At 36.0% G+C, this 69,425-nt stretch overlaps 1 protein-coding gene across 1 annotated transcript; it reads right to left on the bottom strand.

Moving 5' to 3' along the window:
* Window positions 1–9,006: 9,006 nt before the first annotated feature.
* Window positions 9,007–66,349, bottom strand: SNX2 (sorting nexin 2). The gene is made up of 15 exons (XM_077911417.1): window positions 66,181–66,349; window positions 43,119–43,236; window positions 38,210–38,373; window positions 36,603–36,669; window positions 36,318–36,361; window positions 34,824–34,965; window positions 29,756–29,834; window positions 21,624–21,699; window positions 20,377–20,490; window positions 20,029–20,122; window positions 18,634–18,839; window positions 12,215–12,358; window positions 10,919–10,999; window positions 10,731–10,802; window positions 9,007–9,164 (listed from the first exon to the last, which is right to left on the bottom strand). The coding sequence occupies exons 1-15, from the start codon at window positions 66,286–66,288 to the stop codon at window positions 9,114–9,116; spliced, it is 1,560 nt and encodes a 519-aa protein (XP_077767543.1). The 5' UTR covers window positions 66,289–66,349; the 3' UTR covers window positions 9,007–9,113.
* Window positions 66,350–69,425: the final 3,076 nt, after the last annotated feature.

Genomic DNA, 69,425 nt, shown 5'->3' with positions numbered 1-69,425 from the left:
CAAAGTCAAGAGCAAGGGAAAAACAAGATGACAACAAGCCCGGAGAGCACCAGTCCAGAGAGAACAGAAGCCTCCGGGAGACTTTCCTTAAAGAAAACAACCGGAGTGGCTAGATGACCTGACATGAGCCATCTTGTGGGAAAATGGACTAAGAAGATACTATGGGAAGACATCGGAAAAATCAGCAATATATTTTTTAAAATGCACCAGCCAAATGAAAAAAAAAAAAATCAAGGTATGTTTTACCACAGAATAAAAGTAGGAAGTCACTGAGAACAAGGGAAGTCTGAGAAGCTGTCACAGCCTAGAGGAGCAGAAGGAGACAAGACTGAATGTAATGTGGGATCCTGGATGGCATTTTGGAACAGAAAAAGGACATTAAAGCAAAAGCTCAGAAATGCGGATGAACTATGGACTCTAGCTAATAACGATGCAATTGATACGTTAATTGTAACAAATGTAATATACTATGGAAGATGTTAATAATGAGTGAAACGAGACATAGAGTGGAGGGGATCTCTCCATACACTATCTTCACAAGATTCCGTAAATCTAATACTGTTCTAAAAAATAAGTTTAGGGAGGCAGGTGGGGTGATGGGGATTAAGGAGGGCACCTGATGGAATGAGCACTTGGTGTTACCTGCAACTGATGAATCACTATATTCTACCCTGAAATTAATAATACACTACATTTTAACTAACTTAAATTTAAATAAAACAAAGGAAACACAAAAGAAGTTAACTTTTAAAAAATTATGATTAAATAGACTATTTTCCCTGATGAAACGATATTTGTGTAGGCACAATATTGCAAGTATTAAATACTGAATTAACTGGAAATTGTAACCTAACTACACTTGAAGAGGTGAGTATAAGGGGGTGAAGCAGACAGATGCCAGAGGAAGGGAACTAAATGTCCATTTGCCATAAAAAAGATAAGCAGATGATGCCTAAAATTGACAACTCGAAAAATAGCATGTCCTGCACTTTATTTAGAAATGTGAAGGTGATATAAATAGAAGAACAGCTAAAAATAAAGTTCATCTTTTCAAGGAAGGGATTGTGAAACTGGGAACATGTGGGGCAGAGAACCACTCTATCTTGCCACTTAGCCCTTCAGATGCTAGTTTATTTTTTCCCACTCATGGCTTGCTATATATGATTTTAAGTCATCTCTACACCCAACATGAGGCTCGAACTCACAGCCCCAAGATCAAGAGTGGTATGCTCTACCAACCAAGCCAGCCAGCCACCCAGTAAAGCTAGTTCTTGAACTCTGTGCACGTATTAACTGAAGGAGATAAAACGAACTTATCAGAAGACTGAAGCTGATTTTTATCTACTGACATGCAAAAAGCTTTCAACAGATTGGCAAATCAAAAAGTAAACCTGGGGAATCCATGGAAATAACCCTAATCACACTATGCAGTCTATTTGCCATATTGGAGGTATTCTTTTTAAAAATGTCCATATGGGGCACCTAGGAGGCTCAGTCAGTTTTGCGTCTGCCTTCAGCTCGGGTCATGACTTGGGACTCGGTCCTGGGACCGAGCCCCACATTGGGCTCCCTGCTCAGTGGGAGTCTGTTCTCTCTCTCCCTCTGCTGCTCCTCCTGCTCGTGCTCAGTCTCTCAAATAAAATGTTTTTTTTTTTTTGTTTTTTTTTTTTTCAAATAAAATCTTTTACAACAAATTAAAAAGACCAATATAACAATGTCATTTTTAAAACTAAGGTTTCCTCCTTTGACCATTTTCTCCTTTCACCTCATCACTGCATCTTCATCTCTCAACTTGTGCCTGTCTCTTAGTCTTTTAAGTTCATATTGTGAAATCCCTTTCTCCTTGACTTTCTCTCACATTGGCCAACAATTCCCAATTCTGAATGAATCCAACAATCTGTGTGAGGTCCTGCTTTCTCATGGCTGAAGAACTGGATACTTTCTCTGGTTGGCTTCACTGTAAATTCACAATTTCCAGACTCATTTGAGTCATTACCCTTCTTACTCATCTCTGTTTTTCTAAACGTGTACCATTTCCTTGGCCTGAAATCTTTGGCTTTCCTGTTGACATCATTCCCTGATGGCTTATTTTCCCGCTTCACCAAGAAAAAAAGCTTTCAGTCTTTATTTCCAGATACATGCAACTTCCATTCCTTTGTGTTCAGAAGTATTTACTTCTGAGACTCTTTCCATAGACCAGACTTTTTTTTTTTTTAAGATTTTATTTATTCATGAGAGACACACATAGAGAGGCAGAGACACAGGCAGAGGGAGAAGCAGGCTCCATACGGGGAGCCCAATGTGGGACTCAATCCCAGGACCCCGGGATCATGACCTGAGCCAAAGGCAGACACTCAAACACTGAGCCACCCAGGGGCCCCTTGATCAGACTTCTTCACTAATAGCTTCACTTTTGAGCCAGGGTTTAAACTGGTGGCTGACAGCTTAATCAGTCTTCACTTCCATTTTCACCTTAGATATTAGTTTTACCCAGGACTTGTCCTCAGCAAACTGATATATTTGCTCTCTGAAGCTGCTTTCATGAACAATCATGGTTTGAAATGTTCACATTTCTAAATGGATGATACAATAATCGAATTCTGACTTCTGTTTTCAACATTTTCATATTGGATGCCCAAAAGTACCTCAAGGATAACACGCCCTAAAGAACTTCATCTTTCCCAAACCTACATCTCCTATAAGATGCCAGTTAAGAAAAGCAGCAGTACCCTAACCCATCAAAGCCCAAATTCTGGGCATCATCCTAGGCAACTTTCTTGTATTTCCCTAATCTCAGTCCATTGCTTCAGTGCCTGACACAAAGTAGAGATTGAACATTTATCAAATGAAGCTTGCCTACTTTTATTTCCATTGTGTTGAACTATCTCCTTTTCTACTTCCACTCAGCGGTCAGACCCTGACCATCCCCTGACTGGCTGATTGCTGCTCCATCAACCACTATCATGGGTTTTTTATTCTCTATTTTTTCTTCACTGTTTACTATTTTCTGTAGTCTACAAATTATTCAGTTCTCACAAAGTTCTTGCGGATGGAAATAAACTACTTTCCCTAACTAAATCCCACATTTCTGTATCACCCTTCCTTCCTTTGTCCCTAGGCTTTTTTAAAGGTCTCTAGCTCATTTTCTGACAAGGCCCATTTGTAGTAGGGATAGTTCTGAACTTTTGTTGGCTGGATATAAACTGATTTTAACTGGAAGCCGTCAGTCCCCTCCACCACTTCTAACCCTCAGCCCCAGGGCTCCAAGAGCAGATCTCAAGGGCAGGGTTCCAAGAGGAAACTCTTCTAGTAAGCCCATTTATCTCATCAAGCATACACCCATTTTATTAAAGAATTCCCAGATACTGGTGAAATAACCAAAATGCAGATACTTCGTTCAGATGGAGATATTAAATACTGAGAAAACATTTACTGGATACATATTAGCGAATACTTATTAAGCACTTGCTAATGCTAAGAAATTCACATCAATTATCCTAATCCCCTTAAGGAGCACCCAAACAAGTACTATATATTACTTTCCATTTTACAGATATAGAAACGTTTTATAGAAAAATAATGGGCCCAAAGTCAATGACACAGACTTTTGAGCCAGGGTTTAAACTGGTGGGCTGACTGCTTAATTATGTACATCTTGGGGCTGTACCATACTAGATTCTACGAGAACTAACAAGGGCATAGTCATTCCTCAAGGGGCATGCAGACTAGTCAAAGCAGTAAGACCAGGCAACTATCAGCTATAATGCAACACAGCCATCAATAAGTACAGTCTGAAAGGCACAAGGTGTTACTAGAATCCTTCTAGTCAGGTTCTAAAAAGGATATATGGAAGATGTGGACTTTTAAAATCTGGCCTTAAAGTCTAAAGAATGAATAGGATTTCAACAATTGCTGGTAAAGGAGAAAAGGTTAACTCAGACAAGGTAACATCAACAAGAGCACTGACCCAGGAAAGCTTTGGAGCATGCTCACAAGACAGGGGCATCATGTGATGAAAGCAAAGGTAAAGGGTAGGATCAGGACAAGAAGTTTGAGACCAGATTTTGTATAATTTGGAACTTTATCTGTAGTCTGTAGGGAGGTCTACTGAGGATTTCTGTGCTTGCTACTGTGGTTAAGAATTCTTTAGAAAGGTAATTTTAGTAGCTGATAGAAGGACTGATGGAATGGAGGGATTGAAAGAATGCACTTCATAGGAGACTTAAGATAGTTCTGGCACATGGTCACAAGATCTAGACCCTGGGAGAGAAACAGTAGAAATGAGAAGGGAATACATTCCAGAGAGAATCAACTCAAGTTGGTCTTGGAAAAATAATGGTACCTAAGAAATGTAAAAGACAGCATAAAAAGTTTGTGTCTCAACCACTAGAGGCTGGGAAACATCTTAAACTGAAATTTAGAAACTAAGTTGTTTGAAAAGTCTACTGTGATGCATACAAATATTTATGTACACATACCAATGCACACACACTTCATATATATAGTGAGAATACCTGAAATAAAGATCTAGAAAATAGAAGTTAAAACCAAGAGGTAACTTGAGACTTGACTATGGAAGCAGTAGGCAATTTATTGTTTAGTTTTGTTAAATTTTGCCTGATTTTAGTTTTTATTAAACAGTTACATATATATATATATATATATATATATATATATATATATATGTAAATTTAAAATAGAACCTTCTTTTTCTCAAAGTACTCCCTTAAAGCAGTTTATCCCACTAACTGGCCTTAATTAAAAAAAAAAAAAAATCTGTATTTCACCTTAAATGGCTTAAATTACAAAGTTTCCATTTGATCCAGTTAATTAAAAAAAAAAAACAACTTTGAATTATTCAATCCTTTAAGTTTCTTTTTAAGCATGTGACAAGAGAAATGAAGATGAACATTTTTAATTCCTTCACATACGTTAAAAGATTAGACAGCAAGCTACAATTTTCCTGTTTTGTACAATCTTCTTAGTCATTTCTGAATTGACAGTTTGAAGAAATAAATCCTCTGTATCCCAAAGGACTTCCTAGAATTATATGTTAATGATTAGAACATGAATCTTGAAAAGCTTATCACGTATTTTCAAGGAAGAATGTTCACAGATGGTTAACAAAGAAAAAAAAATAGGAAAAACCAGTCCTTTTAAGCTCTAGACCTGCTCATCAGTAAGAGGAAGAAGTTGTACCTCACAGTCTTTAAGTGGCTTCTAGCAATACAGCGCTACAATTTATTCATAGTGGATACGGAGTATCCATCATCTGCAAAGAACTATGCTACAAAGATTAGATTGTACCTGCACTTGAGAGCAACAGCTACTAGTCCCTTTTATTTCTCTTCAAATTCTTCACTGTTTGTGAGATGGTAAATAAACCAGCTGTTGGGACTTAGCCTCCATTTCCACAGGCATTGTTCAAACCTGCACTGTCCAGTACTACAAATATTAGCCATGTGTGACGATTAATCACTTAAAATGTGGATACAGTGTGAATGGAGAAGTGATAAAAGTGTAAAATACCCAATGGCTATCAAAGATTTAACATGAAAAGCAAAATGTAAAATACCACAATAATCCTTGATATACCGGATTACACGTTAAAGTAATAGACTGGGTTTAAACATTTAAATTAATTTTGTTTTTTATTCAGTAAAATTTGGCTATAGAAAAATCATGTAGGTGGTTCACATTACATTTGTATTGGTCTAAACTCTTAAGGACTGCATCCACAGATTACCAGGACCTCTCTTCATAGCCTTGGTTGTAAAAAGCATAATAGTCATCAAGTGTTCACATCCCTTTTCTTGCTAATTCTGTCTGGCCAATCATCTACCTTCATTATTATTTGAAACCGTATCCTTCACTGTGAGGGTTAGTGATATTTATCAGATTCTGGATTTTGGATAGGGAAGGAGATGTGATTCTGTTCAAAGCCTTTTTCCAACTTTGAAACAGACACAACATCACATGGAGAAATACAACACTTCCAGACTAATGAATAGGACATGAAAATGCCTCCAAACTCCCAAGTCAGTGACTAGACTCTTCACAAGTTCTCTTTCCTTCTCACTACGTTTAAAACAAGATAACTTTGTTCAGCCTATGTGTAGTTACTGTTACTGAATTTCTGCTGTCCATCCTTGATTCCTGTCAATCACAGAACTACTCAAGCAGGGAGCCACAACCAGAAAATTGAAGTAGCCATTAGCTTTATAACTAGTCATAAGGTTTAAGACAGAAAAATGGAAGTCGGGGCAGCCCCGGTGGCGCAGCAGTTTAGCGCCGCCTGCAGCCCAGGGTGTGATCCTGGAGACTGGGGATCAAGTCCCACGTTGGGCTCCCTGCATGGAGCCTGCTTCTCCCTCTGCCTGTGTCTCTGCCTTTCTCTCTCTGTGTGTCTCTCATGAATAAATAAAATCTAAAAAAAAAAAAAAAAAATATATATATATATATATATATATATATATATATACACACACATATATTAAAAAAAAGAAAAAGAAAAATGGAAGTCTTTATAATTCCCTTACACAATAAGAAGCATTTTTTAAAGGAATATAATCTTACTTCTCTATTTGTCTATATCATTCCTTCAGAAAAACCTGATTTTGTTGAGGCTTATTAAAAAAAACCACTCATGAAACAACTTGTACAAAGAATCTGTAAAACTTTACTAGATCTGGATAATAAAATATAGAGAAGAGCAACAATGAAACAAGGGTATTTTGAGGCCAGTATAAATATATATGCATGTATAAAACGAGCTAGATAGTTGAAAATAGCTTGTCAAAAAATACCATCAGGATAACACCCTTTTAGGTTTTAGAAATCCTCTTTTTACATACATTTCTGTTTTAGTCTTGTTTTATTAATAGGTGATTTTGATTAGAATTTGATTTTCTAATAGATTAATATTGATACTGAAATTTGATATTTTAAGCAAACTATTTTAAAGTGGAAAGGCACTTCAGGAATCAGTCTTATATCCTTGTTTTATAGATGAGTTTTATGTGATTAAGGCCAAAGTCACATAGCTAGGAAGTGACAAAGGAAGACTGAACCCATGTATGTTGACTCTAGGTTCAGCTTGTTCCCGTTTAGTCTTCTTTAACTGGTTTAAGAAAAATAAATTCAGATCTATACAAAAGACTATGTGATCAGCACTATTAATGCCCTGGTTCTATTTACTGGAGTGAAAGAATTTTAGTAATATGAATAGGAAATGTGAAGATTGATAGGTAGAGGTGGGCTGAGTGCTGAAGATACTAAAAAAAGGCTGGTAGCTATCCAGAGGCTCATATAATTTACTTGACATTTTTAACAGACTCTTTTTTTAGTGAAGGTTGTTAAGGAAAAAGAAATCTGGAGCGGGGTCTGGGTCTGTTACTCTCTTCGGTTTGATCAAGAATAAAAATATTTATTATTTTATTTGAAGGTACTGAATATTCTAATAAATGTACCACAGAAGAATGGAAGATTTTGACTTGAGTAAGTTATTAACCTATGTGTAAACTGTATCTTTGGAAGTAATCTAATTATGGGTAATAGTAAGACATCACTATAGATTTTGCTCAGTATTGATGGGGACCAAGATAGTAACTGATATATATTACTATGAATTGCTCATTTCTCAAAAGTTTCTAAGTTATCTCTAACAGAAGCAACAGGAGAAGTCCTATTTCTGCTTTTTAAGAGAACATATATTATTTTGCATCTTTCCAGATATTTTTTCCTGTTCAAGTCTTTCTTATTAACCTATTATGTGTCAAGTACTCTTCTGAGTTCTAGGTGTCTAAATATCAGTAATGCCTATAGTAGGCTTAAAACTCCAGCTAAAACAAGTGGAAGCAAACATATCCCGAGAATACTTTGATATATTAATTGTATCCAGTAAACTGCTAGAGAGGACTCAGTTACACATACACTTCTCTGGGAGATGTAGCTGGAAAGCTTAAGAGGACATCTTTAAGAACACTTTAAATACTGAAAACAACTCTCATACCAGTCACAACTTAAACTTTCGTCAGCATCAAGGATTAGGTAACAGCCATCTGAACAGGATACAGTATAGGTAAGAAGAGTGTCAAAGATAAATTTCATTTTACTTCAAATGTGCTTTACGTTATCCTTGGTTATTCATCAAATCATGGGGATTTTTAGCACAGTACCATTCTTTGTCAGTTACGATTACAGATGATCTTACCTTCAGTTTAAATTGAAAAACAAAGAAAAGGCAAAGAATAAATTAAATATATGCAAAGTCTAGGACTTTGAAGATAGAAGATGAGCAAAATCACAGGACTTGTAACAGAAGCACATTAATACATTTTTTCCTAATTCCTAAACTGGACACTGGTAATACGGATGGACTAAAACAAGCAAAGAAAATTATTCATTCTCTCTTTTACTCAAGACAAGAGCATTCCCCAGAGTAGAATCAAAAGATAAATGTTCTTTGGTTTATGAGGACTTCAGAAGAGAACTTAACCTTCATTAAGTAATTTATAATGAAAGAGTTCAGCTTTTTCTGTCAACTAAAAAAAATTAATGGATCAGAGCATCACCTATGTACATCTAGAGGCAAAAATTTGTGATTAAAAATGGTTTTAAAAAGATCTCTAACATGTTTACATACCCAAATAATTTGTTACTAATATTTCACAAGGAATATCATTTTATTACTGTAATCACAAAATCATAATTTCTGTACAGGAATGTATAAGTGATCATTAATCAATGCATTGATAATTCACTTCATAAAGAGGGCGAACACACTACAGAATGTATTGTAAAGAAAAAAATATTGTAAAATTTTCTGGCCTTGCAGCGCACTTTTTAGTGCAAGTATTTAAGACACAATAGTGTTCAATTCAGCAAAGTATTGCAGAATGTCATGCCACAGTCCGCTTAATTCAAAGAGGGTCAGGACATGCAGCTTGTAATAAAATGTCAGAGTATATATATACATATATATGTATATAAAAAAACCACATGTAATCCATAAAATATAGAGTGGTTTATTTAGATGATTTTAAATGATTTCACTGTGGAATTCAGCATAACTGGAACAAACATCCAAGATCTTCATAACAGAAATCTTCTTGCTAGGCAATGGCTTTGGCTTCAGGCAGGAATGCCTCCCAGTATTTTATCAGCTGTGGATCATAACCAAAGATATTCTAATTATCTTTTTGCCATTTATATGCATTCATTCTGTATAGTCTTTATGAGTAGCTAACAATGATTAATATTTACTAAAGTCTAGTTCTAAGAGGAAAAATTTTAATTTCCCTACCTGAAGTCTGTCAATATAATTCATGTATAAATTACTTAAGATGTTAATTACTACTAGCTAATTCCAGTTTTTGAGGTAAATTTTTTAAAAACCTTAAAATTTAATTTTCTTTGTTTATGCAAAATTACATATAGAAACAGATTGTTAATGCAAATTAAATGAGACTATCTTAAGTAATAAACTGCAATGAACTTTTCCAATATAAAGTTATAACATATCCTAATTTCAGAAAATATTCACATTTTATGTTACTCTAGCCAAAAACCATGAAAAAAGGAGGAAGAAAACATTAGGCAAGAAATGGACATGTAGTCTTCTTTTGAGAGTGGAAGGAATTAACTGCCAGTGTTTCTTCTGTATTCCATAAAATTAATGAAAGTATAAACTAAAGTTACATTTAAAACAATTCCTTTAAAAACAAATTCATATAAATTATTTCATGAAGTATTTAAAGCCTATAATTTGAAGACATGTTATCTCTTTAAAAAAAAAAAAAGATTTTATTTATTCATTAGAGACAGACAGAGAGAGAGAGAGAGAGAAAGAGAGACAGAGACACAGGCAGAGAGAAGCAGACTCTATACAGGGAGCCCGATACGGGACTCGATCCCAGGACCCCAGGATCACGCCCTGGATCGAAAGCAGACACTCAACCATTGAGCCAGACATGTCACCTCTTAATTAAAAAATCAATATATTTATTATATATTATATAATATTATATAACTTACATATATTATAAGTTCCAAACCCACATATTTTAAGACAAACTGAAAGAAACCCTTCTTTTTAAGACATTAAATAATTTGATTATTCAAATTATAAATATTTGAGAATAGACAAATATAAATAATTGAGGACATAAATATAAATATTAAAACATAGTATATTGTTATAGATTTTAATTAAAATCCATGGTCTTCTGTTTTCTTTTTTTTTTTTTTTTTTTTTTTGGTCTTCTGTTTTCTAGTTAGGGAGACAAATGTCCCTGTGGGAAACAATCACCGCCAACCACATACAAAATAAAACAAAAATCAAAACAATACAAAACCCCCCACTAACCTTAAAAAAGCTAGTTCTGTTACAGAAGAGAATTTACTGTAAGAATTCACTCAAAGAGGTGTGATCACTAGAGAAATAAAACTAGGAAGACAGGAAAAGGGAAACACTGTTGAGCATGTTTCTCTTCACCTTAATCTGGGAAAAATGTATCTTAACTGGTATTCAGGAGTAGAGGCAAAAACCATCTGAGAAGTACCAATTTAACTACCATATTTTTCTTTGTGGTCACCAGTTTTCTCTACTCCATTTCTTACTCCTCCTTAAGTTTAAAAACTCCTACCGCTGACATCTTTAAAGTGAACCAAAAATAAGTTCTAGAAGAAGTCTGTAAGTTACAAAGTAAGTCATAAAACAGTTAGCTTACCTGTTGTTGTGTTTGTACTAATGATTCTAAGTACTTGATAATAACAGTTTTAAAATCTTTCACTCGTTCTTTCTGTAGTACAATACATGAAGAAGAAAGCTCATCAGTACAAAACTAAATCTGATTTTACTACAAAATCACAGCAAAAAATGACCATGGTGTTGGGAAAAGTATAAAATTACACTTACCTCAAATCTTCCCACTTCTTTTCGAATTGTTTTAGAAATCTGTTCAAAATCTCTTTCTCCTTGTTGTACTTTTGCCTCCCACTAACAGAAACAAACAAAAACACACACATTTTTAATTCCTGCAAGGAAAGTATTATAGAACTAGCTGTCACAATCACTCATTTAATTTAAAGTAACATCTGTAAAACCCGAGGAAGCTCAATATTCGCAAATATCAATTTAGGATCTCATTCAAACTTTTATCTAACTTTTCAGTACTAGAAACTCTTATCAGCTTAATTTGCACTAATATTTCATTGTCAGATATACTCAAGATTAGTATATTCTAGTATTTAATCAATTACAACCTCCATAGTTTAATTAAATACAACTAAGACAGTGAAAAGATTTTGAGTATAAAATTCACTGTCAAACAATTTAATAGTGTTGGGGTAGCTTTATCATTTCTTTTTGATATCATCAATTATTCCACAGTGAATCAACAACATTCTACCAAGTTCAAGAATACATGTTCACCACATTTATATGCCCATGGAAATACTTTAAGAAAACTGTTCAACAAACATTTAAAAACATTTTTTAATAGTATAATGTTTGAATTTTTAAAAATGTGGAATTACAGTCTACTGAAGACTTACTGGTAAACATTAAGTTCAGTACAGAAACAACAAAACATTATGATTAGTGATCAATGGAGCAGCTAAAATAAAATAACTGAAGACTTAAAGCAATGAAATGATATTTTCCCACTATGTAACCAAAACAGTGGTACATACTCTTCAAAGAGCAGGTACATTTACTTTTAGTAATATAAAGGTTGTCCTACCTCTTCAATTTCCTTATTGAAGCATGGCAAAAAAAGTGTATAAATTATAATAAACTTATACAAATTTACTAAAATACCATATATAGTACATATATATGGGGGATAATGTTGCTTAAAAAGCTAAATGTGGGGCAAGTCTATGCTCTAAAACTATTTTCAGACATAAAATAATTATTTGAAATCAAATTAACCATCTCAAAAGAACTGTGTAATTATTAATTAAAGGTTAATTTAAATCTTTTCCTTTTGTGCTTCTTTAACCATTCCATAATCATGTGAAACTAACAAAGGGCTCTGGAGATTTTAATGATGATCAAAATGTTGAAGTAAGTCTAACACAGTTCATAAAACTATGGAAAAATGGCTAGTGTTGATGGTTCAGAAAAAAACTTATGAAAAATTATGCATATATGAATGACTCATGGAAAATTTTGAGTAAAGCGATAAGTAAAGCATTTTATATTAATCACCTCTCTTATTTCATTTTTAGCTTGCTGTATTTTATCTGGTTTGTTAGCAACCATCATTTTTGCCTCAGTTTCACGTTTTTTGAGCAAAGTAATTTGAGCATCTTCCCATTTCTGCCAGCACTTCATTCGATGGTCAAACACACCCTATAAGTGAATGACATAATGCTAGTAAGTGACAACACTGATATAATTTCAAAATACCAGAAGTGCTGTGATACTGAAAACGAACACACACACACACAAAAAAAAAACAAGTATTTTACACACTATTATCGTATATTGGCATAATGAAAATAAACATGTCAATACAGAAGAAAAACATCCATATTCATTTGCTTAAAAAAAAAGAAAAGCCCCTGGACAAATCAGAACAGTTCTGAATAAACCAACAGACAAAAACTACATACAAGATGGATTTCACTAGACTTCTGGGTTTTAGATTTGACTTATAATAAGATTTCTAACAGAGTTCTATGCTTTGAAGAAAGAGTTCTTTAAAAGGAAAAAAATCTGGTATCATAAGTTTTCCTACCAAATAGTATCAGAAGCAGATTTGAATGTTGAAAATAGGCCAGAAATTGCAAAAATAAAATGAGGAAAAACTTGTAAGACAACAGGAAGTGAAGAAAAATGTAGAAAAGAAGACCAACAGCAAAAACAAAGGCAAAGCAATTAAAAAGTAAAGGCATAACAATTCAAAAAAAAAAGAAAAAAAGGAGAAAGAATTCTATACAAAATCAACAGGGCAAATGGGCAGAGATGCACTTGTGTGCATACAAGTAGGTATATGTATGTGTCAATATAAACATAAATATATCTATAACAAACACACACACCACACCTATCTAGGAGGCAAGACCAAACAAAGTACTGGACAAGAAGACCACTATAGACCAAGTCAACCAAAACCACTAGTTGTTTCATGGGGTTTGTTTGGAAAAGCAAGAGCAGGTTGATGGAAGAAAGAAATGAAATATAAACATGAAAGTAATTAAAATCTCAGGAAAAAAGGGGATGGACAGGATGAAAGAAATCCAACAGTAATTCCTTTCCTAATCTGATGCTGGGGATATATTCATATTATGTTAGTATTTACTAACTGAACACATGAAATAAGTCTTAGTAAACTGGGTGAACCAGAAAGCACTAAACCAGAGTTATTTTCATTACTCCAAACAGAACTTTTTGGATCAAGAAACAGTAAATAAATACATGTTATAGGAACTTGCTGAACAGAAAAGTATGTAGATAATTTATTTTAAAAATGTGGGATTTTGGGGTGCCTGAGTGGCTCAGTTGGGTAAGCATCTGCTTTCAGCTCAGGTCATGATCCCAGGGTCCTGGGCTCCCCGCTCAGCAGGGAGTTTGCTTCTTCCTCTCTCTCTAATAAATAAATAAAATCTTTTTAAAAATGTAGGCTTTGGAACTAATCAAATTTGGATTCAAATATAGCTTTGTCATTCTATGATCCTGGGTAACTTAATTTCTTTTTTTTTTTTAATTTTTAATTTTTATTTATTTATGATAGTCACACAGAGAGAGACAGAGAGAGAGAGGCAGAGACACAGGCAGAGGGAGAAGCAGGCTCCATGCACCGGGAGCTCGACGTGGGATTCGATCCTGGGTCTCCAGGATCGTGCCCTGGGCCAAAGGCAGGCGCCAAACTGCTGCGCCACCCAGGGATCCCGGTAACTTAATTTCTATAAGCCATTGTTTTCCCAAATATAAAAGGAAGAAAATAAGATCTATATTAGTGGATTGGAAATAAAATGAAAAAATTTAGCGCAGTGACTGAACCTAGTGGATGTTTAACAATTAGTAAGTATTATTATGGATTACTTCTAAACATACACATATAAATTACGAGTTGATTAACTCTACATTTTTACTAAAAGTGCAAACAGTAACAACTCAGTAACATGGAAAAAATCATAATCAGACTGCATTCATATTACATATCCTTGCCCCTCATCCCTTACAAACAACACCAAAAAATAAGATTTTTTTTTTTTTTTAAAGATTTTATTTATTTATTCATGATAGTCACAGAGAGAGAGAGAGGCAGAGACACAGGCAGAGGGAGAAGCAGGCTCCATGCACCGGGAGCCCGATGTGGGATTCGATCCCGGGTCTCCAGGATCGCGCCCTGGGCCAAAGGCAGGCGCCAAACCGCTGCGCCACCCAGGGATCCCAAAAAATAAGATTTATATTCCTAATCTTTAGGGGAAGAAAGCCATATCAGCTCCTTGTTTATAAACTCCACCGTTTAATAACAATTTAATTATTTAAAATATGTACCAGTACAGGGCAAAAGCTAGCCAAAATGCCCTTTAATTTCAATATTTGCTAAAGTTCTCAATACATATATAAATTTGGTTTTTTTGGGTGATAAACTAATTTGTCCCTGTCCAATTTATTATCTCATAAGATTCCAAAACCATCACATGTTTATTATGGCAAAGATGTAGGAGGTATAAAATAAAGGTAAGGGGGATCCCTGGGTGGCTCAGGGGTTTGGCGCCTGCCTTCAGCTCAGGGCATCATCCTAGAGACCCAGGATGGAGTCCCACATCGGGCTCCCCGCATGGAGCCTGCTTCTCCCTCAGCCTGTATCTCTGCCCCTCTCTCTCTCTCTGTTATCTCTCATGAATAAATAAATAAAATCTTAAAAAAAAATAAAGGTAAAACTACTAAAGTCAGGTTATTTCTGAAAGAAAAAAATCAATCTCAGCTCTGTAAGAAATAATTTTTTCCTCATTTGTTTTCCTACCCTTGGAACACAAAAAGGGAAAAAAGAATCAAAAGCATATTCCATCTAAAAATGCTACCCTAAAGATCAATTAAATCACAACTGTATGTTAAGATGCTAGCCTGCTCCAGTAGACCAGCCTCTCCTATAAGAGGGGCAGATTTACACTGATGATCCACTTTGGACTTCCATCCCTCTGCCAATTTATGTTATACATATGTATGCAAACTGGTTTAGCTTAGACAAGGCTGCAGTTGTGGAACATTTTTCCTGGCCCATCAAAACACTGCAATTGTAATTTTAATTAATATCACATTCCAATTTAGTGACTCTGGAAGTATGCTGCTCAGCTTCCTGGAGTTCTGAAAGGATGCTAATTACTTACAGTCGAACAATGAAGCTTTTCAACTCCTTGGGGAACCCACCTACTAACTGGTTCAAAAAATATTTGATATGTTTTATAAATTTAGATTCCCTGAGAAAATATTTTATCAAGTGCTAGTGCTAAACACATTGAAAACCTTTATCTCCAATCCCTGACCCTACTCTAGTGGTTCAAAAGGCCAATTTATGAGAATGCACGCAATGAGTTTACTATATAATATGTTAGGGAACAGTGCTACCCAAAATATGGAGTCCTAGATGTGAGAGGTCATGCACTGCACAAAGAAAGTAGGAGTTTCCTGGATATGAGGCCAGGCCTAGGTAATATTATAGATGGTTGAAATTCATCCTTCTTTAGGGCCCAAATTTCAATTGGTCATAGTTCCTTTCCCACTTTGGCTCTGTACTCTAATTCTCAAGTACTCTTAGTTTCAAATTTATCATCAGAAAACTATTTTTGGGAAGCCACGGTGGCACAATTGGCTAAGCATCTGACTCTTGGTTTCAGCTCAGCTCATGATCTCAGGGTCGTGAGATGGAGCCCTGCATCAGGATCTGCGCTCTGCAAGTAGTTGGCTAGAGTTTCTCTCTCCCTCTTTCTCTATTCCCACCCCCTCACTGTGCTTGGATGCACAAGCTCTCTCAAATAAACAAATACTTTTTTAAAAGGAAAGTATTTTCAATATGGATAAAAACAAAGGGCTAAGTAGTATTAAATAGCTATTAGGAATATATAAGAGAAAACACAAAAGAAAATTGGGCAAAGGACATGAAGAGTTCACACACACACAAAAAGAAATACTAACGGCTCATCATCCATACAGATGCTTAAATTCACACTAACTAAAGAAATTTATACAAAAAAATACCTTCATCATTGGGTGGGAGAAGAAGGAACAAGTATGCTGATGGGAGTATAAGAATAATAATCTCTTTGAACAGTAATATGAATATATTTTTTGAAATTTAAAAAATTCAGGTGGCCAGGTGACTCCACTTCTATGAATTTTATGTCCCAAGAGTTATTTTCAAAAACCAGTATTTACAACTAGACTGATTAAATAATTTAGGGTATTTTTATATGCTATCTAACAGAATACTATGCAAACATTAAAAAGAACATAACATATCTATATATGCTAACATGGATACCTCTCTAAAATATAATGGGTGAAAAAAGTAGGCAAAGAATAGTGCATATAATATGTTCCTTCGTCAAGAAGGAAGACATGGAGGGAAGGAGGAAGAAAGAGAAAGATGGGAAGAATAAAACAGAAAATCAGCTTCATACACGTGCACAGCTGATTCTGTAAAGACACACAAGAACGTAATAGCATAAGAAGTACTAAGTGGTCTTTGGTAGAGAAGAACTTAACCTTTTTGGGCTGTAAGACTGATGATGTCCAAGTATCACTTTTTCTAATACAAATGAATCAGTTTTAAAAAAAAAACAAACTGAATATCAAGATCATAAAAATTCCCTGTCATGCTACCCCCTAATATCTCAACTCCTTGGTGTGGCTGACCTCGGTCAGGTTTCAGCAGAAAACACAAAGCCAACGTGAAAGAGCTTCATCTACGTCAAGCTCTAACTTGAGCAAAGCTCTTTAAATCTCTTGAAATCAATGAATCACTAATTCAGTTCTTCCCAAAGTCTGTTCCATTTATGTAAAAAGATATTAAGTGGAAAAGAACTCCTGTTCCTATGAATTTGGAAGTCTCTGAATTAAACAAATTTAAATGTTTTATTTTATTTTTTTACTCATAGACAGTTCTGAGCATTTCAATGTTCCATGACTCTATAAAACAGGGATATTGTACAAAATATTATCTCCCAAACTCAGCTGGTTGTGATACCTCTTTCAGTGTCACTGTCATTCTGGGAAACATGAATCCAAGTACAATTTCTGAGAATGTAAAAATCCAGCAGGAAGATTTAAGTAGCATGAGGCCGGCCAGCCCACGTGAGAGCTCACCACCCAGGACACTAGCAGGCCGTTCCTGCCAGGGACTGTCCTCCCAGATTAGCTCTTCTCAGCTGGTACTCCTCCTCACAGATACTGCCCAGCTTCCCTTTGTGGACCCACAGTTATTTTGCAAAGTGCTCTACTTTTTTACAGCAGCCCTCATGCTTGTGGGAATTCTGAAATGAGGTTGAGAGTGGGTGGGAGAGAAGCAGGAACCATTAATTGTGAACTGGATTTCTGTTTATCATAAGTTGCCTGATATATAATGAGTAACTGCTATATATATTAACTTCTTTAAATAATCAAAGAGAAAATTTAACTAAAGAAGGAATTTAAAGAGTAACACCTAAGAGCAGATACAGACAAAACTGGTAATTTTTCCAAACCCAAGATAGCAACATCTGAAGTACTAAGAATCCTCTAGCCATAATTGCCATGGTCAGCTTGAGAACAGGATCATAAAAGAATACGCAGTATACCAATGACTGTAGATGAATACTGATTTCATCATAGACTTTAGCTGAAAAAAATTTTGCTTAAGAAAGCAAAGAACAAGGTCTCATTAACTTTCAGTAAAAGATAAACTCCCAATTCTTCCACCCTATGACAATTCTTGCTCATAACAATAACTGAAAAACACCCTAAGATCTTAAAGTACCTTCTGAAACACTGGATAGATAAAATAATACTTAGTTTAACTGTTGGAATACTGGAGATAACCTGTAGAATACCAACTGTCATTTGCTAACTTGATTACTTTCCTAACTATTCAGAAACTCAACTGTTTATCCTTAAACATTACCACTAGATAACACAATTTATTATCTAGTCTCGTTTGATCTATAAATAGTGACTACATATTTCAGTGTATGCACAGAATGTTTGCTTATAGTCCAAATGCAGGCTAAAAGCCACCATTAAACATACTCATGCAACCATCAGCTCTATTTTTGTTCTGCTTCTGTTATACCTTTACTAATGGGAACAGAGGCCAGGCTAGTTTCAGTTCATGTTAGATGAACAATAAATGCTACCAGTCGGTTGTAAACTTGTATATGTCAACACAGAAGTGAATGTGTGCTGGTTTTATCTTGTTTGGCACTTCTTAGAACTCTTAAAAACATTAATTTTATCTATTGTTCAAGTCATAGTGGAAGAAAATATTAGGCTATGAGTCATCATCTTGATGTCATTTTATATGGACTGGTAGAATAAAGAACTTACACTCTTAAATACATGCCTTCTAGCTAACCAAATTCTTCTAGAAGCAAACCACAGAAGTGAGATGATCTGAAGGAAGACTGCAAAATAAGGCTTACTTTCACTGCAGCAATAAGACGAATGTAGTCACTAAGTAGTTCTGAAAACATATAAAAGTCAGCAAAAGCTTGTTCTTGATGTAACTGGTCTATCTTCTCCTCCACCTCCGCAAGCTGAGACAAAGCTCTAGATAAAGCAGTATGGTCCTCAGAGTTACCTAACATGGCAGCACTTTTAGCAAAGGCAGCTGTGTTGGCCGAAAGTTCTGAAACAAAAAAAGGATTCATTTTTAGTATTCACTAGTAAAGTTTTTAAATATTGCAATGATTTTTCTACATTCCCTCTAAATTGTATCAATTCGTGTATCGCTCAAATAATTGTTTTAAAATAATTAATATAAAATCACCAGCCATTAAAATGCCTTTGGTATAAATGCCAATTGCTCAGAGCTCTACTGAAAGTTAAGAAGAACATTAAAGAAAAATTATGAAGAACCACTGCCTATATTCCCAGGGGAGGAACTATGTTTAATAATTTAATATAATAATCTGCCTCCTCTTTCTTCCTAAAGTGCTCATTGCTTTTGTGTATTCCTGCAGAAGATAAAAGATGTTTTTTTAATATGGAAAGCAATGAGAACACAATGACTTATACTACATTTTTTGGCCTTCAAATTTTTAAATGAAATGGAAAATATCTATAACTTTTAATGAATATATTATTTAGCTAATAAGAAAAAGCCAGGTAAAATACACACAATTCATAAAAACCTTATTCTTTTTTCTTTGCATACAATGCTTTAACTATGCTCAACTGAAATACCAAAATTTCTAAAAGAGATTTTTGAACAGTATCATTTCTGATACTTCGAATAAAGAAAAACAGATGTTTACAGAAATATATTGCCTAGAAACTGCTACATTACAAAAAACTCTCTAAGAACCATAAAGCTATTCCCTAAAAGATACAGTACAAATGGCAGTACAAATAGCTGTTATAAACTACTTTCAATAATGAATGTATTGGTTTATTTCCGTAACTGTTTTACTGAAACGGATTACTGGTAATGGCACATACTAAATGGCTTACTATGTATTTTAGAAACCTAACATTAAAATCCTTGTATTCTTAAAAAACACTAAAATTCTCATGATAGAATTAAAAAATTATAACTTAAATTTTCTGTCAATTTTTAACAAACCTCCTCCCTTCAGACTTTTAAATATGGTTGTTCAAAAATGAAGAAAATAACTCAAGAGATTTCTATGAAATACAGGTACACAATTTTTTAAAGATAAATTTCAAGTATCAAATTTTTAATGTTATTTTAATTATATCAGTTACCAATAAGACATCTTCATTCATTAAACTGTAATGTTCATTTTAATAAAATTTAAATAAAATAGTTGAATTAACTTATGGTGTTAAACAAATAAATAATAAGGCAAACAAACCTTTTCTATGACAGACCAAGGCTTCGACACTAGCATGAAGTTTCCTAAGTTGCTGATCCAGATTTTCAAATTGTTGCTGCTTTTCTTCAAACCACTAAGAAAAAAAATGAAAAATGGAGCTAATTTAGCAAGAACAAACCACTGTAAATTAGGTTACCAATAGCAAGGCACATTCCTTGTTTTAAAGCAACAAATTAACCATGTATAACCATGGTAGTCAACTGATGTGGCTGAGAACTAAACTCAATAAGCAAATTAATATCCTATTTTCTACTTGTACAGCTTTAAAATGCAATTGTTGGGCTCATTAATTCATCTCATTATTCAAGTCGAAAAATCAGCTCTTACTGCATCCGATTCATTCATCTTGATTGTCATTTTGTTGACAGCGTCGGCAGCCTTGTTCACCATCCTCAATATTCCTGCTCCACTCAGAGCCTGTGTGTTAACTGCTCTAGGCAGCTGGAATTGAATGACAAATAAGGGCAAACAAACCGGTTAAAAGCCTGGAGGTTTAACTGGGCACAAAAGGGACTGCACACCCCCACGAAAAAAACGAAAAAAAAGAAAAAAAGGAGGTTGTATTTTCTTCACTCTCATACATTTCAATAGTGAGATCTAATTTCTCAAACACACTACTTGTACACTCTCAAAGGAAAACTTAAAAAATAGACTTTCCATTTGCTTTTCTTCTGCACGTTTACATTTAGATGGAACAACACTCTGTTTGTCAAAATATATTAAGAAATTGCCAGGTACCTTAACATCGGCCACCTGTTTGCTTGCAGAAATAAACTTGTTTATAAGGGAAGAAGAACAAAGTCTTAAGAAAAATCTCCTTATGCTGTTAAGACAGTGTGATTCCATATTTTTCAAAAATTCTGGATTCAAATAATTTTTTTTAAGTTCAAAGGGTAATAATTAAAACTCTAAACTGTTATGAGCCCCAAATGTACCAAACATCTCAAATAGAAAGAGTAGCACAGTTAGAATTTAAGCTCGTTTAAGCGACAAGTTTGCATTTCAGAACCTTGGTAAAAATATAGAATGTAGACATACAAACTGTGTTGAGTTGTCTCCAAAAGGAGGCCCAAATAAACTTATTTCAACACGATGCCTAAAGCAACAACTTAGGCACTGAAAGTCATTCTTTGAAATGTGGTTTAAAATTTTTGAAAAAGATACTGATCATTCCACAGTTATCAATGCAAAGAAGATCATTTGCTAGCAATTTATTTTTTATTTTTTTAAAGATTTTATTTATTTATTCATGAGAAACACAGAGAGAGAGAGGTAGAGACACAGGCAGAAGGAGAAGCAGTCTCCATGCAGGGAGCCCAACATGGGACTCGATCCCAGGTCTCCAGGATCAGGCCCTGGGCTGCAGGCGGCGCTAAACTGCTGCGCCACCCGGGCTGCCCAATTTGCTAGTACTTTAAATAATTAAAGCTAAACACTAAGCCAAAAAAATAATTTCATTCCATTTACTAATACAACTATTTACTGAACATATATTTTTATAAAAATTATTAAAATGACAAACACAAATAAGGAGAACATTAATAGCCTATAAAAATTTAAAGTAAAAATAATACCTCTGAACTTTCCAGGAATTGCCTTAAATCAGGATCCTGTAGTAAAGTTGGATGCTTCACTGTTCTTTGAAGATACCTAGATTTAAGAATAAAATTTATCCTTTATCAATACCATTTATTTTAAATCTTAATTCAACAGAAAAATAAAAATAAAGAATAATAAAAACTAGGTAAAATGATGTCCTCCCTTCGTCTTCACTTTAATTATTTAGACTCATAGCAATGTTTAGACTCTTTAAAGCTTTTTATCTTTTATAAATTCATAATTATGTAAAAAAAATGGTAGGTCATGAAAGTAGGATCATGAAAGTAGGTCATAGGAGAGGTTAAATAACTTACCAAATCTCATACTGCAAAGTATTAGAGTTGTAAAAGGAAATATGAGTTTGGTGCATAATTTTATCTTTGGGTGGAGTCACCATGTTCCCAGCTATTATTTCAGAGTCCCAACACACATATCACTGTAAATATTCCAATCAACTATTTGTTGTTACTCCTATTACCAAAAAGGAGAAAAGTCTACCAGTTTTTCTTGTCAACAGATTTAAATGATCAAATCAGCTTTGATCCTTATTTGACACAGTAGCTAAATTTTCTTTAAAATTCTATTTTAAAAAAGATTTTGCTAAAAGTTCATATTTTCTTTTTTTTTTTAAAGATTATTTATTTATTTATGAGAGACACAGAAGAGAGAAGCAGAGACACAGGCAGAGGGAGAAGTAGGCTCTATGCAGGAAGCCGACATGGGACTCGATCCCGGGGCCTCTAGGATCAGGCCCTGGGCCGAAGGCGGTGCTAAACTGCTGAGCCACCCAGGCTGCCCCATATTTTTCTTATATGACACCACATAAAATAAAAATGAGAAGTAAAGAGAAACACTATTATTAATCACTATTAGCCCAACTTCAGTTGTTTGCCTTTAGGAGAAAATAGGAAAGCCCAAATTTCCATCACTTATAAAAAATTAACAAGAAAAAAGGCCCACTATTTAATGATTCTTGATTACTTATCTAATCCCATTTTTCAAAAAACTGTACTTTGCTTATTGATTACATGTGTATTTTGATTATTTTACTGTATTTCAGTTAATATACCTTTATCCTATTTTTGCAGAATAAACGTAACCAGTAATTTCTTCTACCTCATTATAAGATTATAAAATATGCCTGAAGTTTCTTTTTTTAAGATTTATTTATTTATTCATGAGCGACAGAGAGAGAGAGAGAGAGGCAGAGACACAGGCAGAGGGAGAAGCAGGCCCCATGCAGGGAGCCCGATGTGGGACTCGATCCCGGGTCTCCAGGATCATGCCTCGGGCTGCAGGCGGCGCCAAACCGCTGCGCCACCGGGGCTGCCCTGCCTAAAGTTTCTGAAAACAATGGTAACCTTTCATTAAGTTAAATTCTATTCAATGGTTAAGATGATTAATTTATCATGGCTTACATATTAACTTCTTTTTATGTATTTAAATAAATTAAACTTCAAGTCATTAGCCCACATAAGAAAACATTACCACAGAAATAGAGCATTTAATAGATGGTGCAAAACAACTACACTGTGGCTTAGGAAAATATATACTGCCTATATTACCAAGCTAAAAACAAGATGCAACACGAACTCTAAGTCTGTGTTAACAGACTTTCTTTAACTTTTCTTTAACACTAAGTCTGTGTTAAAGAAATGTTGGTATCTTCCCACTGGAATTGTACTTAACATTTTAACACTCATGTTCTCCAATACCGTCAGGCTGTGTACTGCCGAGAGCAGTTTGCATAAGTTGTTCATGAAAGACAAAACATGTCATACCCAAACTTCAAAACATCCCAGTACTTCAAACCTAAATGTATTTACCTAACACCACTTACATTTTTAAAAAAAATTTTTAAAAAATATTTTATTTACTTCTTCATGAGAGACACACAGAGAGAAGCAGAGACAGACATAGGCAGAGGGAGAAGCAGGCTCCATGCAGGAAGCCCGATGTGGGACTCGATCCCGGAACTCTGGGATCCCAGGTGTCCCATACCACTTACATTCTGAACAACTTCCCAAAGTGAGTTCTGTAGAATACTAGTCTCATGCAATATTCTAGGAAAAAGGATGGTTCTACAACCAAAAAGTCTAAAATATATTGCATACATATTTCTGAGTCATAATGAACAGCAGCCTATTAAGCACTGTATGTTGTCCTGCAGGAAAGAAACCTGGTTTAACTTTGTTAAACCTTATGTTAACAAGACTCCACTGTCTACAGTCTACAGACTTTCCTTTTCTCACCCTACCACATACTAGGATTCGGAGGAATCATTCTGGAAAACAGTATTCTAGAAGAGAGTAAAACTTTACTTCTTAAGGCTTATACAGAAGTAAACAGCCATCAACCATTTCTTTAAAACTATTAAATTGGGATGCCTGAGTGGCTCAGTGATTGAGCGTCTGCTCAGGGTGTGATCCTGGAGTCCCAGGATCGAGTCCCACATCAGGTTCTTTGCGTGGAGCCTGCTTCTTCCTCTGCCTGTGTCTCTGTCTCTCTTTCTCTCTGTCATGAATAAATAAAATCTTAAAAAGAAATAAAAAAAATTAAATAAAACTACTAAATTTAGATAATGGTAAAATTATAAGCAGAAAACTAAAAGATTTTTTGTTCCATAGGATAATTATCTTTTAATGTTTTTTCTAAGAGTGTGAGTAGGTACACACACAAACTCACAGATACTTTGGTTTTCACAAAAATATAACAATTATGCTTGTAGTCGTGTATCCTTTTACGCACAACAGTATGTTACGGATACCTTTCTGTGGCATTAAATATTATTCTCTAATGCCATTTTTATTTACCACATGAAATTCTAGCATACATATGTAGTATATTTATTTTTTAATACTACAAAGACCACTTCTTGCTTTCTTATCATTTGCAAAGTACTATCACATTCAATGGAATTTTATTCTTTAAATTGGTTGTACGTAATGTCTACTTTGCTTATCTCAATAGCACATTTTACTTTTTTTGTTTTTTAAGATTTTTATTTATTCATGACAGACACACAGAGAGAGAGAGACAGAGGCAGAGACACAGGCAGAGGGAGAAGCAGGCTCCACGCAGGGAGCCCGACGTGGGACTTGATCCTGGGTCTCCAGGATCACACCCTGGGACAAAGGTGGCACTAAACCACTGAGCAACCGGGGCTGCCCTCAATAGCACATTTTAAATGAAAATTCCCTTTTGAGTAAGTGGTTTGTGTTTTTAAATCAGAAAATAAAGGAATGGATTTGCATTTTTCCTCCCTTCACATCAATCTTATTTTTCATTCTTTTCATTAGGTTTTTAATCTTAATTCCATTATAGTTAACATACAGTGTTATATTACTTTTGTGTACAATATAATGATTCGACAATTCTCTACATTGCTCAGTGCTCACCATGTTAAGTGTCCTCTTTAATTCCCACCACCTATTTTACCCATTCCCCACCAACCTCCCCTCTGTGAATCATCAGTTAGCATACAGTATAATAGTAGTTTTAGGTAGACAATTCAGTGATTCAATACTTCCATACTCATCAGGACAAGTACAATGCTTAATTCCCATCACCTATTTAACCCAACAGTCCACCCCCACCCCCTCTGGTATCCATCAGTTTGTTCTCTATAGTTAAGAGTCTGTTTCTTGGTTTGTCTCTCCTCTCCCACCACGTTTGCTTGTTTGTTTTGTTTCTTAAATTCCACATGTAAGTGAAATCAAATAGTATTTGTCTTTCTCTGACTTATTTCACTTAGTGATATACTCTTCAGCTCTATCCATGTTGTTGCAAATGGCAAGATTTCATTCTCTTAATGACTGAGTAATAATCCATTTTACACCCACATCCAATCTTCTTTATCCTGGACACTTGAGCTACTTCCATAATTTGGCTTTTATAAATAATGCTGCAATAAACATAAGGGTGCATATACTCCTCTGAATTAGCGTTTTTTGTATTCTTTGGGTAAATATACTCAATAGTGTGATTCCTGAATCATAGGATAGTTCTTTTTTTAACTTTTTGAGGAACCTCCATACTATTTTCCAGGGTAGTTGTACCAGTTTGCATTCCACCTACAGTGTAAGAGGGCTCCTTTTTCTTCACATTCTTGTCCACACTTGTTTCTTGTGCTTTTGGATTTAGCCATACTGACAGGCGTGAGGGGATACCTCAATGTAATTTTAATCTGCAATTATCTGATGATGAGTAACGCTGTGAATATTTGTAAATATTCGCCAACTCAGTATTAAGGTCAGAGAGGTTACAGAGATATAAAGGATGGATGCAGAACAAAAAAAGGAAAAGAATACAGGAAGCAGACATGAAAAGGATCATGAGGAGAAAGAAACACTCGAAGGAAGAGAGAAAAGGAAGGCACAATGGAAATGGTGAAAAGTAGTATCACACTCAATGAGAGGTAGTTGTAGTTTTTCTGCACATTTGCTCTAAGGAAAGGCTGCTGATAAAGTTAGAAAAACCAGAGGATCCCTGGGTGGCTCAGCGGTTTAGCGCCTGCCTTCCGCCCAGGGCATGATCCTGGAGTCCCAGGATCAAGTCCCTCATCAGGCTCCCTGCATGCAGCCTGCTTCTCCCTCTGCATGTGTCTCTGCCTCTCTCTTACTCTCTCTCTCTTATGAATAAATAAATAAAATCTTAAAAAAGAAAAAAGAAAAAACACTGAAGGTTTTAAGCTCCTGTTTATTCATTTAAGATAAAGTAAAGCAGGTTATCCAAAATTCAGAGGAACAAAGTTAGGATTTCTCTTGCTTGAAACTCAAACATGTGCTAACAATGAGGGAGTAGAAAGGCAGAAAGCCTGAATCTTCGATGACATTCATTTGTTCATCCAGCAAATATTTAGTAAGTATTTACTACATGTCATTTTCTTAATGTGAAATTGTATTTTAGTAAGAGAAGGCTGATGATAAACTCTAAATATAATAAACACATAAATTATATACTATGGGAGAAGCCGGCAAAAGTTGTGGAAAAAAGAAAGGATAGAACAGTAGAGCAAATGCAATCAAGTACATAAGGTATTGTTGGTGGCAATTCAAATATAATAGGTAGAATGAAGCCAATCATCAGAATAGACTTCATTGGAAAGATACTTGAACATCTAAACTTGAAAGAGATGAGAGAATTAGCCATGCAGATACCTGGGAATAAAAGCTTTCTAGGCAGTGGGAGAGGCCAGTGAAAAAATCTTAAGGTGGAAAAATGCTAAGGATCTTTGAAGAGCAGCAAAACATCAGTGTGGCCTGGAACAAAGTGATCAAGGAGCATACAAGATCAAAGAGTAACAGAGTGAGCAGTGCATGTCATGTAAAGTTCTGTAGGCCATTATAAGGACTCTGGCTTTTACTGAGTGAAATGGGGAGAAAGGGACATGATCTGATGTAAAGGGATGACTCTGATTGCTATATTAAAAGAGTTGGAGGCTCAAGGATGGAAACAAAGAGGTCAATTAGGAGCTTACTGCAGTTAATTCCAGTATTTGGACTAGTATTGTAGTGGTGAGAAATGGTTGTATTACAGATATCGGAAAGAAGCAACATGATTTCTGAATGAAATGGATAATCCTAAATACTTCTTGATATGAGAGAGTAGACTAATTAACCTACGTTGTTTAGGCCAAGTCAGTCGTGTTTTTGGGTACTTGGAGTGCATAATCCTGATATATTTTAAGATAAGGAAAAGTGTATTTAAGTAAAATAACTTGCCCAAAGTCACAGAGTGTATATTGTGTAGTGGATTCTAAATCTTTTTCATGACACTCTATACTTCTGTCTATATTTGCAGAACTGTATTCTTACCTATGAAACAAATTCAACATGGTCTTAAGGTAAAATGTGAAGCACTCTCAAGAAAATCTAGAGAGGGATCTTAGGGACACTCCTCCCAAAAGTAGTTTCAGCTTACTTTAGTGAGAGTGCTCAGGAGAGTATCTTTCTTAACCACTCTCTTTCTCTTCCTGTCTTTTAACACCAGATGTTCACCCTTTCATTCAAGACAGTCACCTAGATTTTCTGAGTGGAGCAAACAAATAAATAAATTGTTATCATAGTATATACAAAGAGAAATACTTCCTGACCCACCAGATTCAACGAGGCTGGGTATCTCACAGATAAGCCTGCCCTAATTTTTAAGCAATGCCACAGAAAAAAACTCCCTTTATAAAAAGCATTCCAATTCCTCTGCTTCTAGACCTTTATACCTATATTTTCTTTAGTCATAATTTTTAATGCAAAATGAATTTCTCCCTCATATTATTACACTGTTTCTTCTTCTTTTTTTAATCTGCAAAGTCCACTAAGGTAGCATGTAACAAGTAACATTTATCACTAAAAAACCCGTTTTTAAATACCCAGTAGGTCAAGTCTCAGTATTTCCTTACAGCTCTCCTCAATGTTTCATACTGCATGATGTTATAGTAAGTACTATGCAATGCATTCAAGTTGCAAGAAAGGTGAATGTAGAATCAAATTATATGTCCTTGGTACAATAAATCTTCATTAAGTTCCTTATCAAGCATGCCATCTGAAATATTTCAAATTTACTCATAGAAAAATAGGACTTGAAAGGTTTCTCAAAGGGTCATGGTTACACTTTCAGGAAGAACTAAGCAGAATCAAAACAGAACATTATCTACCTTTACTCTTAAAAACATTGTCTATGACCTCTTTCACAACACAAACAATTCTAATGCCTAACCTAAACTTCTCTTGATGCAATTTAAATCCTTTTCCTGAGTAATTGCATTTCTCACAGACATAATCTCATCCTTTAAGTCCTCCCTAATATCAAGTTGCATATTTTTTAGCTTCCTTGCTGTAAATTGTTCAAATCTGACTTTTTTCTGTGGCATTTTCTTAAAATGTAAACAATTTATAACTAAAACCCAGAAATAAGGTGCTTTAAAAATAGTCTTTAAAAAAATGTGTACCTGAAAATAAATATACTATTACTTAAAATCTGTCCAACCTACCACAACCACTGGTCTTATGTCAAAAGAGAAAATAAAGAATAAGCAAATTCAATTAAGATAACAAACAAAATTCAATTAAAAAAAAAAAATCCTAAGCAATTAGAACATTTATATGCCTAAGCGATTACCAACTTATGTTCTAAAACTTGGGTTTTAAGATAGTTTCAAATTTATTTTCTCAATTTTCAGCATAACAAGTAAGGAATAAATGTTGAGATTCTGGGCTTGGGTTCCTCCTATCCATTCCTCTTTTTGGTCTGCTACATTGAAGACAAGTCTTCAAAACTATAGGAAATGTGTCAAGTATTCTAAAGGAAAGCAGAGCAAATACATCAGACTTTAAGTATACAGTTAACTCAATAAATGACTAATACTACTCTGCACTCATGTCAAAATCAATTATACAAAAATAAAGGACGGCACGCAAACCTAATTTCTCATTGTATTTAATAATGTTTCTAACCAAGTAATAATTCAAAGGAAAAATTACCTTCAGTGAACTATAGCCAAATTATCCAACAAAGAACTTGAATATGGGTAGAATTTCCTAAGAACCTAAACAATACTAAATATTAAAAATCCAAATAATTTTATCAATCCTTTCTTCCCTTTCACAAGTTTCATGGTTATCTTTTTATAAGCTTGCCAGTTCCTTACTTCTCATGCAGATTACAGCTATGATACATAAATTATTTTTTTTAAGATTTTATTTTCAGTAATCTCTATACTCAAATCGGGCTCAAACTCACAACCCCAAGATCAAGAGTCACACACGTTACCAAGCCAGCCAGGCAGGCACCCCCATGATACATTAATTCTATCTTCAGCTAACTGATATCTTTATAGTTGTCTTATAGCATACAAAAATAGGTGTTATCCCATTAGACACATTATATGCTAAATATTGATCCACTTATGAGAATTAATAAAAGCAGACCACAGTATTGTATTGTTAAAAAAAGTATTTTCTTAAAGTTTAATGCATTCCTAGCAAAGAGTCATGAAATGGTACTAATGAAAAAATTAATCATTAAAATACAGTGTGCCATATAATGGAATTAGACTCCTATCACTAAAGTAAGAACATGAGAATAATAAAGCATAGCTGTTTAGAATTACCTTTCAAGAGCTGCTCTCCGTTTTTCTACAAATTCAGTGGATGATGAATCTTCTTTACCCACTTTGACCTTGGTCATGCCTTTGAAAAAAATTAAATGAGATTCATAATTTTATATTATTGTGAATATCTTTTATAGTCATTTCAGCATAACTTAAAACATACTTCAAAAGGTTGAACTTGACCAAAAAAAGGCTCCTAAATTATCACCAGTTACCATACATCTGAGGAATTAACTCATGATATACTAACATTTCAACCAGATAAAGTAGAAGCTGAGCTCTGTCTGCAGTTTTCTCACCTCTGTTTGGGTTTCTCATCTGTCTGTGATACACTATACTCTTAGTAAATTAAAATGAGTTTGCATTTCAATATGCATAAAGAGATTCACATTAGCAAATTTAAGCTCAGTATTTTCATTTCTTATAAACAATACTTAAGGTTCTTCAGTTTGGGGACTAGAAAAATAAGTGTAAGCCATGAATTTGCTAAATATCTCCCCCAATGTAGAGTCGAAGAACATGTTGTTTATCATAGCTGGTTTGGTTATAGTTGAAACAAGTGCTTTCATAATTTATAAAATAAAAATCATTAATCATCTCTGTAATGGCAGTTTCAATTTTAATACTCATGTACCAGATTGCAGAGTGGTCTTTTTTTCCTTGTTCTTTTTCCTTCAACATCAATTCTGTAGAAATGAAGTACTGACATATCCTATGACAGGGATGAACCTTAAAAATATGCTAAGTGAGGGCTGTCTGGGTGGCTCAGTTGGTTAAGCATCTGCCTTTGGCTCAGGTCATGATCTCAGGGTCCTGGGATCAAACCCCGCATCCAACTCCCTGCTCAACAGGAAATTTGCTTCTCCCTCTCCTTCTGCCCCTCCCTCATGCTCGTTCTCTTTTTCTCTCAAATAAGATCTTAAAAAAAAAAAAAAAGTATGCTAAGTGAAAGAAGTTTGTCACAAAGGCCCACTCATTATCTGATTCCCTTTATATAAAATGTCCAGAATAGGCACATCTACAGATAAAGAAAGTAAATTAGTGACTGCATAGGGCTGGGAGTTAAGGGAAATTAGAGGATGATAGCTAAGGGGTAATAAATAAAAAATATTCTAAAAGTGATTGTGGTGGTGTGAACACAATTCTGAATATACTAAAAGGCTTAAATATTACATTGAAATTGATACACTTTATATTTAAATAAGCTCTAAACTCAATATGGGGCTTGAATTCACCATCCTGAGATTAAGAGTTAATGCTCTAAAACAGAGCCAACCAGATGTCCTGAATTATATTCACTTTAAATGGATAAATTACATGACATGTGGATTATATCTCGACAAAGCCATTAGAAACAGGACTATGTAAAACCATGTAATTCTTATTCAGGCTGGTACATCTGGTAAATAAACATTGCACCTATGAATGTTTTGTTTAACATAATATTTCTGAAACACAAATTTGAAAAAGAAAACTCAAACACCTAAAATTATCTACCCTGAATGGACTACTAGAAGTGGAATGAATGTTAATTAGTTCACATATTGTTTCCCTGAAAATATCTTACCACTACGCAGTTCTTTGCATTTTTCTCTTTAAGGATCTTCTGCTCATGCTAACCAATACAGGCCCAAGCAGCAAATAAAAAACACTCTAATCCCTTAGCTCTTAAAACTTCGCAACTTAGTTGTTATTGTTACTCTTTCCTAAAAGCTTAGTGAAAGTTTTTTATTTATTAATGAGAGAGAGAGAGATAGAGACAGGCAGAGGGAGAAGCAGGCTCCATGTGGGGAGCCAGGGACTCGATCTGGGGTCTCCAGGATCAGGCCCTGGGCTGAAGGCGGCGCTAAACCGCTGAGCCACCAGGGCTGCCCTGAAATGTTGTTTTTAAGTTAACTAATCTTATAAACGGGTAACAATTGTGGACTAATGAAAAGACTTCTCTTCCTTCAGGGCAGTTCCAACTTTTCAGCAAAGAAGACAAGTTACTATTCCTTTTCTGCTACCCCACCTTGAGCATTTATCACTTGAAAACTACTGCCTATGTAATTAATAAGGCCTCCCATATTTCAACAATTTCTTAGCCTATTCATTTTTCTTCAAAAAAAACTGATGGACAGTATGAAAAAATGACAGCTTCTCTATTTGGTTGGCTTTCAGGAGGTTCACAGACCAATTTGTTACCCACTTAGTAACTGTTCAGACTTTATGCATATATTCTGAAGAAACTGTTTCACTTGGTTTCACCTTACTATTTCACTATGTTTATTTTTCCCAATAATTTTTTTATTTTGATCTTTAAAAAAACCTGCATTACATGTAGTTGCCTCAAGTCCTTTCTAGAATAAAGTAGTATATAAATAATCTTAAAACAACTCAATCCACCTTAAATGTACATTAGATAAGTCTACAATAATGTAGCATTAGATTATTTTTAAAATTGGAAAGTTTTCTATTTTGAATACAAAATAAAAACAAACCATAACCATATTTTTAAAATCATACCAAAATTAGCAGACCAGAATAGTGATTAAAAGTGTAAGCTCTAGAGTAAGATGGCCTGCAAAGCCCAGCTCTGACTCTTACGAGCTGTATGGCGTGGGCTACGTTCTGTAACCTTGATGAACCTTAGCTTCCTTACCTATTAAATAAGGAAAACAATAAGCTAACGTCATAAAGCTACTGTGAGGATTAAATGAGAGAATGCACATAAATTATTTAGTACAGTACACTCTAAATAAATGTTAATTATCTCTATAATTTAATGGATAGTCTTACAATGTAAAGGGCTATCTATCTTGGTCATGTATATAGATAATGCAAACAAAACCGTGTGACTGTCCCCTAAAAACCCTTTGAAGGGTTTTTTTTTTTTTTTGAAGGGTTTTTTTTGAAGGCTGTGAGGATCAGTATCAGAAAACGGTGCTCTTGGGATTTAGTTTCTCATTTCTACTTTAAATTTACACATGCTAAAAAAATAAAAATAAAAAAATTTACACATGCTATTTATTATACTGTAATAATCTGTGGAAGGTTGCAGATAATTAAGGCAAAATATTAGCCTGAAATATAATAAACTTGGGCATTAAAATTTACTTTTTTCAATTTTGAGGGGGGACACTCACTATTTAAGAACTAGATTAGCATGTTAGTCACCAAAATGAGAAAAATAGTTTTTTTCCTCTGATACATAAAAAGAGCTGCACAAAAAAGAAGAAAAAGATAGTAATAATTTGTGATGCGTGAGTTCCCTACACAGATAGTATGATGCCAAAAGCAAACGTCTTGAGGTAAGAGAAATAAGATTATTAACTAGGTTAGCAGTTTTCAAAGTATGGTCAGAATACCAGAAAGATTTCCGATACCCTTTTTGTACAAGTGTGGGGAAGTGTGCACCAAAGGCTACTTTCAGAATAATATTAAACTACTGTCTTTTTTACTCTTACTCTTTCATGAGAGCTCAGTGGAGTTTAACAAAGGTTATGTGGTATGTTATATCACAAGAGACAGGATGCAGAAACACACATGAGAACATCGCTATTTTGTACTAAGCTAGAAGTTAGGGATTTGGAAAACTATAAAAACAAAAACAAAAAGGAAGCCACCATTATCACTAAACATTTTGTCTTACAAATACTGAGTTTATTGGCATTTCAATTTTTTAAAGTTTTTTTTTACATTTAATTTCATTAATTTTTTTTTTTTTAAGGAAACTCTATGCTCAGTGTGGGGCTTGAGCTCACAACCCCAAGATCAAATCACAAGTCACCAACTAAAGCAGCCAGGCACCCCAAAAAAAATTTTTATAATTAAAAAAAAACAGAGTATATAACAAATGCATTTAAATATATCAGGTTTCAAAATTATTAAAGATACTATTAGGTGCTTTTCAAAAAAATGTCTAAAAACAGTAAAAGAAAAAATTAAAAAAAAAAAAGAAAAAATTTAAAGAGTAGCAGAATTCATTTTTATATTTTCTGAATAATCTTACATATAAAGAAAAATAAATTATGGTAAATAACAAATGGGGAAAAAAACTAGAAAAATTTAAGAGAGGACAGATGTCTTTTAATGGGACAATGAAAGTTACCCTCTTTTGTAATTTTTTGTGTACTCTTTAAACATTTTAAAAGATTTATTTTCTTTATTTTAGGGAGAGAGAGCCTATACACATGCACAAGCTGGAGGTGGGACAGGAGAGGGGGAGAGAGAATCTCATGCAGACATCACGCTGAGCAGGGAGCCTGACTACAGGCTCTATCTCATGATCGTGAGATCATGATCTGAGTTGAAATCGAGTTAGATCCCTAACCAAATGAACCACCCAGGCACTTCCCTCATCCCTTTCTAAAGTAAGCTCTACACACAGTGTGGGGCTTGAATTCATGATCCTGAGATCAAGAGTCACATGCTCTATCAATTGAGCCAACCAGATGCTCCCTTCTGCATATTCTTAACTTTAGTACTTGTACAGGTAGAATTTTTATTTTAGAGATTTTATTTTTAAGCAATCAAGCTCTACATCCAATGTGGGGCTCCAATTTACAACCCCGAGATTGAGAGTTGCATGCTCAGGCATCTCATAGGCAGAAATGTTTTTAAACATTAAATTTAGGTATGAAATATATTAACATGATAGGTCTTATAAAATCTAGACTGGATGGAATCTTTTTTGGGACAATGAATAGCTGAAAGCCAAATACCTCCATCCCTTAGAAACATGTTAGTATGCTACTAACGTAAAATATCTTTTGAGTGTTTCTCAGTAACATGACCCTTTCAACTGCTCTCAACTTGGCAAATCCTGATCCAGTATTTAACATTATATTATATAAATCAAATCTTAAATTGATCCTATATAAATCAAAGTTCTAAGATGTTAGAAAATAAAACTATTAGCTTATACATTCCTTAGTTGATGGGTGATTATCATAAAGGGAATATTTATTAAATTCAGTATTGCTAGACATTATGAGTTATCATGATAATGATCATGGTATCCTAATCTGTATAGTTAAAACTGAGCTAGAAACAGGAACAAGTTTTTAAAAAAATTATTCATACTTACCTACTATACTCTTTTCTGGAGCTGGTGGCACAATATAACCAACATGTAAATACTTGCTTGCTAACTTGCTATGCAAACCAAGAAAGTCACTGAATCTTCTTTTCACTGAAAATTCACTCTTACTGAACATGGAAAGAGAAGTCTACAAGTAAAGAAGAGGCATTTCAAATTCTGAATACTAAGCAATCTTTCAGAAGTTAGTATCACATATTACCATGAACATATACACATATATACACACATATACACATTGGTTTATTTTGCAAAAGAACGCACAGGAGCTAACTAATGTGGTAGACACATTTCTGATAAAAAAAAATCTACATTACACATTTTTGTTTTGTTTTTATAGAAACTTAAAAGGACAAAACGTTTCCTTGACGCGTCTCATCAACTCTAATTGCATTTATGTTAATGACTCTTAAATCTTTACCTCTGGCCCAGATGTCCTCTGAGCTTCAGTCTAATATATCAAAATGCCCAAGGGATACTTCTACTTAAATCTTGCTGCCACCTCAAATTCACCCAATCTCTTGCTGAAACATAATCTCCATGTGGGAAGGGCATTTGTCTGTATTGTTTCCTAATAAACCTTCTTGCTTGGAACAGAGCTGGACCCCATGTTAAGTGTTTAATAAAAATATGTTCAATGAAATAACAAATCTCATGCCAATCCAAACTGTGTTGCTTTTTCTCCGAGCTCACTCTGATAACCGTGGAAATACTCTAGTCAGTAACTTAGGCATCTCTCCTTCACTCCTTACATTCAAGCTCTACTGATTCTACCTCCTACACAATTCAAGAAGCCATTATTTTGGCTTCAGAATCAATTCCTGAGTAAAAAATATTATTTCTCGCAGACAGGATTGCTACAGATCCTCTCCCACTTTAAGATCTAAGGCCTACAACCCTTTAGGAATTCTGATGGAATTAACTGGAAATCCTGACCTCTACTTTGCACTCCCAACTTAGTAGTCAGATCTTTCTAAAACAAAAATCTAATTGTGTTATACTCTTGCTTGATCTCTTCAAATGCTCTCCATTATACCATTATACTCAGGATAAAGCCCAAATTCTTTAATGTGGCTGTTCATAACATAGGGAGGCTACCGCCAAACAATTTTAAGTAGGCACCACTTTCTGCAGATCCTGGAAAGCACAATGCTTTCTTGACTCCTGGCCATTAAAAAAGCAAACCCCTTTGCTTGGAACGAGCAATCTTCTCCTTTCTCTGTGTCTCCAACCCCCCGTCACTTTCTCCTACCTTTGTCTATATTAAGTCCCTTCCTGCATACTTTCACAGAATATTTTACTTATACTTTGGAGAACATTACATTTAGAAAATGCTCTTAACTCAATGTAACTGCTTATTTGAAATCTTCAATGAATAGTAACCTTTGTAAAGACAGGAAATCCTTATACTTTATTTGCGGTTATAAACTCATACTACACATGGTGAGGGCTCACTATGTTTTTAAAGGAGCAAAGGCTCACCTTTGTTGTTACTCTATATGCCATGTAAGCATTCATGCCATCACCTATAAGAAAAGTCAAACAGTACTATTAAAATTAAGCTTAGCCACACACACAAAAGGTAGCTGTGAAGTAATATGCTGACCAACTTGATCGTGATGAACAATTCATAATGTGTACATATCTTAAAAATAAAGGTACCATTTTAACATTCAACACTGCACTTAATAAAGAAAAACAGCATATTAATAACCAAGGTACTTATCACAAAGAAGCAAATTTAAAATATTGTAAATACTGACTCACCAACTTTCTCTGGATCTGATACACCAATTTCTATATCAAAAACATCTCCATTTGCTTCTTCTTCAATCTAGAAAAGACAATTCTTTTCATCTTAAGACTCCAAATTACATCACTGTTATAACACTAATAACTTCAATTTTTACCATCTTTTATTAGAGTTGTCATAATAACTTAAAAAGCCACTCAGCATGGTTTCTGAAAAATAAAAGCTGTCATATTTCCTTGACTTTATTTATTTATGTTATGTATTTATTCATGAGAGACAGAGAGAGAGAGAGAGAGAAAGAGAGAAAGAGAGAAAGAGAGAGAGAGAGAGAGAGAGAAAGAGAGAGAGAGAGGCAGAGACACAGGAAGAGGGAAAGACACAGAGTCCCATGCAGGGAGCCTGACGTGGGACTCGATCCCAGGTCTCCAGGATTACGCCCTGGGCCAAAGGCGGCGCTAAACCGCTGAGTCACCTGGGCTGCCCTCCTTGACAATATTTAAACACACACACACACACACACACACACACACACACACCAGGAAAAGGATCATTTGGAGAAGTTACAGAAAATCTTGTGTTCTCACAACTCCTCAGATTTGGTTTTCTGTAGGAATACTGTGGAATTGTTGTTCTCTAAACTGAGTCTTCAGATTCAGATAATTAAATACTGATACCTTAATTATTTTTTAATATGAGCACTTTTCAAAGTTGTATCTCTACTCTTTTCAACAGGAGGTAGCCATTACTTTTGCCAATAGAATCCTCCATATCTGTAAAAATAACCATACTGAGAATATCATGATTTCTCTGATAAGCTAGGAAACACATGCTCTTCTTGAAACCCATGAGAGCACTATAAAGCACACTAAGTAGGAAAAATGATTAGCTTGTAAGACTGCAGAGAAGCACTTTTTAATGCCTTTATAAATAAGCAATCCTAGGAGCAGCTCTGCAAGAAAGTCCTGTTACTCTCAAGAAAAGAACACAGAAATTGTTAAATCTGTAAACTATTTTAGAGTAATATTAATAGCTCAAGATTATCTAAAAGTTTTTCTAACCATAATCTTTTTTTCTCCAAAGCTGCCCTCTTGTACAGATTTTTAAGAAACTAAACCTTATTTGAACTATAACATAAACTAAGTAAATCCTAAGTATACAGCTCAGTAACTTTCACAAACACAATCATTATTCACAGGAAGGCCCTCTCGTGCTTCCTCTCCATTTACAACCCATCCTGTACCCTGCCAACATAACCACTAATATTTACTGCATGATTCATCAAATAAAATTACTCAAAATATCACTTAATTAAAGTTTTCAAAGAACTTTCATACATTTTTCTCACTAACACAGAAATGCTGAGAGTCATAAATAAACATCATGAGATCATAAATGATAAAATCTTTGACTTAAAAGGAAAGTAACATGCCCACGTCACTGGGTTAAAATGTGATAAAGATAAAATTAGAAGCCAAATCAGCTGACTTCTTTAGTCCAATACCTTTCCCTCAAAGTATCCAAAGGCTTTGATTAGAGATGACTAACAGGAGAGTGATTCTGTGGGGGAACAAAAAGCTTACTATTTACATATTAACTTAAGGGTACAAACATTTTCCCATACCTCCTCCCTGGATCTATCGAAGATCACAGGAGCAGACATACTCTTTGATTCAATTCTGGGAGCAATGAGTGTAGTAGGGGTCACAGGTGTGACTGCAGGAGAAGGTTCTGAAGACAGGATAGGTTCCCTTTCTGGACTATCCAGAGAAACTTCTTCTGTGGCTTCTAGATACAGATTAAACAAGTTAGTTAAGGATACTGATAACAAACTTCAATAGCCTCTATAGCAGTTAATGAATTATAAAAAATACTTTTATAATACCCACCAAAAAATCAAAATAATGTTACTTAAAAATCGTTGTTATAGTTTAATGAATCCTTCCTTAGTTGTTTATCAATACTTTAAAATCAACAGCTTGTTGATTTTAGGAAGAATTACAGTAAGTCAGCTTAATTATCTATACTAGTGGTAGGGATAAAGCTAGTAGAAAATCAATGATGTGGATAATTCCACATTCATTTGTGCTGGGTTTGTAATAGATCTTATGCTTGGGGTAACTTACCTTTCAATATCTTTTATTCAGGCTAACATTATGATTATTTTATACATACAAACAAATTTTATGACAACAGGCTGCCCAGAACTATCCCAGTTGGGATTAAAAATCTGTTATGCAAAATCCACAAAGTTAGTAATCTAAAGCAATTAACTGCTAAAGATTACTGAGTATTAGTTGAATACATAAACATGACGCGAAGCAAACAGCTGTTTAGGTTTTAATTTAAAATGCTCATCCACTTGAAAAATCTAAAATTAAACATATTTAAAACCAGATCAAATCAATAAACTGATTGTCTACAAGCTATTTAACATTGTGCTAAATGCAATGGAGAAACACAAAGAAATGTAAAATATCATACCTGCCCTCAGGGAGTTTATAATCTAATTGGGAAAACAAGACACAAGGATGTGGAATGTTAAATAATAATAAAAGACAAATAATAGCCAAGAGAACAATAAAAAGAATGTTATAAGACATTTAACTGCTATATGAACTACAAAACAAACTACCATTTGAGATGGGAGACAGTACTTTAGGCTGGGGATATCTGCAATACTTTATGAAATTGATTTGAGAGGATATGGATGGGTAGAGAAAAAATGGAGGAAGAATTCTAGGAAAACAAAACAATAGAACAAACAAAAAGCAAAATCAGAAAAATGAAAATTACAGTCAATGGCCATAATGAAAACCACGGTTCTGTAGGATTATAGAACTGTTAACAGTAAAAGAAAGGCAGGGCTATAAGGGAAACAGAATCAGACCAGTGGTTTCTAACCTGAGATTCTTAGATTCCCAGAGGTTTGGGAAGGTAGTAATGGCAGTCAGTGATCCATTTTAATACCTCAAAAAGTATAGCAGTAACAACATATTTACCTGAAATAAGGTAAATAATGTTAACATTTACATTTAAATGTAAACAGGGTAAACAGGTTAACATTTCATCAGTCTATTCTTACTGGTTTTCTCATATCAATGAGATCCTTACTTGACATAACTCTTTACATTTTTATATTAAACCAGAAATTTTTCCAACTGTGGTAACCAGAGAAGGAAAATAGACGACAGATGTAAAATAGAGAGACAACAAATGACCTCAATATAAAAAATTAAAAGCTTTCTGGCTATTAAGACTGCTAGTATTTATTTGTTTTTTAAAGAAATGAAACCAATGAACAACATAAGAAAATAAGAAAGCAGTGAATCAAAGCTAGAAAGTGTGAGATTATCTACAAACAGGCAAAACAACAAGCAGCAAATAAAATCTAAAATTCTTGAGAAGAGGTACTGCTATTGGCAACACAACCAGAGAGACAAAAGGCTAAAGGCATATTAACTTTATTGATCTATCAGGACAGATATGGTAACTTTAGGTTTTCTATCACAATGTACTCAATAATAGCAGATTTTGTGTTCTTTGCAAAGACAAGTTGTTTCATAAATAATATGAAACCTCTATATAAGAAAAGCTAAATATGAACTAAGTGGCTAATCTGAAGGAGGAAAATGAAAATAAATGGGTAGAGATTTAGATTTAGCATACTAATATACAGTCTGCCTTAAAGTCTTCTCATGACTTTTAGCTAATACTACAAATTCACAAGTCTTAATTTAAACCAGACCTAAAGGTCCAGGAGATGCCTCAGACGTTTTAAGTACAAAGATGAACTTTTCCTGGGAAGAAATAATATACGGACAAGTATAAATCAATTATGTCAATGCCAGGGAAGAAATATTTCACTCATACTGTAGATGCTAGAGAATTTTTTAAACAAAGGAATATTCATGAAACTCACAATTTGGTTTTTTTTTTTTTGAAACTTACAATTTGTATTATTTGCTGAAATATTTAAGTGAAATAAGCTAAGGACCCTGCAGAAATAAGATTCAAATGTCCAAGACAATTTCCAACTTTAGCAATTTGCTTACCCTCACTTATTCCTCTATGATAGCTTGATGTTCAGCAAAGCTTAGTGAGAAGGATCTAACAAATGGAGGGGCTCTGTAGTCAACCATATTTGGTGAATGCACTCCAAGTAAACTAGTAACAGGAACATGTCACACTCCAACTCTTTCTGGTACCATGTTTGACAAAACAGTACCTGAAATGCTACCCAAAATGTATCAGTACTAATCTCTTCATGGTTTTAAAATCAAAATGGCTAGATCCCTAGAGAATTACTGATACTCTTTTCTCTAATATAGAAGTACATGTTCCTATTGCTTGACAACAGTCTTCATCATCCTGGAAACATATGCTGCTCTTTATTATGGTATCCAATCATATTCCTCCATAAAAGGAGGAATGATATACCAGTTTAAAAGCATTAAAATAAGATGCAAGTGTACTATTAATGCATTCACATAAAAATGATCAAATTAGGTCTTAGAATATCTAATGATATCATTTTTTAAAATTTTATTTATTCATGAGACACACAGAGACAGAGAGAGAGAGGCAGAAACACAGGCAGAGGGAGAAGCAGGCTGCACGCAGGGAGCCCGACATGGGACTCGATCCCAGGTCTCCAGGATCACGCCCTGGGCTGAAGGCAGGGCTAAACTGCTGAGCCATCTGGGCTGCCCTAATGATATCATTTTGAAATGCAGCTGAGTTTAAGATAAAAGATGAACCATAAAGGGTGCCTGGGTCGCTCAGTCAGTTAAGTATCCGACTCCTGATTTCAGCTCAGGTCATCATCTCAGGATAAGATCAACCCCCCCCTCCCCCACACACACCGCTGGAGTTTCTATGTTTGAAACAGAAACAGATGACTATATTTAGTCCCCGTCTCTCTCTCTTTTATGTTTTTTAAAGACTTTGAGAGAGAGAGCACCAAGTACGAGTGGGAGGAAGGGCAGAGGGAGAAAATCTTTAAGCAGATTCCCCGTGAGTGGGGAACCCAATACGGGGCTTGATCTCATGACCCTGAGATCAAGACCTGAGTTGAAACCAAGAGTTAGACATTTAACCGACTAAATCACCAATGTGCCACCCTCTCTCTCTTTTTCTAACAAATAACAGCGGTGACAATAATTGAATGACAATATTTAGTACAGATGCTAGGTAAATATGAGTAAGATTTTTCTCATCAAGCCAAGTAAGCAAATATTGTATAGTCCTCACTTGGCAAATCAATTAGTGTGCATACTGATAAAAAAAAATACAAAAAAACAAAACAAAACAAAACAAAAAACCTTCACATAGTTCTGTTGTTAGTTTCTGCATACTCCTTCTGTATGAATTCTGAGACTTCACAAGGTGAAAAGCTCTTTTATAAAAAGAATAATCTGAAACTTCTATGTATAACTCTATACATACACACAATTTTAGATTGGTATCCATTACTCAGGAGAGAAAGGACTTCTATCATTTTCTAGTTTAACACATAAATGCCATAAAAAAACTTTTAAGAGCTGACTGGGAAAAAGTCCATAAAAGGAAACAAAACGGATTGTTACAACTTTGGTTAATTCTAAGCTGTTAGGTAGCAAATAAATAAATAAATAAGAAACATTATTGGTATTTATTAGTATGGTATTTTAAATTCTGACATGATAAAATACATGAATTCATCTGTAATAAACACTTCATAAAACTGATCAAACAGGAACTTGTAAGGACCTATGTGATAGAGAAGCGTATCTTCAAAACAAAAAATATTTATACAAAAAATACAGAATGGTTCAAATATGCAACTACTATGAAACCTGAGGACACAATATTAAATTTTAACTCAATGAAAACCAGTTGAGGTGAATTAACAAAGGTTTACTACTTTAATTTTCTGTGTCATTAATTCTAAAAATTGATTTGCCTTTCAATATCCAAACATTAACTTTTACCTAAATTTAATGTTAAAACAGATGTAACTGTTTTGAAAAAAAATTCATTATTTTAAAGGTAGGACTATACCAAATCCTGCCCTGTAAAACAAATTTCTCAACCATCAATTTACTCACCCAGAAGTGAATCAAAATACGACAGGTGGTAAATACTGAAGTATTTTATTAAAACAGAAAGATTTTAAATGATTTTAAAATCCCGAGTTAATTTTGCTGTGACAACCTGTAAGTAACAAAGATTTTAAACGCTGATATTTTCCAAAGTATGAATGCCACAACCATTAGTTTTTTGAGTGTAAGTACTGATCAAAACATCAAATTATAATATGTGATTTATTTTCAAATGCTTAAAACCAGAAAGGATCATGGTTTGCTTCTCTCAACAAACTATATTTTTCACAAAGTGATCTAATTGGAAATTTCCTATCAAGTTGTTAACAAGAAGAACTACCACTAACTAATACCTTACACAAAATTTCAGTTTTGCTTTAGAGAATATCTTGTAACAGGATATATACTACAGTGGACTATTACTAAAAAAATAAAGATATTTATATATACCTGCAAAAAGATCTTCTCTGTCATCATCTAGCACCACCTCTGCAGGTTTGGGACCATTGGAGTTTGTACTAACATCTTCTGCAGGAAGACTAGCCGGTTCCGGAGATGATGGACTTGACTGTTAAAAATACCAATATTAGATAAAGGATTATCATGTTTAATTACGACTCTACACATCATAGAAATAGAACATTCTCTTGATAGAAAGGGAATAAAGAACAAGGACAGTTATTTATAGCTACTTTAAGGGAAGAATAAACCAAAACCACATTTTTACTCACTTTCCTTCTTAACAAGTCACTTAAGATTTAAAAAAAATCTTTTCCAGTCATCCCTTTAGATACACTAACTTGTCTTGTTGAGATAAAATTAACAAAGATTTAGTGTTTTACAGCCATATACAGTAACACTGTTTACTATACAATACTAAAAGAAATTCAGATTTGAAAACATGTTGTGTGTATAAGTTCAAGTATTCCTTTACTGTAAAAGTTTAATACTATTTGAATTAAAATACTATTATTCTAAAATTGTATGGTTTAAAACTAAAAATATGCCTTCTTCCCAAACATTGTATTTCAACTGAACTTAGGGACTGTTTTTGCACTTCTTAATTTTAAAGTATAACGACCAACATAATAGAAGCTACACTGTGAAGCTTTTAGCTTTATTACAGGTTTTCGTATAATAGTTAAAACCAATACTCTTTTTTTTAAAAAAAAAGACATAAAAATGAACGTGTGTATGTCAAAAGCATACAGCTAGGTATTTTCGCAAACCAAACACACCTGTGTAACCAGCACCCAGATCTAGAAAGAGAACATATCAGCATGGATTAGTTTTCCCTGTTTTTGTTCATAAAACGGAATCATACAGAATATTCTTTTGTTTTTGTTCTTAATGTTATGTTTTAAGACACATCCATACTGTTGTTATAGTAATAAATTACACATTCTTGTTGCTGCAAAACATTCCATTTTAAATATACCTCAATCAATTCATTCTATTACTGATGGACATATGCGTAGTTATCAGTTTTGTGCCACTATCAATAATGTTGTATAAACTTCCTAATATATGTGTCTTTTAGTAAACATGTGAACAAATTTGTGTTTGGTATATATGAGTAGAACAGCTAAATGACAGGGTAGGTGAATATTCTGCTTTAGAAATCTAAAGTGGCTGCATATTTTGTGAAAACATCAATTGCTCCACAACCTTGTCAACATTTTGATATATTTTATCTTTCTCATTTTAGCTATTATGGTGGTATAAAGTATATCTTATCGTGTTTGAATTTGCATTTCCCTGATGAACAATGATGCTCAGCAATTTTTCATGTTAAATGGCCTTTGAACATCCTCTTTGAAAAGGTTTAATTCATTTACAGAGAGAGAGCATGCATGCATAGGGTGGAGGGGCTGAGGAAGAGAGTATAATTATGAATATGCCTAAAAACTGGCCCCAAGTTTATCAATCACATTATCTATAATACTGAAGAATTTGAAATAACCTAAAGCATATCTACATAAAAAATGTAGCGCAGTAGTCTCAACAAACTAAAAATACAGGGGAACTTTCTCAATTTGAGAAAAAATAGCTACAAAAACCCTACATCAACATTTTTTTTAAAGTAAGCTCCACACCCAATGTGGGGCTTGAGCTCACAACCCTAAGATCAAGAGTTACATGCTCTACCCAATGAGGCAGCCGGGCACCTCCTAAATCAAACTTAATGGTGGGAAACTAGAAGCTTTCTCACTAAGAATAGGAACAAAACAAAGATGTTAACTCTTACCACTACTTTTCAACATTGTACTGGAAGTTCTAGCTAATGCAATAAGACAAGGAAAGGAAATAAAAGGCATAAAAATTGGGAAGGAAAAAATAAAACTGCCTTTGTTAACAGATGACATCAGTGTCTAAGTAGAAAATCCAAACAAAAAAGCCTCCCAGAACTAATATGCATTTACAGCAAAGCTGCAGCATATAAGATTAACATGCAGAACTTAAGTCACTTTCTTACATAGCATCACTGAAAAATAGAATTTGAAGTTAAAAACAGTAACATTCCCCCCAAAATGAAATACTTAGGTATACTCTCATAAAACATGTAATAAGATGTGTATGGGGAAAACTCCAAAACTCTGATGAATGAAATAAAAGACCCAATAAATGGAGAGATGTTCATGTTCATGAGTAGGAAGGCTAAATACTTTCAAGATGCCAGTTCTTCCCAACTTGATATAGAGATTCGATTTAATCTCAATCAAAATTGGAGACAGTTATTTTGTGGATATCAATAAAATAATCCTAAACTTTATAGAGAGAGGCAAAAAAAAACAGAATAACCAAAAGAACACTGAATGAAAAGAACAAAATTGGAGGACTAAAGCTACTTGACTTCAAGCTTATAATAATCAATACATAATGTGGTATTGGTGGAAGAATAGAAGAATGGAAGAGAAAAGCCCCAAAATACATAAATATAATCAACTGATCTTTGAAGAATGAACAAAGAAGAGAATAGGGAAAAAAACAGTCTCTTCAGCAAATAGTGTTGGCTTAACTAGACATTCACATGCAAAATATGAATCTGCAGAGACCTTACACCCTTCACGAAAATCAACTCAAAATGGATTACATACCTAAATGTAAAGCACAAAAGTGTAAAATTCCTAGAAACAGGAGAAAATCTTGATGACCTTGGATTTGGCAGTGAGTTTTCAGATACAATAACAAATGCACGCTCCATTAAAGAATTGATAAACTTGGGCAGCCCGGGTGGCTCAGCAGTTTAGCGCTGCCTTTGGCCCAGGGTGTGATCCCAGAGACCCAGGATCGGGTCCCACGTCGGGCTCCCTGCATGGAGCCTGCTTCTGCCTGTGTCTGTGCCTCTCTCTCTCTGTGTCTCTCATGAATAAATAAAATCTTAAAAAAAAAAAAAAAAAGAATTGATAACTTCATTAAAATTAAAACTTTCTGTGAAAAATACTGTCAAGAGAATAAAAAAAAAGCCACAGTTTGGGAGAAAAATGAAAAGATGCCCCACACCATGTATAGAGAAATGCAAATTAAAATAACAATGAGATAACACTATACCTCATGAAGGTGTATCTAATAGGTGTATACCTATTAGAATGATCAAAAATCTTTAACTCTGACAACACCAAATGCTGGCAAAAGGAACTCTCATTCACTTCTGGTGAGAATGCAAAATGGTACAGTTAATTTGGAAAACATTTTGGGAGTTTCTTTTAAGACTAAACATATTCTTGGGGCACCTGGGTGATTCAGTGGTTAAGTATCTGCCTCTGGCACAGGTCGTGATCCTGGGGTCCTGGGGTCGAATCCCACATCGGGCTCCCTACAGGGAGCCTGCTTCTCCCTCTACCTGTGTCTTTTCCTCTCTCTCTGTGTCTCTCTCATGAATAAATAAATAAAATCTTAAGGAAAAAAACACTAAACATATTTACCATATAGTTCAGCAATCACTCTCTTTAGTACTTATCCAGAAGAGCTGAAAACTTATGTACACACAAAAACCAGTACACGATGTTTACAGCAGCTATATTCATAACTACCAAAACGTGGAAACAACCAAGATGTCCCTTAGTAGGTTAATAAGTAAACTGGTGCTTCCAGTCAATAGAATGTTATTCAGCACTAAAAGGAAATGAGCTATCTAGTGACGAAAACATACAGGGAAAACTCAAATGCATATTAGTAAGTGAAAGAATCCAGTATAAAAAGATTACTGGAAAAAAAAAAAAAAAAGATTACTGGGATACCTTCATCTGCCTTCAGCTCAGGTCGTGAACCTGGGGTCCGGGGATCAAATCCTGCATCAGGCTCCCTGCAAGGAGCCTGCTTCTCCCTCTGCCTATGTCTCTGCCTCTGTGTGTCTCTCATGATAAGTAAATAAAATTTTTAAAAAGATTACTTATCGCATGATTCCAACTGTATGATAATCTGGAAAGTGCAAAACTATAAAGATGGTAAAAAGATCAGTACACTGGAAGGGAAGAAGGGATGAAGAGGTGGAAACACATGATTTCTGGACAGTGAAATGACTCTGTGTGATATTAGGGTGGATATACAACACGTCCTTACACACCTGTCCAAACCCACAGCATGCAAAGCTATAAACTATAAAATTTGATGATTACAATGTGTTAATGTAGATTCATCAATCATAACAAATGTACCATACCACTTCTGTGGACGAAGTTGACAATGAGGGATAACGCATATATAGGGGCAACATATGGGAAATCTCTGTACCTTCACTCAACTTTGCTGTAAGCTTAATACTGTTCTGAAAAATAAGTCTATTAAAAAAAATAATAAAGCAGAGTAGCACAGTAAAAGGCTTATGTCATTATATGGAAAAAGTGGGTACCTACACACGATTCAACTTTCTGATAATATTCATTAAAACTAAGATATACTTATATTGAATAAGATATAAGCACTAAAGTCTTATATACAACTTGTTCACTAAACTAGAGCAGTCAGTCACTTACTAAAAGCTGTAGGAACTTGTCTTTGCTCCTGCCTCCCCATGCCTCTTTCGGTTTCCTAGTAAGTGCAAGAGGTGTGCAATGAGGAAGTGATGGAAGGGAACAAGGATGACTTAATTGCCTAGAGCACAAGTTCTGGGTGATCAGAACTAGTTCTCCAATATATGCAACTGTAGACACATCAGCATTTTTAATAAATGTGTATTTGCCCCCCTACATCATCACCTAGTAGTGTGCTGGAAATTATCCTTATAAAAAGTTCCAAGGTTGTTGTGAATGCCTTAGTATTTAAAATCCCAAACAAGATTAAAGAAGCCCACTAGAGCCCCTTTCTCTCCCAGTGATTAACACTAAAAGCTCTGGATAGAATACACAAAACAAAATCCTAAAATTAAATGATGACAGGTAAACTGGAAAAGGAGACAAAAACGCAAGGGTGAATTTTATGATTTTTTTTTTTTTTTTGGTCCTTCTTTTCTCTTTCAGCTCCCTGAGAATGGCTCTAATTGTAGAACTATATACTATAGTGTGAATAGCAATGAGACCAAGAAAAACTTTTATCTTCTGATTGTCACACCAGGACTGCTGCTACCAAGAGAATGTAGGTGGAATTTTTTTTTCCCCTTTTCCTCCTCTCCTTATCCCATTTTCTTTCCCGACCCTGCCCTGAAGCCAAACCCAGTAGCTTATTAGGTGCAAGAAACCAGCAAGAATGAGAGCACTGACTTCTAAAATCCAAGAGAAAATTTACTTTTCTGGCCAGCTGAGTCAGGGAAACAGGACCTAGAAATCTGAATAGGAGGAAACAGACATCCTCCTTTGTATTTATTTTCTCTCCTTCCTTTTACCACTCTTCTCTAAGTGACCCAAGCTGAGTGGAAGTGGGTGACAATGCAGCAGGTACAACTCTGACAGAAGACCAAGCTCCTGGGAAACAGACTTGGAAAACAGAGGTCACTGTGGGTTTCCCAAAGAACAGATTTGTTTTCTGTCCATTATAATAAAATGTCTTCTCTAGAACAAAGAAGAGGCACACTTATTGCCTATTTTAAGGATATGGGTTTTTCAGCTGTGACACAAACCGAAGACAGATGCAATATCAACCTCCCCTTCTCACCCCATCACATCACCCCATCAGGAGAGATAGAGAAAACTGGCACAAATGTGATATTCATGTGGCTTGCTATGCTTTGAATAAAAATGTTTAATCAACCATAAACCAGCAACCATAAAACATTTTCTAGATTAGAAAATAAAATTTCAGACTCTTTTCAGTTTCTGACAGAAAAAGCCAGTGAACGTGAAAAGAAAATATCCAATCTGAATAACAGAGAAGGAAAAAAACAAAACAAAACAAAAAAAGCAGAAACTCAGGAACCTGTGAGATAGTATTAAAAATTCTAACATTCATGTCACTGGAATTCTAGAAAGAAGCACGCAAAAATATTTCAACAAATGATAGATAAAAACATTCCAAATTCGTTGAAAGACATAAATTTACAGAATCAAGAACAAGCAAACTCCAAATGGACATTGTTGCTATAAACATTGGGGTGCCGGTGTCCTGCCGTTTCACTGCATCTGTATCTTTGGGGTAAATCCCCAGCAGTCCAATTGCTGGGTTCTAGGGCAGCTCTATTTTTAACTCTTTGAGGAATCTCCACACTGTTTTCCAGAGAGGCTGTACCAGTTCACATTCCCACCAACAGTGCAAGAGGGTTCCCCTTTCTCCACATCCTCTCCAACATTTGCTGTTTCCTGTCTGGTTAATTTTTCATCATTCTCACTGGTGTGAGGTGGTATCTCATTGTGGTTTTGATTTCTATTTCCCTGATAGCAAGTGATGCAGAGCATTTTCTCATGTGCTTCTTGGCCATGTGTATGTCTTCTTTGGTGAAATTTCTGTTCATGTCTTTTGCTCATTTCATTATTCGATTGTTTCTTTGCTCTTTAGTTTAATAAGTTATTCATAGATCTTCGATACTAGCCCTTTATCTGATAGGTATATCTTCAAGATTTGCAAATATCTTCTCCCATTCTGTAGGTTGTCTTTTAGTTTTGTTGACTGTTTCTTTTGCTGTGCAGAAGCTTTTCATCTTGATGAAGTCCCAGTAGTTCATTTTTGCTTTTGTTTCTCTTGCCTTCATAGATGTATCTTGCAAGAAGTTGCTATGGCCAAGGTCAAAAAGGGTTTTGGCTGTGTTCTCCTCTAGGATTTTGATGGATTCTTGTCTCACATTTAGATCTTTCATCCATTTTGAGCTTATCTTTGTGTATGGTGTAAGAGAAGGGTCTAGTTTCATTCTTCTGCACGTGGCTGTCCAATTTTCCCAGCACCATTTATTGAAGAGACTGTCCTTTTTCCGCTGGATAGTCTTTCCTGCTTTTTAGCATATTAGTTGACCACAGAGTTGGGGGCCCATTTCTGGGTTCTCTATTCTGTTCCATTGATCTATGTGTCTGTTTTTCGTGCCAGTATCACACTGTCTTGATGATCACAGCTTTGTAGTACAACTTGAAATCCGGCATTGTGATGCCCTCGGGCTCTGGTTTTCTTTTTCAATATTCCCCTGGCTATTCGGGTTTCTTTCTGATTCCACCCAAATCTTAAGACGATTTGTTCCAACTCTCTGAAGAAAGCCCATCGTATTTTGATAGAGATTGCATTAAATGTGTAAATTGCCCTGGGTACCACTGACATTTTCACAATATTAATTCTTCCAATCCATGAGCATGGAATATTTTTCCATCTCTTTGTGTCTTCCTCAATTTCTTTCAGAAGTGTTCTATAGTTTTTAGGGTATAGATCCTTTACCTCTTTGCTTAGGTTTATTCCTAGGTATCTTATGCGTTTGGGTGCAATTGTAAATGGGATTGACTCTTTAATTTCTTTTTTCTTTTTTTTTCAGTTTCATTGTTAGTGTATAGAAATGCCACTGAATTCTGGGCATTGATTTTGTATACTGCCACACAGAGGAACTGCTGTATGAGTTCTAGCAATCTTGGGGTGGAGTCTTTTAGATTTTCTATGTACAGTATCATGTCACCTGCAAAGAGGGAGAGTTTGACTTCTTTGCCAATTTGAATGCCTTTTATTTCTTTTTGTTGCCTGATTGCTGAGGCTAAGACTTCTAGTACTATGTTAAATAGTAGTGGTGAAAGTTGACATCCCTGTCGTGTTCCTGATCTTCGGGAAAGGCTCCCAGTGTTTCCCCATTGAGAATATTTGCTGTGGTCTTTTCGTAGATGGCTTTTAAGATGTTGAGGAATGTTGCCTCTATCCCTACACTCTGAAGAGTTTTGATCAGGAATGGATACTGTATTTTGTCAAATGCTTTCTCTGTATCTATTGAGAGGATCATATGGTTCTTGTTTTTTCTCTTGTTGATATGATCTATCACATTGATTGCTTTACGAGGGCTGAACTAGCCTGGCATCCCGGGGATAAATCCCACTTGGTCATGGTGAATAATCTTAACGTACTGTTGGATCCTATTGGCTGGTATCTTGTTGAGAATGTTTACATCTGTGTTCATTAGGGATACTGGTCTATAATTCTCCTTTTTGGTGGGGTCTTTGGTTTTGGAATTAAGGTGATGCTGGCCTCATAAAACGAGTTTGGAAGTATTCCATGCCTTTCTATCTTTCAGAACACATTTAGCAGAATAGGTATTGTTTCTTCTTTAAATGTTTGATAAAATTCCCCTGGGAAGCCCTCTGGCCCTGGTCTTTTGTGTCTGGGGAGGTTTTGAATGACTGCTTCAATTTCCTCCTTAGTTATTGGCCTATTCATGTTTTCTATTTCTTCCTGTTCCACTTTTGTTAGTTTGTGGTTTTCCAGAAATGTGTCCATTTCTTCCAGATTGCCTAATTTACTGGCATACAGGTGCTCATAATGTTTTAAAAATCATTTGTATTTCCTTGGTATTGGTTGTGATCGCTCCTTTTTCATTTGTGATTTTATTAATTTGAGTCTTTTCTCTTTTTAATAAGGCTGGCTGATGGTTTATCTTATGAACTCTTTCAAAAAACCAACTCCTGATTTTGTTGATCTATTCTACAGTTCTGGTCTCTATTTCATTGAGTTCTGCTCAAAACTTTATTAACTCTCTTCTTATGCTTGGTGTAGGTTTTATTTGCTGTTCTTTCTCCAGTTCCTTTGGGTGTGAGGTTAGCTTGTGTATTTGAGTTTTTTCTAATTTTTTGAGGGATGCTTGTATTGCAATGTATTTCCCTCTTAGGACTGCTTTTGCTGTATCTCAAAGATTTTGAATGGTTGTGTCTTCATTTTCATTAGTTTCCATAAATCTTTTTAATTCTTCTCTAATTTCCTAGTTGAGCCTTTCATCTTTTAGCAGGATGCTCTTTAACATCCACGTGTTTGAGTTTCTTCCAAATTTCTTCTTGTGATTGAGTTCAAGTATCAAAGCATTATGGTCTGAAAATATGCAGTGGACAATCTCAGTCTTTTGTTATCGATCAAGACCTGATTTGTGACACAGTATGTGGTCTACTTTGGAGAGAGTTCCATGTGCACTTGAGAAGAATGTGTATTCAGTTGCTTTTGGATGTAAAGTTCTGTAAATATCTGTGAAATCCATCTGGTCCGGTGTACCATTTAGAGCTCTTGTTTTGGGACGCCTAGGTGGCTCAGCAGTTGAGTGTCTGCCTTTGACTCAGGGTGTAATTCCAGGACTGAGTCCCACATCAGACTCCTTACAGTAGGCCTGCTTCTCCCTCTGCCTATGTCTCTGCCTCTCTCTGTGTCTCTCATGAATAAATAGATAAATCTTTTAAAAAAGAAAAAGCTGTTTCTTTGGAGATGTTCTGCTTAGAATATCTGTCATTTGCAGAAAGTGCCACATTGAAGTCTCCTACTATTAGCGTATTATTTTCTAGTATGTCTTTACTTTGGTTATTAATTGATTGATATACTTGGCAGCTCCCACATTAGGGGCATAAATATTCATGATTGTTAGGTCCTCTTGTTGGATAGATCCTTTAAGTATGATATAGTGTCCCTCCTTCATCTCTTACTACAGTCTTTGGGATAAATTTTAATTTATCTGATATGAGGATTGCTACCTCAGCTTTCTTCTGAGACCATTTGAATGGCAAATAGTTCTCCAACCTTTCATTTTCAGGCTGTAGGTGTTCTTAGGTCTAAAATAAGTCTCTACTAGACAGCAAATAGAGGAGTCTTGCTTTTTTTATCCAGTCGGGGATACCCTGCATCTTTTGATGGAATCATTAAGCCTATTCACGTTCAGAGTTACTATTGAAAGATATGAATTTAGTGTCATCATAATACCTATTCAGTCCATTTTTGTGGCTTATTTTTTTGGGCTTCCTCCTTCTTTTACAAGGTCCCTCTTAATATTTCTTGCAGAGCTGGTTTGGTGGTCATATATTCTTTCAGTTTCTTGGAAGCTCTTTATCTCTCCTTCTATGCTGAATAAGAGCCTTACCGGATAGAGTATTCTTGGCTGCATGTTCTTCTCATTTAGTATCCTGAATATATCCTACCAGCCCTTTCTGGCCTGCCAGGTCTCTGTGGAGAGGTCTGATGTTAATCTAATATTTCTCCCCATATAAGTTAGGGATCTCTTGTCTCTTGCTTGAAGGATTTTCTCTTTATCTTTGGAATTTGCAAGTTTCACTATTAAATGTCGAGGTGTTGAATGGTTTTTGATTTTTTTTTTTTGGGGGGGGGAACCTATCTCCTGGATTTGAATGCCTGTTTCCCTCTCCAAATTAGGGAAGGTCTCAGCTATGATTTGTTCAAATAGGCTTTCTGGTCCTCTGTCTCTCTTGGCGCCCTCTGTAACCCCAATTGTACATACATTTTTCCTTCTGAGGCTGTCATTTATTTCCCTTAACCTTTCCTCATGGTCTTTTCATTGTTTTTCTCTTTTTTCCTCAGCTTGCCATCAACTTGTCTTCTATGTCACTCACTCTTTCTCCTACCTCATTAACCCTCGTCATTAGAACCTCCAGTTTGGATTGCATCTTTTAATTGGTTTTTAATTTCAGCCTCATTAGATCTAAATTCTTCAGTCATGAAGTCTCTTGATTCCTTTATGCTTTTTTTTTTTTCCAAAGCCACCAGTAGCTTTATAATTGCGCTTAATTGGCTTTCTGACACCAAATTGTAATCCAAATTCTATACTCTGTGGCAGAGAGTATTGCTTCTGATGCTCTTTTGTGGTGAGTTCTTCTTTCTAGTCCTTTTTCTCAGTGAAGAGTGGCTGTATGAGTGGGCTGAGTCAAGAATATCAACCACGACCTAAGTAAATTTTACCCTAGATGATTCTGCTGAGGTCAGAGACCAGAAATTGAAACCAAAGATCAGAACGAAATAAAACAAAAGGACCACTAAAATGAAAAACAAATTTTAAAACAAAGTAGCAAAAAATAAAAGGCCAATAATTGTAAAGAAGAGGGGAAAAAAAGAAAACAATAAAAGAAAAAGAAAGAAAAGAAAAAAAGAAGGGGGACTAGGAGATGGTGGAGGGAGAATGTAGTCTACCTGAGGGATTCTAGAGGGTGATCCTCTTGTTTCTGAGTATATTAAGTTCTGTATGTTAGAAGATGCTCAGTCCCAAATTTCTGTAAAGCAGAAATACTTGTAGAGGGCCCCAAAATTGACCACCAAAACATAAATGAGATAAAATAGGGGGGCAGAATGCAAATGAGGAATCTCACAGAATGAACCAGCATGGTATACCACTTGGTTCTGGATGCATACTGGTCATGTTTTAGAAGGTATTCAACTTCCGCCATTGTAGAACAAAATGAGGCAGAGAAAAGAAAAAAAAAGCCACACACAAAAACCCGTATCTTGTGTATCTCCCAAAATTAAGTTGAGTATGTTGAAGGGAATCCAGAAGTGGAAAATATATCTAGGACCTTGTTAGAAGCAAAAACCCTTCTCTCTGTAGTGTTCCAGTTCATAGATTTTCAGGATGATTTGAAAGTTATCTAGGTAAGTTGGTGGGGCCCAGTGATTTGAGGACCCTACTCCTCTGCCATCTTGCCCTCCCCCCATAAAAGTCTTACTTTAAAGATACAGATAGTTAACAGTAAAAACGTTAAAAATAAAGAGACCATAAAGAGCAATAAAGAGACAAATCATATGATAAAAGGATCATCAATTTACCAAGAAACCATAACAATGTTATAAGTCTATGTTTCTAAGAACAGAGCATCACTCTGAAGGAAAAACCTAACAAAAAATATAAATAAAAAATTAAAAATCTACATTACATTTGGAGATTTCACCACTCTTCTCTCAGTAATAGAATAGATAAGTAACAAGGCAAAAAATTAAGAAAGCAAAAGCTGATTCTCTGAGAAGATCACAAGATGTCCTGTAGTAAGACTAAAATAAATGAATAAATAAGTAAACAAACAGAAGAGATAAACTATCAATATCAGGAATGAAAAGGCAGGGGCATCACCCACAGATGCCACAGACATGGTCACAGGATAATAGAGTATTTTCTTTTAAAGATTTTATTTATTTATTCACGAGAGACACACAGAGAGAGGCTAGGCAGAGGGAGAAGCAGGCTCCTCCTCATAGGGAGCCTGATGTAAGACTCCACCCCCGGACGAGAATCACAAACCAAAGGCAGATGCTCAACCGCTGAGCCACCCAGGCATCCCAGAATAATAGAGTATTATGAAAAACCTTATGCCCATAAATTTCACAATTTAGACTGAATGGACAAATTCCTTGAAAGACCCATACTACAGAAGTTCTACAAGAAATAACCCTGTATGTATTATGAATTTGAAGTTAAAAGTCTTTCAAAAACAAAACTACATGCTCAGATGATTTCACTAGTGAGTCCTATTAAGACATAAGACTAATTTTATACAACTTCAAGAATATAGAAGAGGAATAAACACTCTCCAATTCCTTTAATGAGACCAGTATTTCTTATACCAAAATTAAAGACATTACAAGTAAAAGAAAATACTACACAAATATCTATCATGACAATAATTGCCTAAACAAAATACTATCAAGCTGAATACAGCAACATATAAAAAGGTTAAGTACATTTATGATTCTATGGGCTTATTCTAGGAAAGCAAGGTTTATTCAGTGTTTTAAAATCAATCATTATAGGGATGCCTGGGTGGCTTGGTGGTTGAGCATCTACCTTTGGCTCAGGTCGTGATCCTGGAGTCCCCAGGAGGGAGCCTGCTTCTCCCTCTGCCTCTCTTTGTGTGTCACTCATGAATAAATAAAATCTTTTAAAGATAAAATAAAAACAAAAAGATAAAAATCAATCATTATAATCCACATTATAATTAACCTTAGAAGGTTACATAATCATCTTATTAAATGCAGAAAAGGAATTTGCTAACACCAGCCTTCAGTTGTGAATATAAAATTTCAGAAAACTAAGAATAAAACTCCTTTAATTTGATGAAAGAAATCTAGAAAAAAACTTAAGGGGCAACTTGCTGGCTCAGTCAATAGAATATGCAACTCTGAATCCTGAGGTTTTGAGTTCAAGTCCCATGTTGGTGGAGAGATTACTTAAAAAATAAAATGTTTAAAAAACAAAAAAACTTAACAGGTAACATCATATGTAAGAGAGAAAGAATATTACCCTCCTAAAGTTCACAAAAGGGAAAGTGATACCCACTTTTACTACTCCTATTCAATATTATACTAATGGTCCTAGCTATTACATTAAGGCATAGAGACTGGAAACAAAACTCCAAATCACAAACAGCATGATTATATACATGAAAATCCCATGGATGCTACAAAAAAACACTACTATACCTAATGAGTGCTTAGTACAGTTCCTGGATAGAGGGTCAACAGGCCACCAATAAATAAATGTAAAAGAAATTGTGGGATCCCTGGGTGGCGCAGCGGTTTGGCGCCTGCCTTTGGCCCAGGGCACAATCCTGGAGACCCGGGATCGAATCCCACGTCGGGCTCCCGGTGCATGGAGCCTGCTTCTCCCTCTGCCTGTGTCTCTGCCTCCCTCCCTCTCTCTCTCTCTCTCTCTGTGTGTGACTATCATAAATAAATAAAAATTAAAAAAAAAAAAAAGAAATCGTGAAATAAGTATAAGCCAACAAAATATGTGCTAGATTGGTACGCTGAAAACTACAAACAGTGATGAAAAAAATCAAGTAAATCAACAAAATGTAAAGAAACAGTAAATCTATGCCTTAAAGGCTCAACATGTTAAATCTCCCAAAATTAATCTATGGATTCATCACTATCCCAAATAAAAATCTCAGGTGGAAGTTTTGGTAGAAGTCAATCAATTGATCCTAAACTTATATGGAAAGGCAAAAGTAGAAGAGCCAAAACAATTTAGAAAAAAGTCAATGGACTCATACGACTAATTTCAAGACTCAGTTACAGTAAGACAGCATACAACTGGCAAAAGGAAACAGTAAATCCGTGAAATAGAATGGAGTCCAGAAATAGATGTATGCACATATGTATGGTTCAACTGATCTTTGAAAAAGATGCAAAGATAACTCACCAAGAAACATTTTAAATCAAGCCTTTTTTTTTTTAAGATTTTATTTATTCATGAGACACACACAGAAAGAGAAAGGCAGAGAGACACAGGCAGAGGCAGAAGCAGGCCCCATGCAGGGAGCCCAATGTGGGACTCAATCCCAGGACTCCAGGATCACACTCTGGTCAGAAGGCAGGCGATAAACCGCTGAGCCACCCAGGCGTCCCATAAGTTTAGCTTCTTAAACTTAGCACAGAGCATCTGAAATTCATTGATGATGTTGTATACACTGCAAAATACAATCAATCAAATTTGAAGTAACATTTACTGGACACTCCACTTATCAACATCTGACTATACATAACCTTTTGAAATGCAAACAAAACATTTACCACAAGGTCCATACTTTGAGCCATAAAATAAACCTTAACAATATGATTATTTTTCAATAATTGGTGCTGGAACAGCTGGGTATCCATATGCAAAATACCCCATATCGTGAACTTACATGTAAACTCAAAATGAATTGGAGGCATAAATGTTAAGTTGAAATTACACATGTCTAGGAGAAAGTGTAACTAAAACCTTTGTGACCTTGGGTTAGTGTTAGGAAAGGATTTCATATGTGACATCTAAAGTACTATTGATCACAACAACAAAAGGATAGCTCGAAAATAGCATAAAAAGAGAAGGCACGGACCGGGAAAAAATCTGCAAAACCACAACTGGCAAAGGATTTGTATCGAGAATTCATAAAGAATTCTCAAAACTTAATAAAGAGATCCAAATTTTTAAATGGGCAAAAGATGTGAAAGGACATCACCAAAGATGATTTTCAGATGGTGAATAAGCACATGAAAAGCCACTCAACATCACTATAACAGAATGTATATTGAAGCCACAATGAAATAACACTACAAACCGGTTAGAAGGGCTAAAAATCACTGGTGTGCTGGAAAATATTTAGCAAGAAGGTCTTTGAGAGGGAAGACTCATTTACAGCTTTTGCTCAATGCCTGCTGTGGCTATGTACCCCTCACTGAAAGTGGACTTGGAAGATATGTAAGTTACACTGTACAAATACAATAGACATATAACCTCAAGAGCACAGGAAATAATAAAATGCAGTAAGAGAATTCAGAAGTGACAAGTTTTTAATATTTATTACATTTTTTTAAAATTTTTTTTTTATTTATTTATGATAGTCACAGAGAGAGAGAGGCAGAGACACAGGCAGAGGGAGAAGCAGGCTCCATGCACCGGGAGCCCGACATGGGATTTGATCCCGGGTCTCCAGGATCGCGCCCTGGGCCAAAGACAGGCGCCAAACCGCTGCACCACCCAGGGATCCCTATTTATTACATTTTTAAAAAAGATTTATTTATTTGAGAGAGAAAGGAGAGGCAGAATGAGAAAAGAGAATTAGTGAAGCAGACTCCCTGCTGAGTGCAGTCCAACACTGAGCTAGATCCCTGAATCCTGGAGATCATGACTTGAGCCAAAATCAAGAGTCGGCTGTTTAACTGCCTGAGCCACCCAGATGCCGCACCTTCATTTTCAATGTAATTCATTTAAATATGTTTGTGTAACTTAATTTTAACAATGGCTTTAAAAACCAGCTTACAAATTCCCAATTGAACAATATTTAACAATCACTTCTTTCAATCCAAAATAAACCGACCTAAAGCTCACCATTACCCAAAATCAAAACCGACATTAGCAAGAGCAGACAAGGTGTGGAGCAACCAGTATTCTCATTCATTGCTATGGTAATGTAACAAAACATCTCCTTTAGAAAAGGGTTTGGCAGTTTCTTTCTTAAGTCCCCCCCACCCCCACCCCGTCCTTTTCCTCCTTGCCTTCCTTCCTTTAAACCTTTTATAATTTTATTAGACTTCAAAGCAGGAATGAATAAAACTTGACCAGAGACTAAAATCTAGCTGCACAGAAGGTTCCCTGGGGCTAGCTTTTCAAGATTACAACATTCAATAATCATATAAAGCGTGACTCTGAATAAAGGTAAAGTTTCTGTATTAAAATGACTTTGATGATGCCAGGAAATACACTGACATGCTTCTGTATTGAAGCATCGTGTTTTTTAAAAAATGAAACCATAGCTTAACGATTCTCCGACTGGAATAACACTGTCCTAATGGGTAACACTGTCCTCAGTTGTATTAGTACTAGAGCCATTAACTCATGGGATGAAAAGCAAATGACTTCACTTCTTGTAAAGCGTTCTGGCAGAAGTACAGCAGTTTCTTACAAAGGCAAACATACTTCCCATACAACCCAGCAATCCTGCTTCTAAGTTTTCATCCAAAAGAAAACTGTGTTCATACAAAAACCTGCACGTAAATGTTTATATTAGCTTTATTCATTAATGCCAGCAGCTGGAAACAATGGAATGGCCCTTCAACAAACAACTGTGATATATACATACAATGAAATACTAAATTCAGCAATAAAAAAGTAATGAACTATTGATAATGTACAACATGAGTCTCAAACCATTCACACTAAAGAAGCTACACAAAAAGTTTTATACTGTATGATTCCATCTATATGATATTCTGAAAAAATACAAACTCTACACACATCAGTGGTTGCCAGAGATTAGGACTGGGAAGGGTTGGGGATTCCTGGGTGGCTCAGCGGTTTAGCACCGCTTTCAGCCCAGAGCCTGACCCTGGAGACCCGGGATCGAGTCCCGCATTGGGCTTCCTGCATGGAGCCTGCTTCTCCTTCTGCCTGTGTCTCTGCCTCTCAATCTCTCTGTGACTCTCATGAATAAATAAATAAAATATTAAAAAAAAAAAAAGGACTGGGAAGGGTTAACTATGTGAGAGAATTTTTTTTAGATGAAAGTGTTCTGTATCTTGATTGAAGTGGTAGTGAATTTTACTAAATTGAGGTTAATTTTGCCTCAAGTAAAAACTATCATCACAGAAAAAAAACCCATAGCAGTGCCATTTCATAGCAAAGTGGCTACTTGTAAAATTAACATCAAAAGCAAATTTTGTTCTTTTTAAGAAAAAAGTTGCAAAAAAAGTGATTAACTCTGCCTCAAGCAACTTCATATAATGACATTTTTTACAGGTACTAAAAGTAACTCATTCTCAAAAAACAGAATTTAATGGTTTTAAGGGAAAAGTGGTCAACTTGATCCTGCTTCATTAAATCTTTCTAGTAATTTTCAACGCTCATCTGCTTTAAACACTTGATGACAAAATGTCTTCTCCCTAACAGAGGTAACTCACACTGAAATTTTCAAAAAAATGAGTACTAAATTGGAGGTCTACCCAGAGATCAAAAAACAGAATTGAGAAAATTTCTACACTGTTACTACCTGTTGTATAGGCACAGCACATACTAATTTAGAAGCTTTGTAGCAATAGTCCCCTTGTCTTACTCTATTCTCTTGATAATTTCACCCACTTTCCAGATTTCAAAGATCATTTCTACGCCATCAAATCACTCAGTCTTCTATATCATTTTTGTGCCATGTGTATATTTCAATTACACATTGATCCCCTGGCATTGCAGGCAACTGTTCACACAGCTATGTTTATTATATTGACTCTCCTTGTTTCATACATGCCTTAGGACACGGACTTGATGTCCACAGCCTGGTTTAATGTAATCATTCAATAAATTTATGACAGATTCCTAAATCAACCTTCTTAGCCCATCCAGTATTTCTAACTACTTAATGTTCTTTTCATTGGTGTAAAGTAACCACAAATGAAACGAAACTTATAATTCCTGTGTCTAAGTAAGAATCACTCAAAGAGAGGGAGACATTTTAAGTCTCTAGATATCTAACTTTTCATCTACTGTTCCATCAATTCCTTTTCTCCTTTATTATTTGTGCTTTCTTTCTTGAGGTCTTTAACCTCAGACATAAAAAAAACCCTCCAACTCATCAACTTACCAGTAATACCTCCTTTTCAAATTTACCTCTTAGGCTGTGGCACATTAATCTTCCCAGGTGATCATGTTAACTGCCATAAAAATCTTTCATAGCTCTCACCCACTTAAATAACAAATTCCAAAGCCCTTCACAATCTCACCACATAGTAAACGTGTAACATCCTATATTCAACAACTCACACAGATTTTTTTATGGCTCCCTAGAATATGGACTGACTCTTGAGTGACCCTTGTTATTCTTTACTTTGAAATTTCATTACCCCTTCAAGGTCTCTCTTATATATTATGTCTTTAATGAGCTTCTCCCAGCCAAGAGAAGCATTTACTATTCATCTACTATGTGTCAGAAACATCGATAGGAAGGAGAATCTCCCCAGTGTTTCAATGGTATTTTCAGTGGAAACTGGTATATTTTCGGACCATAGAATCACAACCTGTACCAGAGTTTTCTGAACATCTCTTTCTTCTCCACTAGAAATTTTCTGTTCTTAAAGATTTGCAGTAATTTGCTATTTGCACTGATGATCACCTAAACAGTATGGCAAAGAGTAAATACCCAAGTATTTGGAGGGTGAAGTCAATGAAGTCAGATATCTTCTGAGCATAGGGTTAGAGAAAAGGAATTTTAAGACCATCTGGAAACTCAATATGAAATGCTCTATAATTTCTATCATGTGACACTTGGGAAAACTATGGTCCTCATCTTAACTTCAACTGACCCTTATATTTAAGTTTGGTATGAGAACCAGTGTGAACATCTATGGTCAACTGATTTTTCAACCAGGATGCCAAGACCACTCACATGGGGGAAAGAATAGTCTTTTCAACATATGGTGCTAGGACAATTGAACTGCCACGTGCAAAAGAATAAACCTCATGCCAAATTCAAAAATTAACTCAAAACAGATCAAAGACCTAAAAGAGCCAAAACCATAAAATTCTTAGAAGAAAAAATATATGTAAATCTTCACGACCTTGGATTTGGCAGGGAATTCTTAGATAGGACAGTGAAAGTATGAGCAACAAAATTTAAAAAATAAACTAGACTTCATCAAACAATTTTTAAACTTATTAAGGATGCCATCAAGAACATGGAAAGACAACCCAGAGAACGGGAGAAAACGTCTGCAAATCATATATCTGGTAAGGAACTCGCACCCAGAATACATAAAGAATTCTTATAACTCAGTAATAAGACAATTCAATTAAACAATGAGCAAAGGATCTGAATAGACATTCCTAAGGAGACATACAAATGGCCAACAAGCCTATGAAAAGATACGCAACATCTTTAGTCAACAAGAAAATGAAATCAAAACCACACTTCAGGGCAGCCCGGGTGGTTCAATGGGCCTTCAGTTCAGGGCTTGATCTTGGAGACCCAGGATCCAGTCCTATGTCAGGCTCCCTGCATGGAGCCTCCTTCTCCCTCTGCCTGTGTCTCTGCCTGCCTCTCTCTCTCTCTCTCTCTCTCTCTGTGTGTCTCTCATGAATAAATAAAATCTTAAACACACACACACACACACACACACACACATTCACACCCACTAAGATGAAGAGAACCAAAAAAAAAGTCACAATAACCGGTGTTGGTGACGATCTGAAGAAACTGGTACCTTCTTCATACATGGCTGGTGGAAATGTAAAATGGTGTGGCCACTTTAGGAAACCGGTCTGGCAATTATTCAAATGATTAAATGTAGAGTTACCATAGGACCCAGTAACTCTACCTGTACATAAATGTGTTTATTGCAGTATTATTCATAATAGCCAAAATATGGAAACAACCCATACATCCATCAACTGAGGAATGGATAAACAAAATATGGTATAGCCACTCAATGGAGCAATACTCCATTTCATTCCATTTTGTAAAAAGGAATGAAGTACAGACCTTGAAAACATGATGCAAGTGAAAGAAGCCAGTCATGAAAAACCAATTACAGGATTTTATTCATACAAAGTCTAGAACAGAGAAGTCTGTAAGAGATAGAAAGTTAATCAGTGGTTGTTGAAGGTTGGGGTGTGGGGGCAGGCGATGATAGTTAAAACATACAGGGTTTCTTTTTGAGGTAATGAAAATGTTCTAAAACTGTGGTGATGGTTGCATATATCTATAAATATATTAAAAACTATTAAGTTGTACACATTAAATGAGTGAAATTGCATGGTATGTGAATTATGCATCAATATAGCTGTTTAAAATAGAGAACAAGGGATATAATATAAATTTTCTGACTTTTTTTTATTAAAGATTTTATTTACTTGAGAGAGTTGTTGGAGAAAGTAGACTTCCTGCTGAGCAGGGATTCCTAGGACCCTCAGATCAGGACCTGAACCAAAGACAGATGCTTAACGGACTGAGCCACCCAGGCATCCCTTTATTTATTTATTTATTTATTTATTCATTTTCAAGGTGTTGTCTCCATGCTGTTTTAGTGTAAGCACCTTTTAAGCTTAGGGTTGTAGCATTTAAGGAAAAAGCAGTATCCCTAAACAATTTAAAGCCTTGCCTCTCAGGTACCAAAAAGAACGAGTTTTCACTGGATTCTTTCTCCTCATTCCATTCCCTGCCCCCTAATGCCAGCTTTCACCAATTTCTTGTTTCATAGTCAAAACAGAAACAAACAATAGGATTTTTAAATATGCTTTGTTTACTGAATTTGGCTTTATGTGATTATTCTTGATTGTGAATGGAAAAGAGTCTTATATTGTGTTAATAAAAATATACATATGCACTAAGCTTATGGTCATTACAAGCTTAACAAAGATGACAATGAAAATGTCTGTAATTTTATTTTCACCTATATGGATTTCAGTTGATTTTTCCCTCCAAATGCTCTCAAAGGAAAGTTTCTATATAAATAAATTTTTTTTTTATAAATAAAATTTTTAAAACTGACTTACTTTTGCTTTAATTAAAAGACATTAAGTTATATGCCTTTCAATTTACAGCTTAGTAATAACTATTTAAAGCAGATAATCTGCATCAGAATCATTTGGGGCTTAGCAACACATTATTGTCTATGGACCAGAAGGAAAGTCATGAGGAGTTTATTAAAAATGCATAATAATAGACTTATCCCAGCCCTACAGAATCATAATTCGTACTTTAACAAGATTCCTAGGTAACTTATGTATAAAGTTTGAAAGCCACTGTTCTAGAGCATTTATTACACATGCAGATTCCAGTAAGTTTGAAATGAGGCATCTGCATTTCAAACTAGAATCCCCCCAACACACTGCTGTTTGAGAAGCACTTTTGAAAACAGAAACAGAGTTCATGGAAAAAAAAAAAAAAATCCCTTCAGAACAGTTTGCTATACTGAAAAGCACTGTTGTATATCCTTCCTGTTATAGTTTGGAAACCAAAAGAAGATTCTGAATTTACAAATCTCAGTTATACCACCTTAAAGTCCTGAATGAATCTATAAAATAAGGGATGTACAATCAAAACCAACTTTACAACTTGCACAGTGCACTAACCAAGATTAAATTTATTCATACTCAAACTTCTGTAGACTTCTATTGAAAAAAAAAAAACCTTATGAAAAAGTCCCATCCAAATGAGAAATACAGATTATAGTTCTTTGTACTCAAATCTAAAAAACCTCAATTATGCAGAATGCTTAGTGTTCACAGTATTCTGGTTTACACTACTAGGTCAATAGTTTGTTTTGATCCTAGCTGGTGGAAAACCTTTGCAGCCCTCAAAGGAAATACAGGCCTTTGAATCCTGGATAGATATTCTCATTATTTTTAAGGAAAGCCTTACAGTACATTTAAAGAGTTAAAAAGATACTAAATCCAAAAGGTCAATTCGTTATGCAAGAGAATTCTTACTAATTCTCAGGAGATGCTATTTTGACAATGAATCAAGCAAACATTTACTAATTGGAAATGTTCAAGCCTGGGAGGTACACAAAGATGATCAAGGCACTATCCCTAGCCCCAAGAAGCATATGATCTGAGGGGAGGCGGGGTCTGACTGGGAACCTGTATACACAATTTGCAGAGTATGGTCAGTGCGGAAAACGGTTCCCGGAAGTTTCCAAGAAATGAATTTCAGATGATGAGTATTTGAAAGTAATTTCCAATTGATCTGGTGTCGAGCTGCACGAACCAAGAAAGCTTACGGGAAAAAAAAAAAAAAAAAAGCACTTTATAAGGAAATATAGCCCAAGGTAAACAATCTTCCGGGCAATTTGCTTACATTCTAATACACACACACACACACACACACACACACACACAAAACCGGGCTAGGAGGTGTGCGCGCCCTCAACAAATGCAAAGCAATTCAAACCCGAAGTCGATCTAGGAGGCCAATGCAGTTAACAGTGTTTCCTTTTACAAAAACAGGAACACTCAACTTCAGAGATCGCTGACCATGCGAGAAAAGAGGAAAAAGGGAGTGAGGATCTGCTATTTCTCCGTGGTAACTTAAAAAAAAAAAAAAACACCTACCAGCACTTTCCTGGACTACTCCCTCCCAACTTTATATTTTATAAACACTCTTATTCGTAAAAAGTCTAGGAACTACAGAAGACAAAAACCAGTTCAATGCATCTAACAGTCACCGAGCCCCTCCCTCCGGGGGAACTGGCTGTCGGCGCGGGGCCGCGACTGGGAGAGCGCTCCCCGGGGAGCCACGGCCACTCAACGCCCCGCTGCCTGCTCTCCCGTTCCAGGGGCACACCCTCCCTGGGGAAGGGAACCGCGAGCGCCTCTCCCAAGGGGCTGCGGAGGTCGCCGGGAGGGTGGTGGGGAGGCTCACCGGGACTCAGGGTAAGCCCCTCGGTGGTCTGGAGAAGAGGTGCAAGTGACACCGAGGAAGGCCAGCTGAGCGGGGAAGGGTGCTGGGATGCTCGGGCGAGGTCCCGGCCCCTGAGGCTCAGGTCGGCCCCCGGCGGCGGGCTGGTCTCCCCAGGAAGCCTCGCCGTCCAGGTACGTGAGGTGGGGCCCGCGTCACAGGTGTCGCCGGGACCAGGTCCCGCACACCCGGGGGGTGGGGAGGCACAAGTACGGCCAGGGGAAAGGCACCTAAGGGGAGACGCGCGGCGGCAGCGGAGCGCGGCACCCACGGCGGCGCGGTCTCACCTCTAAGGTGGACACAGTGCTGGTGAACAGGTCCTCTCCGTCCTCCAGCTCCTCAAAGTCGGTGGGCTTCGCGTCCCCCAGCGGAGGAGGCTCCCTCTCGGCCGCCATCTTCGCTCGTCCAGACGACTGCGCGAGCGGGGCCTCGCGGGCCTGTCACGTGAGCACGCACGGCGGGGCTGGCGCGCCGGCCGCCCCGCGCCCCGCCCCCGGCCCCGCCCCCCGCGGGCCACCGCCCGTGGCCCCGCCCCCGGCCTCGCGCTCGGCTCCGCCCCTTTGCCTCTCCCTCCTTCCACCCCGCGTCTGGGTCGCCGTCGCCTCTCGCCGCCCGCTTGCTGCTGCCCCGACCTGGGTGGGAGGCTCTTGGGCTCTTCTCACCCTCACCCTCGCAGCACGTCTAGGCCAAGCGATGTCTCTCGCTCTTGCCAGTTTTAAAGCTGGGAGGACCCCTGTTCGGATCTGCTCTAGGAAGTGGAAGGGTTTGGGGACCAGTCTTCGCGCTTGGATTATACACAGATCGAGGGCAAGATTGAGGATTGATGGAAAAGAGCCGGTTCCGGAACCTCCGAACGTGATGGAGATGTTCTTCTCGGCGCCCTTCAGCGGGGTAGCCAATGGCCACGTGTGACCACTGAGCCTTTCACGTGGCTATGATTGAGGAGCTGAGTGTTAAGATTTTATTTTACTTACATCTAAATAGCCTCCTGTGGCTACAGGCTGCCTGTTGGCCAGTGCAGCTCAAGATAACAAAAAAGCCCTGAATAATTTGTTGTCTGAGGTTTACCCCAATTTCATAATGAGCCACATAATATTTTTCCTCCATAAAGGAAAGGAAAGGCTGGGCAAATAACAGGAAAATCAGTAGATGATTGGTAAGAGCATCATACTCCCATTCCCTCTGCCAATTACTGACGCTTCATCATGGAACCATTCCTTGAAGACTTGGGAGCTTCAATTTCCTTAGCAGCAAAATGTTACTAATTCCCCGCTCACTGCATTGCACGGGTTGATTCTCAGGATCATCTGAGAAACTATGTGAAAAATATTCTGAAAGCTAAAAAGTGCTATGCTAATGCAAGGTATGCTCATGGAAAATTAAAAGAGGGCATGGCAAAGAGCAACCTGAGGTTATAATTTTGCTGGAGGAATAAAAAGCTTTGATGGGCTTCTTTACAAATTTAGTACAAACTCTCAGCCTTCAGGAGCCCGGGGAATTATGCCTGGCTTCTACTGGCTTTGCGCAAAACTTAGCTTAGCATCTCTGGACTTATTTTTTAAACTGCGTTGGAACGGGTTTTTCTGCTTGCTAGGATTTCTTTGACTCTTAAATGTCTAAATTTCTATGATGACCATCAAGAAGCATTCGCCCAAACCATGATTAACTTCAATAAGTATACCAAGATTCAAAAGTTGCTTGCATCCGTTTGATGCATAAGCCAGTTGTCACTATCGTGCTACCATCATCATTGCTATCTAGAACCATTGCTATGTCCCTGTCTGGAAGAATCAGGTTGTTTAGGTGTATTCCCTGTCCTGCACCACACCAACGCACATGCAGTCTGGAGTCTGTCACCGATTAGACACTTCGACCTCTCTTGAAAGCTCACAGCGTTGAAGTGATTCTTTCCTGCATCCCTGATTTTTACCTGTGCCTCTGTTTATTGCTTACTACTCCCTATTTTCTGCTACAATCATTAATATTCCTAGCTAAATTTTTGTACTGCCTGTCTGAATTAGTTGAAATACAGGTCCAGGCACTGCTGACAGAGAACCACATTAAAAGTGGCTGTTCCGCAAAAGGAGGTATATGCAGAATAACCTCCAAAGGCTAAAGGGAGCATAAGACCAAAGAAAAAGGCCGGACAAGTCCAGCTTGACAAGAAATGGTTTTTTATTAAGGAGACTTACAGACAGCAGCATGTCTTCGGTGGCAGCAAGACGAGCAGATTCCTGCAATCCCACCTCCCATAAGACCTGCTTTTATAGCCCTAGAGGCTGGGCAATACTTGCTGGGGGACCACCCAGGAGGAGAATGTTTGAAAATAGGTGTGTGTCTTAACCATATCTCCAAAACAGATCAAGGACATTATGCCCTGAGGGTGTACTTAAGGGTGTGGTTAAACAAAAAGAAGAATATGGTGGGTGTTTGTGAGGCTGTACTTAAGAAGGCTTCAGGTCACAGAGGGGTCATCATGACAGATTTGTCCAAGATGGCATTAGTCTGGTTCACATAGCAGCTTTAAAAAATGTAGTTTAATTATCCCTCATATAGGACCATGAAGGCTCTATGAGATCATTCAAGGATTATAGGTTCCTTCTGTTGTTCTATCCTCCCTAGGATATAATCTCTTCCTCATGGTCCAAATTGGCTCACCACCACAGCCACTTTCCAGCTGACAGAAGAGGAGTAAAAGGGAAATGGAATGCTATCCCCTTCCCTTTAAGGACTGAGTCCAGAAGTTGCACACACTTCTGTCCACATCCCTTTGACCAGCTAATTAGTTACATGGCTATCCCTAGCTACAGGAGATGAGGAAAGGCAGTTGTTATTCCACTTCCTAAAAACTAGAGGTTCTCATACTCTGGAAGAAATGGAAATTATGGTAGAGAACCAGCAATCTCTGTTATAAAGCATTCATTCAGTCTTCATGGTAGCATAACTGCATTTCCTTCTGGGTAACCATTCCTTTCCCACACTCTGTTGGACGTCTCCTCCAACTCAAGGGTGGAGGGCATGACCTATGGCTTAAACCCAATAGCACAGACTCCCTTAGTCCTAGTGATTGGTGGGAGAGCAGAATTGGCTGTTTTTCCCATAAACTCTCAGAAGCTTCAATTGTCTTTCTTTCCCTATTCAACCTGGATTCCATGAACCAGAACTATAAAAATTGTCTTATTTTTCTCAGTTGTTTTTTTCGTTGGTTTTTTGCTCTTCTGTTTAATCTTCCCTGAAGTCCCAAATTCAACCAACAGCCTTTTTAATCTTGTATCTGTAGCACTAAGACCATTTGATATATAAACCCCAGGCTTGACTGAAAGTTCTGAAGTCCTTAATCTTCAACCCCTACTCCACACTGCCTAGATACCATTTTTGTTTCTTTGCCAAATCCTTCAACTGTTGTTTCCAGAAGAGGTTCTGAAAATTTGTTTTCTCTTAAGCAGGTCAAGCTACTAGCACAGAAAGGACCCAGTCTGGCAGCACAACCCTAAGGATCATTTAAGAAATAGGCAAAGGGTGGCTCAGTGGT

Source organism: Canis aureus, chromosome 10 (assembly GCF_053574225.1).
Source record: "Canis aureus isolate CA01 chromosome 10, VMU_Caureus_v.1.0, whole genome shotgun sequence".
Lineage (NCBI taxonomy): Eukaryota > Metazoa > Chordata > Mammalia > Carnivora > Canidae > Canis > Canis aureus.
Note: the sequence above shows the minus strand (reverse complement) of the source record. Positions and strands in the feature narration are given on the sequence as shown.

What these genes read in the sequence shown, in the direction of transcription:
- SNX2 (XM_077911417.1), bottom strand. Translation starts at nt 66,288, where the DNA reads ATGGCGGCCGAGAGGGAGCCTCCTCCGCTGGGGGACGCGAAGCCCACC. An exon ending in CAGAGAAGATCTTTTTGCAG is followed by an intron (nt 38,374 to 43,118) that starts GTATATATAAAT and finishes ATCTGTATCTAG; the next exon opens with AAGCCACAGAAGAAGTTTCT. An exon ending in ATCAGATCCAGAGAAAGTTG is followed by an intron (nt 36,362 to 36,602) that starts GTGAGTCAGTAT and finishes CTTTTCTTATAG; the next exon opens with GTGATGGCATGAATGCTTAC.